Genomic DNA, 72,089 nt, shown 5'->3' with positions numbered 1-72,089 from the left:
TTAAAAATAAATGTATATCAAAATAAAATCCAACAAATTCTCCACGCATAAAAATTAATGTGATTTAAAATCTCGAAATGAAAAAAAAGATATTTGAAACTAATTGCCAGTTTGATGTGTTTTAAAAATGTACAACCCATTTCTCGTTACTGATGGGCCATTTTCTCGGCCAGCCGAGTGAAAGCTCTCCTCGTCTTGAAAGATTTGCAGCCCAACAGGCCTTCAAAGCGACTTACTTGGCAAATCACAAAAAAACTGGGCTATGGCCGTGGACCCAGCTGTCAGCCTCTCCATGTACAGTACTCTTCCGATGGAATGTCGTTGACCATGTTGACCACGCCACGCCGAGAGCACCAAGGCGGTGGACGATGGCGAGGCCTAGGAAGGGGACGACGTGGAGCCGGGGAAGACGCGACAGTGGATGCCCACGCGGAGAGGAGTACGAGGGTTCACTAGTTCGGCTGCGGTGTGAGGCTGCCGTCGCCGCAGGGCCTGGCTAGCGGTGGGAGTAGTAGGGGGCGATGAGGCCTCAACTGCAGCACAGCCGACCACTGGAGGCAGGAGCAGGCGGTCTCCTCGGCGCTGGTTTGGGCGGCTGGTGCAAGAAGAGCAGCGATTGAAGAAGCACCAGGACCGTTCAATTCAAACCCAACGGTTACTGCTGCTAGAATCGTTTGTTGACTAAGTTGACAAGCCCTGCGTACGCGTCAACTTAGTAGGCCCACAGGTCAGCCTCCCAACCGGTGCGCCCCAGATGTCAGTGGGAGGAATCATTTTTTTCGCGTAATAAGGAGGCAGTTGATTGCGTGCGGCCAGGCCAGCGGAGGGAGTAGGGTGGGCCGGGGAAGCCTGCGCGGCATCACAGCGGGCCACAAGAGGAGGGAGCAGGCAGTCCGGCCGGCGCTAGTTTAGGCGGCTGGAGCAGGAAGATCAGAGATTGAAGAAGCACGTCGGCCGTTGGATGGACATCCAACAGTCACTGCTGCTAGAATTGTGTGTTCACTGACAATGCCTTGCGTAAACAAGTCAGCCTCGAAATCTGTGGCGTGTACAGCCCATTTGCTAATATTTTTATAATTTTTACTCATTTTCTAATTCATATGGAATTTATTGCAGCCCGTTTTCCATTTTTAGAATTGCTGGCCATTTTCTGGTCAGTACCAGGGTCAAAAAAACTAAATATGTGGGAAATTTTGAAAATTCGCAAATTTTTGCTGGGGAACGAAATATTCTTAATCCAAAAATTAATAGGCATACTAAAACAAATTTAAAAATAAATTAGTATTATGTCATGTTAAATCCAATGAAATACGTATAAGATATCAGTGAAGAACAAAAACAAAAAAAGAAACTTATATCCCATTTGCTATAATTTTTTTAGAATTTTCAACCCCTTTTGATATTACTTTTAACAGAGATTGACCATACTCTTAAGCCAGGCCGGAATGCATCCCTCCTCGTCTTGAAAGATTTGCAGCCCAGTAACTGGAGAAAACAAATAGGCCTAGCTTGGGTATTCTTCAAAAAGAAATACTGGGCTACCTATTTTCCCAAAGAACTGGTGCATGAGCATTTAGCTTTATTTATTTATTTATTTATTTACTTATTTATGTTTAGGGGACCATGAGCATGTACCTGGGCCGGATTCATGTGAGAGCCTCCCTTCCAGTTAATTATGGGCTTCTCTATTGGGCCTTCATCAGTGGGCTGCATGTTATCAACAAGTGGAAAATGTGTTCCGTACGAAAAATAGTATGCGCTACGTACGATACGGGGCACTAAAGGATCGAACCGTGCAACGACTTCCAAAATATTGTGTTTGTCGTTCTAACAAGACATTTATTCAACCAACAGACGAAATATACTACGGATTGTACATTGAAAACAGCAGCAGCAGCAACCAGGGCTGGGGGTGCAATAGAAGCAGTAAGCAGGCCAGAAGAGTGAAGACGCAGCTCTCTCTTCCAAACCAAACATCAGCCATCATTACAAAAGGGCTACCAAAAAAGAACAAGTGTATGCATCAAACTAAATAAAGATCCTACTACACCAAGTGTACGCATCTAACTAACTGGCTCAGTTAGACTTTACTATTTATTAAGCTGTGGAGATTGGTTGACGGCTTGAACCAGATGGGTGCCTGACAGGGGAAACTCCAGCCAGCAGGTCGAAGTCTGATACTTGCGACCCTCTCTCCTACTTTGGGCTGCAGAGCGTGGCGGCACATATCAGGGTATGGTGCATGCAGAGACGCATGGTACGCTGTGTACACATAGTTTTACCTGATGAACGAAACCGCGCTGCCATCATGATCCTTGCCGTCGGTTATCTCCTGGTTAATCGGATAATTCAGTCCGACAAACAGAGAGCATGTACCAAGGCTACTTACCAGCCTCCAGTCAAAATTCCTGAAGGCCCAGAGAAGCTGGGATCCTGCTCAAAGACCTTGCAGTGACTGTGATTGTATTCCGTGAAACAACACGTCTGGTACGTGCGAACGATCATCAATCTTTCGCCGTCGTCTGATCGAGCCAGGAACCACCTGCAACTGCCATGCCGCTTTTCTTTGAAAGGTTCTGGGATTAGGAAGGGTAGGGACACCAGGCGGCCTACAACATCATATCAAGATGGAGTCAAATAAAAAAGGGCTCTTGATTTAGTCAATCTTAAGAACAACATATTATGAGCATGAATATTTTTTCAGCAAATGTTGACAGTATATAAGCAAGCCATCATGATATCATAGGAAAGTAACATACTGCTGTAACAACCGTTTGTAGCGATGAATGGAGTAGGCCAGCAATACGTCCAGCCATAGAAGGAGTCGACAGCGTAAATGAAGCCCTTGTGTTCAATGGCATCAGAGAACCATGGAGGATGTATGATCCTGCGATGGACGTGCAGATTTATCCACTTACCGCAGTGACCTGTCAGATAGTCGAGACCGCGGTTGAAGAACGCAATTAGCCTAAAGTCTTTATAATTCACAGATCTTGTGGGCACTTGGCAGATTACAACCTTGAGCAAATCAAACTTGGTATCATGTTGGCTACTGTAAGATTCCGAGTATTCTGGGCCGCGGTGCCAAAGCAGTGCAGTGTTAATCGAAGGAAGGGGGATCAATCACCGGGTGTAGACCTCCACGAGCATCCAGCTGCCACGACCGTCGACGAGCACCATCCAAGACGTGTTCATGCCGACCCAGTACATACTGTTAATGTAGTTGAGGCTGACGGGGATCAGATCGTAGTCAAGGGGGTTGATGCTCACCACCCTACGATCGTTATGCTGCGTGACATGCCGTTTCTGAAGATCAGGCGGCATCAGCAAGCAAGGAGCTGGCTTAAAAAGCTCCGGCCTGCGGGCTTTGAGTAAATGGTACAGCCCCGACGAGCACGTGGCGAGCGGCATGGTACTGAGATTGTCCACACGCGAAACAATGAGCTTGATTACCTCTATGGGGAGCGAATTCCAGCCACTCTTTTGGCGGACGCTGCTCGGTTCTGCCATTGTTAGTGCTTGGGTTTTGGACGAGGGGGGAGGCGCCTTAGCGGGGATGGAAGATTGGACGAGATTATGTGCGGACAAAGATGGAGAAGCGAATATGTGCTGCGGGAAGTGGATAGGTGATGATGACTGCAGCATGCCGCTTGACTTACGAGACACATACCAGCAGCGTAGGGTCATGTCGATGCCAGACAACTTGCCTGAGTGATCACAGTACTGGTACTCCCTACAGTGTTATGCCCTAACTTGCTTGAGTAGAGTAGTAGAGTAGGACTCTGCTCTACTACTAGCACCGGAGGAGTAGTATATTCTAATCTAAAATAGTTACAAACTTCAATGCCCGAGCGTGGAACGACTACGAACCATGCTCAAAGACCATATCTACGTGGTGTTTGGACATGGGCGACAATCTCAACGCCAACGGTGCTGCTCCCGTTGCATCGTATGTGTTTCTGTCCTTCCTGTTCGAAATCGTGGTAGAATTCATGTTTCTACTCTATATCCTACTACTATGCTAGTCCACATGATTAGTTTCATCTCTGTTATAGCCGTCATGATTTATTTTGTGCTTATTCGGATTAAATCTCGTAGTACTTGCTCATATATTCAACTGGCGCAACGTCCCCTACAGCCACTCCCGTTTCATGGACGGCCTGGTCGATGCCTCCAAGGAGCCCTTCGTCCACTGCTATGAGTGCCCAATGCCATTTTGTGGCTCGCCGGCGGACATGGTGCATCACCTCACGGATGCGTGCAGCGGTCACCGCTGGCCCTTGGCGGAGAACATCAAGTACGAGACGTGCTACCCGTTCACCATGCCGGAGTCGCTGGAGGATCACCGCCGCCTGCTAGTCTCGGAGGAGGACGGTAGCGTCTTCCTCTTGATCGTGGGCAGGAGTAATCCCATGTGTAAAAACTAATGATATCTTGAGAATTTTATCGGAAAATAGTATGTCGACCATTTCATCGAAAAAATGATATGTCGAGAAAGATGATAGAGGTGAGGAGGAGTGGGGCGTGGTGGTGACTGGTGGTCGGACTGGGTGGAGGCATGGGGATGGACGACGCCGGCAGCGGCCACCAAGCCAGATTGTTCCAGAGACTTCCTTTTGTAATTGCTCAGCAATGAGGTTGTGGGAGATAAGGATGAACGGGGCAAGGCCTTATCTGTAAATGTGGAGAGAGGAGCGGGTATCTTTTGTAAATTTGTCATAGTTTGCTTTCTATCCGTCAAATATAGATCGGACAATCTGTATTATAAGATGGCAGGCGCACCATCATCACCAACTCGATTTTTTCTCTACTCCTACTCCTATAAAAGACTCAGTTGGTGATGATGGTGTGTCTGCCATCCGCCATTTCTGACCATTAGATCTGCATCTAACGGCTGTGATGTAAGTTGTGGACTTTTGCAACAATTCCCACTTCTCTGCTCCAGTTTACACAAAACCCCTTAGTATCTTGAAACCAACCACATTCCTCCCTTACTTCATCAAAACAGCCCAAAGAATATATTTGGAGTGAAACATAAGATTTTTTTAATGATATGTATATCAAAAGTAAACTGTTTTCTTTCAAATTTGTGAATACGTATTATTCTACTTTGGATCTGTTGCAACGGACGGGCTCATAGTTATAAAGGTTTATCTCTTGCATTCTCCGCAACCAACACCTAGTGTACTGGTCCGGGCCGGATGCTCGCAGCCCGATGACCTGAGTTCGAATTCTGTCCTAAACTGTAGCTTTTTATATTTTTGTAATATATACTGCTTCTTTTGCTACTGTACTGCCAGTGGAACCCACACAGTACTTAGAATACAGGATTAAGGATGGATTTGTTTCTTTTTAACTTTTTGTACGAATCTGTAGCGAGCCTGCAAGTCATGTACACTGTACTGACAGTGGAACCCACAGAGTACTTAGAATACAAGATTAAGGATGCAATTAACTTTTTATAGAGGGAGAATCATACACGCAATTAACTCAAATGGATTGGACGTGACTCTATTATTCTCCAACTGCAACCGACAAATTTCCTCCCGCGGGCCAGAGTAGGTTTCTCGGTTTGCATGCGGGTTTAACGGAGGGGTTTGATGGAGGCGAGGAGGCGTGTTCAGCCGGGCGTGCAGTGGACGGCGTAGTACTATTTGATTTGACAACTACAACTAGTATATTATAAAAAACAAAGAAGAGTAGTAGAGATAGAGATAAGAATAGAGACTAGGGAGGAGCACCATCTACTGCTTCGTGGGATACTCCTGTGCTCCATTTGGCGGCCGCAACGTCCCCTACAGCCACTCCCTCCTGCGCTCCATTCGGCGGGCGCTGTTGAAATTTGGGGAGCGCACTCTCGCGACTGCTAGCAGCGACGACTTCACGGACAACGACTTCTTCCCCGACCTCGGCAACCTCTTCCTCATTGACATGGGCGACAACCTCAACGCCAATGGTGCTGCTCCCGTTGCACCGTATGTGTTTCTGTCCTTCCTGTTCGAAATCGTGGTAGAATTCATGTTTCTAGTCTGTGTCCTAGATTCGATCTGTTCATCTACTATGCTAGTCCGCATGATTAGTTTAATCTCTGTTATAGCCGTCATGATTTATTTTGTGCTTATTCGGATTAAATCTCGTAGTAACTTGCTCATATATTCAACTGGCGCAACGTCCCCTACAGCCACTCCCGTTTCATGGACGGCCTGGTCGATGCCTCCAAGGAGCCCTTCGTCCACTGCTATGAGTGCCTAATGCCATTTTGTGGCTCGCCGGCGGACATGGTGCATCACCTCACGGATGCGTGCAGCGGTCACTACTGGCCCTTGGCGAAGAACATCAAGTACGAGACGTGCTACCCGTTCACCGTGCCGGAGTCGCTGGAGGATCACCGCCGCCTGCTAGTCTCGGAGGAGGACGGCAGCGTCTTCCTCTTGATCGTGGGCACCGGCAAGGCCCGCCCAGGCCGCCGCCCCGTCTTTGTAGTGTGCGTCAGGGGCGCTGACGCTGACACTGACACGAGGCCGATGTACGGGTGCGTGCTCACTATTACTACCCCTCGGAGGTACGTGGGCGGCGACACTGGCTACGTCAAGCTGACTTGGACTCTGCCGAGCTGGGACCTTCCTGCCGATGTGGACATGGAAGACGCATGGTATTATTTGACCCCCAACAATGTGCACGGGGACTCCAAGGAGGTTCACCTGGACATCTGCATTATCAAGTTAAATGTTGATCATTAGTCTTCGCTCAATGTAATCCGCTGTCTAAGCATGTGGAGACTTCCATGCACGATCTTGCTCTATTGGAGTATCGCGCATGAATAAAAGTGTATCCATTTATGGTTTAGTCTAGAATCTTCCATGTATGAATTTTTACTACAGTACTGGTGAAAGACTTATGATGAACCATTTCTTACATATCCTCTGCCCCCTTCCAAGTCATCCTGATTTAATCCCTCCGTCTAGGTGTATAAGGGCATGGTTAATACTTAAATAGTATAGCCAACTGTTGACTATAAGAAAGTGCCATGTCATCTGTAGCCAACATGTATAACAATGGATACTCAAAAACTAATTCTTGAAGATCATTTCTTGCAAAGCACAATAAGAGTTATTTCTTCACAAGTTTTGGATGCAGGTTGAACAGTTGAATGCTTTTGTTTGCAAAAGATACTTTTTTATCTATTTCACCCGGATGTTTGTGAGCTCTAGAGATGAAATAATATCCGAACAAACCTATCGATACCCGTTACACATGAGATGACCCCCACATCCTTTGTCAAAATAAACAACTCCCCGATCAATGCATTTCACTCTTCCGTGCAATGCACGGGCACCTTACTATAGATTAGTACGACCAAAAATTGAACTAACATTATATATAGTACGATAAATGATGATGCATGTCACCTAAAATTATATCATTGAAAACTATGTTCAAATACGAATCCAACGATATTGCTTTTGTTGACATGCACTAACATTTTGTCAGTTAAATCTTCAGTCAAATTCAATGGGGGATAAACCACGACCGATGTAGTACTAGTGTAGAGGGCGACGCTGCATGGGAGTCTCGCCCCGCTCGTGGCGCGGCGGTAAAGCCGTCATATCACAAAACCAAACCACTCCCAGTAATAAGTGGCCTGGTAAAATAAACGGACAAGCAACCATCACATCCCTCCATCTTTTTTGCATTTCAACTGTCTGCATTTACTTTCTCCGGTTCATCTCGCACACTCGATCCCTAGCTACTACTCCTAGTATCCCTAGCTACTACTCCTAGGGCCAGTTCTTTTGGCGGCTTCCCCAACTTTTCCCATAAGACTAGTCACAGTGGAGAGTAACATTAAGGCGCCTCACTCATTTATTTGGGCTTCTAAACTACTACTAGTAGTACCTCCGTCCTGGTTTATTCCTCACCATTGTAATTTGTGCTAAATTTTGACCAAAGATTTAACTGATAAAATATTAGTGCATGTGACATGCACTAACATTTCATTAGTTAAATTTATGATCAAAATTTGACACAGATTACAATGGGGACCAACAAACTAGGACGGATGTAGTAGTTATGGGATTACTAATCTGGAAGCCTAAAAGAACAGGCCCCTGGTACTCCTACTAGTAGTAGTACTCAAGTTGGAATTCCAATTGCACGGCACAACTTGTTAGGCAAAAAATTCGATACAGGGTGTAGGAAGCGGTTTGGGAATTTGCATGCCTTTCCAACCAGTGAGATACTCCGTACAAAGTACGACAGAGAAATAACCACAGAGAAGGAAGCTAAAAGTAAACAATCAAACAAGCATTTTTGCATTTGTTTTGCATTGAATCGTTTCACAAGCTTGACTAGTGCTGTTTTTCTAGTTTTACAAAAACCGCATCGTAATGTTAAAACGTGCATTTGCACGTACATAAGTAATAGTAGTACTCCCTCCGTCTAGGTGTATAAGTCTTCCCTCCTTCTTGGTCACGGTGCACAACCAAAGATGACTTATTGACCTGGACGGAGGGAGTAGCACAGTCTGCAATCATATATCGAGAGAGACGTGTAGTGCGATAGTATATAGTAAAGTTTGTGCTATATGCACGTACTTGCAAAATGCGTACAAATACACAAGGTTTCCAAACTTTCCCTTTTACATATTAATTAAGTACGCTAAAAATTCCTGAACGTTCGGGATTTATCATTTGCGTCCCAAAATTAATGAGATCGCCTTACGAAACAAAAATTATACTCCTCCTAAAAGCCACGGCGCTCGCAGGAGCGCTTGCGGCGCGCCACGAGTGCCCTGGTGCGCGGCCGTTTCCCAGCGCGCCGACACAACGCCTCTTCCTCAGCCTCGCAACTCGCGAGGTGCTGATTGGCGGCTTGCCGACGGGCGAGCGCGATCTCACCGGTGTGGTGATCCGGCGCCAACAGGTACTCCTCCTTGCTGGAAGCGTGCACCCGGTCCACGTACCGCCAAGCGTAGATGAGGCGCTTGGGCCCGATTGCACTCAGGGCGTCGGCACGGGCGTCCTCCGCCACCCTCACGGCCCTCGCACGAGCCTTCTGCCAAAGCGCCAATTGCCTGACTCTCTCGGACGCGACATAGGCCTCCCAGGCAGCTTGTTCCGTGGTCCGCTTCTCTTCCTCGGCCTTCTTCTCCGCCTCTATTTCGGCGCGCTCTGCTGGAGGCAAAGCCTCCCACAAGGCGACATCCATTTCTTTCCAAAGCTCCTCAAGGCTGGGGGGCTCGGCGGGCGGCGCGGCGTTCTCCTCGTAGCGGGGAGCCGACGCGTCCTCCGGCGCGCGTGCTGGCGAGATTGGGAACGCCGACACGTCCACCTCGACGCGTCGCGGCGAGGAGCGGAACCCCGACGCGTCCTCCTCGACTAGTGGCGGCGAGGAACGGAACGGCGATGCGTCGCGTCGCGGCGAGGAGCGGAAAGCCGACGCGTCCTCCTCGACTAGTGGCGGTGAGGAGCGGAACACCGACGCGTCCTCCTCGACTAGTGGCGGCGAGGAACGGAACGGCGACGCGTGACCGTCCGCGCGGTGCAGCGAGGGGCTCCTAGGGCTTGGGAGGGGCGATGCCATGGTGGTCAACGTGAGAGGGAGGGGGAGCAGATAGCGATGAACGTGAACGTGAGGGGGAGGAGATAGCGATGTCGTGGGAGGCGCAGTATTTATAGCGAGCAATGGCACACCTACGTAAGATATGGACTGAGCTGCACTGACTTAACTGCAGGTCCAGTTTCGTCACTGACATGTGGGCCAGACCCCTGTTGGGCCCATATGTCAGTGACCCAATGCACCTGCAGTTAAGTAACAACTACGTGGGCATATTTGTTTGAGTAAATTACGGGGGAGCGAAGGGGTGGAAATATTGCTGGTCACAACGGATTGGACGAGCGTGGGGGGAGGAGAGTCATGCATGCAGAGTTTTTCACACGGGGTGGAGTGGTGGGTCCGCCGGAGGGAGAAGGAGAGTTTGGCAGGCATATTGTTTCCACACATGGAGAGGAAAAGATTTGGAGACGAACGGGCTTCCTGCAGGTATGGGGAACGGTGCATAATAAGTCATCTTGCATGTCGGGCTAGGTATAGCGTGGAGGAAGCGGAGCTTAGGGCTTGCATTGCCGGTCTCTACATAGGTATTTCTCTTCATAATCCTGTAATTTTAGAGACTGATTGCGCTTTTGTGGTAGCGTCTCTTGCATCGGGGGACTATGACAGGTCTGCTATGCGTGACCTGAAGATGAAAGCGTTGAGCATCTCGAAGTTGATCAACAATCTTCAATTGTCAAAGATTAGCCGTTCGGCCAATAAGGTGGCACACTTAATCGCTAAGTATAGCTTTGACAATAGATTAGATGGTATTCTTGTAAATAATGTACCGCCCTATGTGGCGAATATTGTATCGAATGAGTGTACTGGTGTGGCTGGTTAATTAATATAAGGTGGTGTTCAAAAAAAGTATAAATTTGGTCAAACACTTTGCAAACGGTTGACGGGAGTAAAAAGGACCAGAGGGAGTATCATGCATGCGGAGTAGGCAAAAAAAATGCCTGTCTAAGAAAAGGCAAAAAAAATTGCTCATTTATAGCCGGTCGAAGTCTCAAAGGGCGCGACCGCGCGAGGGAGGCGAAGGTCGTGGGAGGCGCGACGTTTGACAGAATTAAGTGAAGTTACATCCACGCGCCGGCATGGCGTGCGAACAGGCAAAAGCTATACCGTCAAGCCTACGATATGGGTCGAGTAGACATGACATCTAGTGGGTCCCGCATAGTTCTCGACGGAGCGAAGGAAGAAGACGACAAAAGAGGTGGAAGAAGCCCTTCTAGCCATCCATGTTGCATCAAACGGCTCACATGAGTCGACTGACCCAAATTGCTCCTTCAGATTGCAGGATCCACGTGGCATTCAAGGTCTCGAAGGTAGATTCTGCGTCCGCACCCGGTTTGCGGGCTCGACGCGCGCGACCGGCTTCCGCCGTGACAGCCACCATGCGCGCCTCCTCCGCGTGGGCGGAGATGACAATGACACGCTAGTTCCTCCTCGCCGGCGTGCTGGAGCACGCGCTCGTCCTCCTCTTCGTACGCTGCGTGCATAGACGCGGCTCCACCAGCTGCGTGCCTGCTTGGCAGCGCGGCGGCATCGCGAGGAGGGACTGCAGACGACGTGAGCGGGCGAGCCTTCGGCTTCATGGCACAGGGATGGCGGCGACACGGCGGTGATGGGCGAGAAATTGTTGGCCGGAGCAGGCGGGCGCCGGCATGTGCAACGGCGGTGGCATATTGATGAGTGCGCGTGTGGGAGCTTACTTTAGTTTTATATATAAGGTTGGTCAAACTTAAAAGAAAACCGTACTAGTACACGTAAACATTAGACTGAGGCAGCGCTTTTATTAGTTAGTACCACAGCCACGATACGGAATCCTGTGCAAGCGCGTGAACCGCGGCCGCGCGGTCGATCGAACGGTGTGTCACCGTGTCGCGCTCGAAGGACATCCACCGAACCTTTTTGTGTGTGTGAAAACAATCCTCGAATATTACTCAACTTTTTTTTCCTGTGAAAGTTCTTGACGCTGCAATATTTCCATATATTTGAATTTAGCTCCAGTTCGTGTTTATTTGGATTTGGACGTTTTAGGTGCGCCCTAGTTTTTTTAATACTGATTTTGTGTGTGTGCTGAGAGAGAACGTGTGTATGTGTCCATATGTGTGTTGTGGCGGAAGGGCAATGTGGAGACGGTGTGCATGTGATACAGACATAGAGAGGTGTGAATGTGCAAATGATCATGCATGAGTGAGACATAGACAGATGCCGATACGTTGTGTATACATGAGAGAACGGTCTTCTAGTTTACTTGTGTGTGTGTGTATGAGAGAGAGAGAGGGAGAGAGAGAGAGACAGAGAGAGGAGCATCCGTAACACAACAACCATCTCTCTCGATTCGTCCGTCCCTCGCACGGTCGCATGCAACACATGCATCAACGCGCACATTTTGACACCCTCACCCGGCCCCTACCCACCTCAAGGCCCGCACAATCTCTTCGTGAATACCCATTTCTCTCCTTAGGTTTGTTTTCTCTCAATATCTGACACACACACACACACAGACACACGCAGCACAACACACACACACACACACACACACTCCCCCGAGCACACAATTCATCCCCATCTAAGGTTACACGGCGACCACTCTCGCTTGTGCTTCTTTGCACCCCAACATGCACAACACCTCAATCTTCAAAGAGGGCATCAAGCAGATCGAAGACGGCGACCACACCGCACTAGAGAATGCGGGGTCATTTGGAAGCAGGGTGATGTGACGACGGCTGACTGACTCCTCCCCCACCCCCCCTCTCTCTCTCTCTCTCTTGCACAAAATTACCAATCCCTCTCTCCCCCGCACAAAATTGTCAATCCCTCAACCCACGAGATCCTTCCCCTCTCGTCCATGTTTTTCCAGCTCTCTCATCAAACATGTTGTCTCTTCTCCTTCCACGTATACAGAATCCAGATGCACACGCATCTCATGTATATTACATGTATCCATCTTTCTCACAGACCTAACTTCTTCCTCTCTCTTTCTCTCTCTATCTCTCTCTCTCTCTGTCTCGTTAGGTTTGTCTCCTACTCTCTCGTCCACATACATACAATCTTTCCCGCCCTATCTGCTCCATCTTCAAAAGCTCTCTCTGCACGTTTCATTCACACATTGGGATATGTCAAAATGTTGCTTCCATAATGGCTGATGTAGAGTTATGGTTGTTTTTATTGCATCCTACAAAGTAATAACTATGAAATGCATTTAGATTCTCATTTGACTGGGATTATGTGAGTTTGAGCATGTTGTGAAGTACTATAGACCTTGTATACATCTTGGGATTCGACAATGATTGTAACTATTGAATTGTATAGACCATTACATTCGAAGTCAATAGCCTAATATATTTATTTCACAATTTCAACAAATGATTAGTTCACTACAAACTAAGAAAAGAAATGTGTACTCCTTCAGTTTTTATTTAAGTCCGCGTATTAGCATTGGTCAAAGTCAAGTTTTGTAAACTCTCAGAAAGCTTATAACAAAAAAATATTAACATATACAATAACAAATAAATACCATTAGATTCATTATTGAATGTACTTTCACATCATACATATTTGTTATGGTAAATGTTTATATTTTTCTATAAACTTGGTCAACTTTAGGAAGTTTGACTTCGGTCAAACCTAATATGCAGAGTTTACTACTACTACTCGCTAGTTGCTTAGCCGAATCACTCAACACGCCACACGGGGAGTCCAGTGTCACAAAATTTTGAGGTCGGCAAGAAAATCTCCCGCGACCCTGATTCGAGCAGTGGGAAGTTACCATCATAGCCTTCGGAACAGGCCTACGGATGACGCTTGGTAGGGGGCTGTTTTCGTAACTTCAGGTTCACCCTACCCAGCCAACCCCATCCCGGCACCCAGAGTAGTACACCTGAATACTCCCCATTTTCTATCCCCACCGCAAAATAGACTTCTCCACGGCACCGCAGCCTTCGTGCTCCTACCCTTTACATCGGCGCACTCGTCCACCGCAGCGCATCTGCCTCATCGACGACCTCGTACGCCGCACTGGAGCCGGTCCATCGCCGCCGTCGTACACGGAGCCTCTTCCCCGGCATCGTCTTCCACGGTCTCGGATCTGCTTCCCGGAAGCCGATGCCAAGCGTAGAAGTACCACCATCGTGGACAATGAACTGACTCCCGTTGCCGACCATGACTCACAGAGGCCGCCGCGACCATCGTTCTCCTCCTCGATTGGTAATGTGTGTATTGAATCACTTAGCAGTACATGTGCAGTTCCAATTTTGTTCATACCCACCCTTCAAATTTCCTGGGTGCTATTGTTCCCGTAAAAGTAATTGGTTATAGCCTACATTGTCCAACAGAATATCAGCTTGTAATTGTGCGTCGCTCCTGTATCGTGCTGTGCTTGGGTAGGTTTTTCATCTGCAACCAGTAGTGTGGCAAATGATGGAAAGGTTTTTAGAACTAGCAAGATGCCCATGCATTGCACGCATCAAGATACATTTTTATGAGTAGTTTATCTTGTGGGAGAAAAGGATGAACGAGGGAAGGCCTTATTTGCAAATCTGGAGAGGGGTATGGGTATCTTTTTGCAAAATTCCCATTTGTTTCCTTCCTATCTGTTAGATATAAATCGGACGGCCTATATTGCAAGAAAAAAAAGTAAAGAGAAAAAAGTAGATAGTAAAGGAAGTAGAGATAAATATTAAATATTAAATATAAAATAAATATAATAGTAGAGAAGAGAGTAGAGATAGCAGAGACGTCGGGAAAGGATCATGCGCGCGCGGGAAAAAGCGGCCGGGCGTGCGCTAGTTTTGGCGCGCGGCGTCCGGCGCGCTTTATAAAATCCAACGCCCTCCCACCGCTCTGTGCCTTGCCACCGCTCTCTCCCCGCTCTATGCCTCGCCACCGCTCTCTCCCCGCTCTTTTTCGCCTCGCCGCCGCCGCGCCACCATGCCGCCGCGTCGCCGGGAAACTTGGGGATACCGCGGCGTCCGCGCGCGCCCCTCTGGCGGCTTCTCCGCCGAGATCCGGTTCCGCGGGATGCGCCTCGGCCTCGGCAATTTCGACACCGCCAACGAGGCCGCCCGCGCGTACGACGCGGCGGTGTGGCGCCTCCGGTGGCCTCATAGAACATTGAACTTCCCCAACGTGCCGACGCGGGAGCGGGCGCAAGAGCTCGCGCTTCTGCCACGGCTTAGCACCGACGAGGATCGTCGCGACAACCGGAGGCGGGAGCACCGTCTCGGCATCGCCGAGATGGACGAGGAAGCCATGGCGCTGTGGTGCCAACACTTCCCGCAGGACATCATCAAAGAGCGCGAGTTCTACGCGCAAAGGAGGGCGGAGAGGGATAAGAGGAGGGCGGAGCGAGCCGCCTATCGCGAGGACAAGCATAGGCGAAAAGCGGACGCTCAATTCAACATGAGGCTAGGAGCAGCGTCGCCCTGGGAATCCGGCGATGATCGGTATCTTCACGCCTACAGTCAGACATCGGAGGAGGACATCACCGAGGAGGAGTCGGACGACGAGGAGTAGTTGAATTATCTTTTTTTATCTATCTATGTTGAGAACTATCCTCTACTCTCTAGTATCTACTTCTCGATCTCAGCACTGTAAACGCTTTTTTAAAGCGCCCGCGTTGCGATTCTGTTGGAGATGCTCTAACATGGCAGACGAGTGCTTTAATGTTGCCCACAAGATGCGCGAGTATTACTAGTAGTATATTTTTCTTGCCATGTTGAGATTTTAAAACCACGAGTGCGAACATGCAGAGGAGCAATGAAGACCAAACACGGGATATTCGGGACATCTTCAAGGAGCATGGCAAGTTAAAGAGGAGCTGCACCGAACCTGTAAAACGAGCTTTGGTAAGTAACACCCTTTCAATTACTTTCGTGTAGCCTCGTGTTCTTCGATGTGTATATGTTGTAGTTTCTGTTTCTCTTAAGCGTGGTGTTCTTCGATGTGTAATAAGAAGAGTCTTAATCGTCCTAATGCTTTCGTTTTTAGCTTGATGTAGGAAGTGGGTGTTCTCACCTTGTAGTCTGTTTTGTTTTCCTTTTGAATTCACTTCTCCGAGTTCTGTTTATCTGGCTTCTACTAAATGGATCTAGGTTGCTCTGAGTATTGATCTAAAAAAGAAGTAACTTCATGTCAGGATGCAATTCCTGCGAGGAGGGAAGTATGGTCAACCTCGAGATCATGTTTCCAAAATGAGGCTGGATTACACACAAGGTGCCAGTTCCCTAATGATGCTGGATTAGACACAAGGTGCAAATTCCCAGATGATGCTGGATTACACACAAGCCAGGTGGAGTCGTCAGTTGTTCGTGTCCTCGTGGCATTAGTAAAGGCTGAAAGAAAGCGTGCAGCAGCCCTTGAGAATGCAGCTAAGTTCCTGAAGAAGCGAAAAGAGCAATCAGATGCTCTCTTCACCCAAGCCAAAGAAGAGATGGAAGAAGCCAGAAATAAGCTAGCAGAGGCAGAGCAGGCTAGGCGTCTCCTGCTATCTAAAACTGTTGTCAATACAAAATTTCCTTCATAATAGCTAGGTTCAAATGTTTATCCAGTCAGCATGCCTATTGTGATGTCCGTGCATCTACTGATGTGGCACAAAATGTTTTTTTTCGGGTCATGTAATAACAGAAGTTACTTTCCAAACAATAACAGACGAAGCATTGGACATGGTATAGTTCACGCGCAAGCCCGACATTCCAAGTTCAACTTTCACATCAAACTCATGTTCACAGATATCTGCACATTCATCCATAATGTCCACAACCATGATTCACTTCAAAGCCAAAAAAAATGTGAGGGGAGTTATAAATAAAGAAAATCCTCTACTAGTTCCTGCTACCAGTGCGAGCACAACAAGTCAAGACCATGCGTAAATTAATTATATTTTAGTCATTTTTTGTGTTCTAAAATGCCTGCCGGCTCGCGGAAGGACGTGTTGCCGGCACACGCGCGGATTCAATGAAGACAGGCGGGGCAGTCTTAAGCTGGTTGCATGCGGCGAGGAGGCGTGCTCAGCCGGGCCTGCAACGAGTGTGGCCCTCTTGGCCGGCGCGCCGGTTCAATGCCTGTGCTATGAGAGGTCGTGTCTATGTCAGAGCAATCACTCCCTCCAGTCCTTTTTTGGTTGGGTATAACAAAATCTCGTTTTCCATTCACATTTTACAAGTAAAATTCATGGACAAACTTTGACCCAAACTACGATGGGGACTAGTAAACCAGAATGGAGGTAGTAGTTTTTTTTAATCAAAGAAGGATTTCCCCTTCCGATTTTCATTACTGAAAACCAGCATCTAAATCTAAACCATAGTATTTGCCCTAGAACTACCAGGTTCAACATCTCGCAACATAAACCCATACAACCTCCATCGCAAAAAAAAACCATACAACCATACGCCAAGGAGGTACGTAGTACTATGAATTCCATTTTCGCTCCATACCAATCGTTCTAAAAACTACTTACTACTTATAACGCGCCATTGAAAATCGGAACTCTTAACCCCGCTAAAAAACGATATTTTAAACGTGGCTACTCGATCTGTGGAAACTGGCGAGCCACCGCACTCCAAGTCATTCACCTGTGGTCCCGACCATCAACTCCTACGGATCAAATTATCACGCGAGCTGACTATTCCTACAAAGGTGCTCCACCACGTACCCGGTACCCGCGAATGCAGCAATCGTGCACCTAGGGTTTTAGGGTTTATTTGTTAACGTCGCCTTTACGTAACACTCATGTGTGCGAGACAGCGAGAGGCCGACTGTGTGCGTGCGCCTCTTCTCTTCGTATATGTACTCCGTCGTTTGTCTGGTGTCCAAAAAATTATAATAACTACTAGCAATGTGCCAATGCGTTGCCACACGATCAAAGTAGATTAATACATATTCACTGATTTGATAGAAAAAAAGTCTAGTTTTGAAATACGTATATCACTAAAAATATGTTATGTTTCACTCAAAATATATTCCTTTGGCGGTTTTGATGAGATAAGGGAGGAATGTTGTTGGTTTCAAGATTCGAGAAGTGGTATATGTCTAATTTCTACTCTTACTAGCAAGATGCCCGTGCGTTGCACGGAACATCAAGATCTTGTGGGAGAAAAGGATGAACGAGGGAAGGCCTTATCTGCAAATGTGGTGAAGAGTGCGGGTAAATTTCCATATTTTCCTTCCTATCCGTCAGATATAAATCGGACGACCTACATTGCAGGATGGCAGGCCCACCATCATCACCAACTCTATTTTTGATCCCTACTCTTATAAAAAGCATTGTCGGTGATGATCGTGTGCCTGCCATCCTGCAATATAGGCCGTCTGATCTATATCTGACGGATAGGAAGGAAACTATGTCAATTTTGCAAAAAGATACCCACACCCCTCTCCACATTTGCTAATAAGGCCTTCCCTCGTTCATCCTTTCCCCCCCACAAGATAAAATACTCATACAAATGCATCTTGATGTTCTGTGCAACGCATGGGCATCTTGCTAGTTGTTGCAAAAAGCCCATGTGTGTGTGTGAGAGAGGGAGAGTGGAGGAGGACGGAGTGCATGTGTGACAAAGACACAAGGAGTGTGTGTGCGATAGGTATCAGCTTAAAATGAGGCGATAGTGTGTGTGTGTGTGTGCATGATCGAGAGGGCGTGTCTCAAGAAGGGAAGAAAAATCTACATAGATACAAGGAGCAGGAGAGAGACATGTATGCGATGGTGGAAGCACGAGTGTGCGGGTGTATAAACCTATCTAGAGGCTAGCTAGTCGATAAATGTTTGTGAGAGAAATACGAGTCGGGGTGCGAAAGCGAGAGTTTTGTGTGTGTGAGAGAGAGACGGTAGTCGGGAAGGGGAGTGGAAGCAGGAGTTGTGTGTGTGTCTGTGTGTGAGAGAGAGGAGACGGTAGTCGGGGTTGTCTGATCGGTAAACAAATGAATAATGTCAGTCTGGGATGGAGACGAAAAGGAGACCGCAACAAATGTTGTGTCTACAGGAGAGAGAGAGTAATTTTAGTGGTATGAGTCATATGTAGAGACATATAGGGTGTGAGAGAGAATCCCATAGAGAGAAAGACAAAGTGAAAGACGAGTGGAGACTGTGTGTGTGGCGGTGAAAAACAAAGCTAGGTACCGAGTGATACCAGAGAACAGTAGAGACGTGAGAGATAATGAAAACCGTGTAATGTATAATGATAGGGAGAGTGTGACACTTCTCAAGGGAGACGTCGAGAGACCATGTTTGCGAGGATAGGAGAAACATGAAGTGAGCGTGCAGGTGAGCTGGAGAAAAGAGAGTGATAGCTACTTGAAGGAGCATGCATGCGAGAGAGATGGGCGTGAAAGGAGTGAACAAAAAAGGGATTCAAATATTTGAATTCGAGATGATGATACATGTAATCCATACTCGAACCAAAATTGATCTGTCAAACATGCATACTCATATGAATTCACGCACATCTATGTTATTTAATATGTAGATATTACTGATCCATACATTTTAGTAGAACATAGTTTGGTTAAATTTTTTCGAATTCAACCTTAAGATTTCGAGATCGTTGTATTTCTAAATCATATTATACATATAAAGGAGTAGAATTCTTTGTTGTGCTTTTGAAAAAATATATAAAAAATGATGTATATAGAATGTAATTCCAATTGAAAATGGATCCCGCCCGAAAAAATATATAATACAAACGGGATTCGAATTGAGTTGGCACGGTAAACGTGCACTCTGCAAAATTTGAACGAAGCGGGGAAGTCGCAGTAACCACCCGAAACCAAAATCTGCGAGATGGAAATCACTACTGCCTATCCCTGCCACGCAAAGCCTATCTGCTGGATTTCTATAGGTTTCGATAGGGGTAGGTTTGTAATTTCACCCAAACGCGACGTAACCGCCTCTTACCCGGATTCATACACGGTGGGCGCCAAAACACAGTGTGTCCTCGGCCGAAATCGACTCCCTCCCCGATTCATATTCATACACGGTGGGTGCCAAAAACAAACTCTCGTCGGCAAATATTCGGTGTATGCGAGATTACCGTCCTATCCCCAACCGACTAATGTTCCTGTGATGTAGTAGAAATTCGAAAGGGGGGCTAAGTTTGTAAATTTCCTCGCATTTGAGACAAGCGCGCCCTGAATACATGGTTCCCCCCTTCCTCTCTACCTCCCTTTTCCCCATTCGTACTCCGTGGGCGCCAAAACACCCTCTCCACCCCACCCTCCTCCGTCCGCCACCCCATCCACCGCCGTCCTCCTCCACCATGCCGGAGCTGATACCCCGACGCCGCCGTCCATTACAAGAGATCGACCTCTCTCATCCACGGCTTCGGAACGGGATCCTTGCATCCCATCCTCTCGCTTCATCCCCGCCGTCGTCCACCTTGCCGGCGCCGCTCCTACGATCGTCTCGTCCACCGCGCCCTGCCGCCACCGTCTACCCTCCTAGATCTGCTTCCACACTGCCGACAGCCGTACCGCAGCACCGTCAAATTCTCAGCAGATGCGTACACGGCGCCGCACCAGAGGCGGTACTCTTTCGTATCTGCTCAACTTATTTATCGCAGCAAGAAAATAGATCGCCACTGCTTTACTCCGATTTCTTGTCTTGGTTGCGAAGTTGCCTTTGTCCGGTTTGCACCTTCAGATCCGCCATGCCACGGTCAACACTACACTCCCAATGCTTATGGTTTTCCCCTTTTATATTCCACACTAGTTAAATCAAAGTAGACTAAATTTCAAAATTGGGTCAGTCGATTTTTCAGAGCTCGCCGGAGTTCGCCGATGCGATCGAAGGGGCTCGGGTGGTTGTGGGGCCTCGCCGAACGAAGAAAACTCGACGCGGGTGGGGGTTGAGGCGGGGGTGGGGGTGCGGGTGGCGGAGGAACACAGGCGGTGGGGGCCGGTGGTCCGGCCGGCGGCCCGTGCGGTGTTCTGTATGGGAAGAATCAGAGACGAGGAAGAAAAGGGTTAGGAGACGTAGGATCTTCATCCAACCGCCTGAAATGGTCGAGAGACAGCTGGGAGTTGCATTCTTAATGCGCTCTGGTTCATCATGTGTGGGCACTGCGCAACCAACATTTTATTATCCAAAATCTGCTTGCTCTTCTTTACCATGTTCCTCTTCCGTTCTTCTTTAATATGTACTCTCTCCGTTCCTAAATACAAGTCTTTGTATAGATTCCACCATGGACTACATATGGAGCAAAATGAGTGAATCTACACTCTAAAATGTATCTGGATACATCTGTATGTGATCCATAGTGGAAATCTCTACCAAGACTTATATTTTGGAATGGAGGGAGTATGATAGTAGTACAGTATGTTCCTTGTACTGAAGATGAGCAGGGACATTTGCAGTGTAGAGGTCTATACGGTCGGTTGTGATGGACACTTTGAGCCTCTTTGATTCATAGGATCTTGTAAACATAGGAATAGGATTTGTAGTGGCCTGCCCACTTGAATCCTATAAGAATAGCAAGGAAATGCGGGGAGCTGTGTCGCCTTTGAGAGTTACACTGATATTAACAGTACCGCACCTTCACTTGAAGAGAGCTGGTATCCGAAGCCTTTCTAGCCATACCGGCAATACTAGCACATATATTCCAGCAAGTTCCACTTTGCTGATTTTACTCTGATGCTTAAGGTTTTCCCGTTATATCTACACTATGATCTATGTAGCTGCTTTGTGTCGCACTAGCAGCAGTCCACTCTTGAAGCTAAACACTGCAATGACTTACAAAATTGGCACCAAGGCATTGAGTGCCATTCTGGATGCAATGAAACTCATACGCTCCCCACCTGTTGATTCTTGTTCAGAATATGATCCTAATGACTATTCTAACCTCGAGGAGTCAAAGGCAGATGGCCTGTCCTGTTCACCCATCAAGGTGCCTGTTCTAATTTGGCAATGTTTTATTGATTGCGGGTATCTTGCATATGTTGTCTTGCATTTCTTCTACTTTGTTGCACCGCCATCTGCTTAGTTTACTCATCATATATGTCGAGATTCCATGCCTATCCATTATCAATACATATTCCATCTGTCATCATACCATGTTTTTCCACTCAAATGCTGTTCTTGTGCATCAAACATCAAAAAGGAAGAGGGTGATTGCCGAACCTGAAGGAGCACCAGCAAAGTCCTTGAAAAACGTGGTGGTGCCGGAGAAATCAGACAACAGCCCACTTATATTGGTTGTACAACCAGTGACACAAAACGTAGGACCGACTCCAGCAGACTGTACCAATACTTCACTGGCCACACCACTAGCCCCACCACACAGGACCTGCACTCCAGCAAAAGGTATACCGATTTCATTTGCCATAGCACCAGCTGTACCACAGAAAAATCCCACTCCAGCAAAAAGTACATCAAGTCCACCGGCCGAAGACCTATCCCAACTGCAGAGACGGCCAATTCCTGCAGATTGGAACCCCATTCCATTTATTCCCAGTTTAAAAGACAATGCTTTCAATGTTGTTAGGAACTACGTGCATATATTCCCATCATGGGAAGATTATTGTGAAGACAAACACCATTTTCACAACTTACGTGTAAGTGCTATTATTCATGGTTATTATTTTCCTGTTTTCTGCTGATTGAACACATCAATGATTTACATTACATTGTTGTAACTAGGTGAGGGTCAATCTGGATAGTCATGACGAGCAAAGCTTGCTTGTGCTTTTCAAGGAAGCATTGCAGCAGTATCGGTGTTACCTGAGGAAATCACACTTTGATGGCAAGTCTATAAACGAATTTCCGGTGAAGTCTCCTGTGCTAAATTTAGAAGATATTGAATGGAAAAACCTTGTTATGCACTGCCCTCGTTCCCAGGATGAGGTACTGTCTATGAAATCACATGACAATTTGAACTTCTACTTTTCCGCATGTGCCTTACGGATCTTTTTTGCAGGAAATCTGCTCGAAGAAGAATTCCGGTTTGACAAGAACGACAAGATATCGCAAATATGCTGCCCGCTGCTTTCTCTTGTTAGTACCTGTTGTCCTGTATCACTGTACTTGCATACATACCTGGTTCATTATGTGACAGCAGTATGCATGATAGCTTGCTTATCAATTGTTCGCTCCAAATTATCTGATCTGTATGAATGGTTACATTAGTGTAGAATATATCCAATGCCAATGTTTTTTAGCTCTGCATTGTTCTTGTAAGTACATGCTGTCCTTTATCAGTGTACTTATAATGACAGGTAGTTGTTCATGTACCATCACTCTGCAGCTTACTTTCCTTTGCCCTCCATTTTCTACACATCAGATCTATATTTACTCTTACCATAAGGTTGGTACTGAAGAAGTTTAGCTGTGCATTGCTCTTGGATGTACCTTTTGCCTGTATCGCTGCACTTACATTTATAGCTACTTGGTTATGTAGCATCACTCTTCATCTTATCTTAAATATTCTCCATTTTTTCGTATATTATCACATCTATATTTACTCTTAACAAAATGTAGAATAAGGCAATGCTTTTGAAGAAGATTCTGTGGTAAACTTCTTGAATTGCCCCCCCCAATCAGCATGGACAAGGCCTTTATAGAGCCTGTCTTCACCAATAATGTAAGTTTGTCCATCTCAAGCCTTCAAACTTTGTTGTATATATTTGGTTAGGCATGACTGCAACAGCTGTTTATTTTTGGTGTTTGCATCAAATTGCTTGTTTAAAGTTTATTATGTAGTTCATAAACAAAAGTTTGTCCTTTCTCAATTTAAGTTTTCAGTTGTACAACCAAGTTCCTTCTTCATACCATGTAAATTAAACTATACAGAGCAAGTGATCTTCTTTTGCACTGCATGTATGCTTCTGTTCTTCATCTGTATTCCAGTGGTGTGGTGAACCTACCCACTACAGCACAATGTCATATTCTGCAATGTCTTAACTATGAACAATGTCATATCATTCTACTATTATTTAAACCGTCTCTTTATTTGCCAATCTGAAATGGTATAAATTGACAGCACACTAACCATTGATACTTATGAGTTCTTGATCTGTAATCCAGTGGTGTCGTGAAGCTGCCAACTCCTTCACAATGTCATTTCCTGCCATGTCTTGACCTGAACAATACCATATTGTGTTAATGCAATTTTAAACTGTGTCACTTTATTCGTCAGTAAGAAATGTGATGAATTGTCAGCACTGATACTTTTATGTGCAAAACCTGTCATCTGTCTGCTTGTTTATCTTTCAGAGTGAGGAAGATATAAGTGTTGAACAAGCGCAGTCTCATCATCTTGCTCAGCTGCTTGCGCTGCAGCTCCCCAGCAGGGCTAACCTATCTTGAACTCTATTGAAGTGCTGTCGGTTTTGTATATTATTTTGTCGGCATGTTTATTTGCACTGGTGGCGATCTTTGATGCCTAGTGTATGTAATCTGCTGTCTGCTTGTGCTTTATTATCATAGTGGCGATCTTTGATGCCCAGTGGATGTAATATGCCGTAATTTCTTTATTGTATAGTCTAGGTTTTTTCTTATTCATGATGCTGCAGTTTTTTTACTGTATATATATCCTGTCTTCGCAGTAAACTGGTCAAACCATAAAATTACGGTACATAATCGGGCCGTCATGCAATCATGATGTAGGTTGGGCCTGAAACATGCCGAACAGCTCACGGGCCGGCAGCAGCCCGAAATGAACCCCGGCCCATGATTGTGCAAATCAAATCACGAGCTTTTAACAGGCCAAAATTGTCTCGGTCCTTGTTTGGCCCAATCAGATATCGGCTGCGAGCAGGCCGGATGCAAACCGGGCCGTAGTTAGGCCCAACTATATGACGGGCTTTTAACAGGCCGAAATTAATATAGGCCTGAAATGTTAAACGGGCCCTTAATAGGCCAAAACTAATATCAGGCCGAATTACTAAGTGGGCCTTTAGCAAGTGGGCCCAAAAGCATAGTGTCCAGTTGACGGGCCGAATCTGATATGGGCCATAATTGAGCCCAAAGCCTCTTAAAGGGTCGGACCTGATCTGGGCCGTAATTTGGCCCAGAACGTGGTAGGCTTTTAACGGGCCGGATCTCATATGGGCCACTATTAGGCCCGGAGCGTGGCAGGCCATTAATGGACCGGATTAAATATGGGCCGGCATTTGGCCCAAAACATGGCAGCCAGTTAATGGGCCGGCCTACTAGGTTCCTCAAAATCTTGTGGGCCTACAGCTGGGCCGACCCATTAATGTCGGCGAAATCTCGTGGGCCTTTAGCTGGGCCGGCCCATTATGATCCGCAAGAATCTTGTGGGCCTTTACCTGGGCCGGCCCATTATGGCACACAAAAATCTTGTGGGCCTTTACCTGGGCCGGCCCATTATGGCCCGCAAAATCTTGTGGGCCTTTAGCTGGGCCAGCCCATTATGGTCCGCAAAATCTCGTGGGCCTTTAGCTGGGCCGGCCCATTATGGTCCGCAAAATCTTGTGGGGCTTCAGTTGGGCCGGCCCATTTAAACTTGATGGGCCCGTCCACGTGTCAACATATCATAGGCGCGTCTCGCCCATTGGATGAGTGACACTGTGCCAACGCGGACCTGACACGTGTCTCCTCGAGCCAATGATGATTTTACATGTGGAAAATCCCCATTGGTCGGGGCTGTTAATGGGTTATCGGATCCAAAACCCGACCCGATAGCTTAACGGCGTTCCGTTACGGTGGATGCCACGTGTCGGTCACCCTTGACGAAAGCACTTCTGTGACGCACGATTTATCGTCATGGAAGTGGACACTTCCATGATGATAATTTTGGTAATGTCATGGAACACTTCTACGACAGCACAGGTATGACTATCTTGATTCTGTCATAAATTTGTCATGGATGTACAGGCATGACAAAAAACGCGACCTACTGTGACAAACACGTATCATCACGGAAGTGTCTTTTTTTTGTAGTGCTAACCCTCTCCCTCCCGTCGCTCTGCTCCACCTCAGCTTCTGCATTCTCTGCATTGCTATGCACTCTCCTTGTTGGGCTGAAAACTGGAGGCACACTAGCTCTTGGATGATTCACAACATTATCCTCACTAAGGGTAACACAGAAGCTATCATCATGATTCAAATATAGGCTGAAAAAGTGGTGACCAATATTAAGAAACACGAGCATTCTGCCAGCCTGTTCATCAACAGTAATTGCCCTGAAACCATTTGTGCTAAGTGTAAGGACGGGGACACAGTAGAAAACCTTAAGCCTCCCTGCCATCTCATAACCTATTTCTTCCACAAGATTTTCAATCATAATAGGAGACCAGGTGACCCTTTTCACATAAGAATGGTTCCTGCCTTCGCCAATAAAAAATCCACCATGTTTGATCTGCACCGAAAAATTGCTGCTTCGACGACCTGACACAACAACAACAGTACTACATGCATCACAATGGATGAGAGCTTCAATTTGGTTAACTCTCAAAAACCCTAAGCCCCAATTCCCTTAACCCCCAAATCCTGAGTGAAAACCCTAAAACACTCGGTCCTACCTTGCAACTAGAACACATCTTAGATGGAAATGCGGCCCTAAAAGGAGGTCTTTTGACGATCAAAATGCACAAAGGCTTGGGTTCCAATGGGGGGGCGGATACTTACTGTACACAGGGGGTGGCGCCCCTTCTGCGTGACGAACAGGGGCCATCCCCGACGCCTCCCACGAGAAGAACACGCACGGCGCCGCCGCCTATGCAACCATTGAGGAGCTCCGCGCTTCAACTTGCCTGCACTGTCGACGATCGCCGGGGGCGGCGTCGCCTATGCAGCCGCTCCCCTGTTCCCAATCAAAGACGAAGAGGCGACGTGAGTGTGGGAAGGTTGAATGGGCGGATTCCGTGATGGCTAGGGGGCTCAACGCAAAATATCGACGGCGACGCCTCCGCGGGGTCGCCACCTGGCCTGGACGACTGGTCAACACGTGGTCAATCGCGTTGTACCCACCGTGTACGTGCTACAATGGCCGTATTTTCACGTCACATTGTATGCAATGACCGTATTAAGCATATTCCAAAGTTCAGTGACCGTATCATGCTTCCATCGAAACTATGGTGACCATGGGTGTATTTATCTCTCCAAACAGCCGGTGAAACAACCGCCTGATTTTTTTGAACATAAGTACAGACACAAGCGCTCATATACACGCGCATACACTCATCCCTATGAACGCACACACGCACACCCTACCCCTATGATCACCTCCGAAAGACTGAGCCGGCATATCATCTTGAAATTTACGAAGTCACCATAGGCACCTCGCGTCGACGAGAACGTCTCCTCCCACTGAATGCGCATCACCGAAAATCCTGAAATAAATCCAGGAATAAATGCGAGCACCAGGATTAGAACCCTGATAGGCTGGGGATACCACAGTCCCTCTAACCATCCAACCACAGGTTGGTTCGCACAACCGCCTGATTTTGGATTTGAGCCCAACTCCACCGCACGACCCCAAACGGACGTCCGCTTTGTCCGGATTCGGTCCGTTTGGGATGGAAATGGGTGATAAAACGGACATGCATGTCCGGGTTTAGTTGGAGGCGCCCAACGCGCAGACCGACCCCAAAACGTCCGCCTCAGCCGCGCCCCGCGCCCCCCCGCCCACACCACACCCGCGCCCTCGCTCCGCCGGTGCAGCCGCCGGTGCCGAGCTCGCCCTCGCGCCCCATCCGCCGCCAACTCCTCGCCGCCGCCTGCCACGGCGCCGCTCGCCGCCTCGTCCGCGACCGCGCCGCCTCACCCCGTGCACGCCCGCGCGCGAGCCCGCCCGCAGCGCACCCGTCCTGCCCCGCCCGACTCGCTCCCCGCGTGCCGCGCCGCGCCTGCTGGCCGCGCTCGCGCAACACGCCCGCGCGCCGTGCCCCGCCCCGCCTCGCCTGCTGGCCGCGCCCCCGCCCGCACCCTCCACCACGCCGCGCTCGTGCCCTGTGGCCCCGCTTGCGCCCAGCCACGAACTCGGCCACGCCTGCGCGCTCCGCCCACGCGCCCGCGCATGCACGGCCTTGCACTGCCACCCACCCATGCCATGCCCCGCCGCCGCCCGCGCACGGCTCGCGCGCGCCCAGCTCGCCGCCAGCTGCCCGCGCCAAACCCCTCCTCGCCGCCGGCCACGCCTCGCACCACCAAGCCCGTGCCCACCTCGCCCCGCCGCCCATCGCCCACCACCACGCTCGCAGCCGCGCCCCGCCGCCCCGTCGTGGCCGCGTGGAGGTGGCCGCCAGCTGCAAAAGAAGAGAGAGGGAGAGAGAGAAAAAGGAGAGAGAAAAGGACGAGGTGGGTGGGCAGCCGGGCCCATCTGGTTCCAATGACAGGTGGGCCGGGGGTCACATGCAAAGGGACAGGGGCGGACGAGGACCACGCAGAAAACGTCCGGGCGTGTCCGTTTCAGACCCAAACCCAGACCAACTTTGGTCCGAGAATGGGTCGAGGCGGACAAGAAACAGACTTTTTTTAGGATGGGGTCGCGCGTTGGGACGTCTCGTATGTCCGTTTTATCTCAAACGGACAGCCCCGGACGATTTGGGGTCGTGCGGTGGAGTTGGCCTGGGAAACCCCCCAACAGTCTAGATCGTGTCATCGTGGGCGAGATAACAGGAGCGGGTGGGGTGCGGATAACTTCCCCTAGGCGACTAGGGTTCCACATATCCCCTTGCGGCGCGCCGCTATGGTTCCGCATATATCACATCTACACCGAAAAAATCTCGCGTAGGGTTGATTGTGTTGACCTGTGCGCGATCCCAGATAGTTCTTGACTGCTATTGACGGCTTGCATGGCGGAGAGGAGGAGTGGAAAGGCGCCGGAGGACGTCGCGTCGGGAAGTGGGGGTGGGCGAAGTACGACCGGATCAGAAGCAAATCTGGAAGACAGGTTTTCAGGGCTGAACCTCCATGGGGAGGAGGAAGAGGAGTTGGACCTGTCGGGAGAGATTGAAGGATTAATAGAAGAAACTCATTGGATCGCCATTTTTAGGGTTCATACGACCAAACCCTTTAGTCATGTTGCTTTGTATAAGGTGATGCGGAACGCCTGGGCGCCGGCGCAGGGAGTGATCTTCAAGGATAAGAAACCAAACATCTTCCTCACCCAATTCCTTTGCATAGGTGACTGGAATCGCGTCATGAATGGTGGCCCATGGTTGTTTCGAAACGCCGCTGTGGTGTTGGAAGAATATGATGGACTGTCAAACGTCGAGGAGTATAAATTCGATCGTACCGCTGTGTGGGCACGCATTATTGGCATACCGGATGGTCTCATGAAGAAAACGGAGATTGCTGAGAAAATAGCTAAAAAAGTGGGAATCCCCCCGATCAAAGTCATAGTCAATGAGGGGCGTATAAACCCAGCAAAGTATTTGAGGGCTCGAGTCCATATAATGCTGGATACCCCCATTGTTCGGTTTGTTCCGTTGACATTGAAGGAAAGCAAAAGGTATCCTGTTGAATATGAAAAGCTTCCTGACTTCTGCGACTTTTGTGGTCTGATTGGACACCTGGTTACTGAGTGTGGGGATGGTCTCCACCACCCAGAGGACTGCCAGTGGGGGGACTGGCTCCTGGTGAATTATGATGATCCCTCTGGTGGATCTGGAAGTGGTAGGGGAAGGACGAACATGGGAAGGCCTAGGGGAAGAGATGGGGGGCTCGACAGAGAACAAGTTGATCCGGAGGACCCAAATCCCAAAGGCCAGAATGACATGGAGCTAGACAGGAGGATGAATAACCAGGGGGCTGTTGTTCCGATGGCAAAAAAGAGACTTATTGGAGATGATGGTTCAGTGACAAGTAATGGAGGGAGGGAGGTTTTAACTCCACCGCCAGGCTTTGTAAACGAGAGAGTTGGTCTGCTGGAATCTGGAAGAAGTGACAGGGTGGACAAGAGTCAGATGAGTACACCAGAGAAGATCCATGATCCAAAGAGACTGAGGGCGAACTCAAGTGATGCTAACCCGCAGGTTGATGCATCGGCGACACCCCTTGTGGGTGATCGCCGGGAGCAATGAGGATCATTAGCTGGAACTGTCGGGGCATATTAGGCGCCCCGACAGTTCTGTCGCTTCTGGATATCCACAGGCGGCATAAACCCGATGTGTTTTTTCTATCTGAAACACACTTGGATGATGAAAAGGCAGAAGCGTTAAGGAGGAGGCTTGGTATGGACGAAAAAATAGTTGTACCAAGTCCGGATGGAAGAAGGGGTGGGCTCTTGATGGTTTGGAAGAAGGAGGTTAGGATCTACTCCCAAACCACCACTCTTACAGGAATTGATGTGAATGTCCATGAGACAAATGGGAACATATGGGGGCTAACAGGAATTTATGGAGAACCTAGCTGGGAGCACAAGGATCGTACCTATAGGTACATACGAGATCTACACACACACTCAAGGCTCCCATGGGTTACCATTGGTGACTTTAATGAAATTTTACTGTCTTCTGAAAAGGAGGGAGGGGTACCATGACACCACTCCCGACTAGTTGCATTCCAAGATGCTCTTTGCGACTGCTCCTTGGAGGACATGGGGTATGTTGGAGATAAGTTCACTTGGTTTAGGGGTGGACTGAAGGAACGCTTGGACAGGGCTGTTACAAACGTTGAATGGATGGGTATGCATCCGTATGCAGGTTTGTGTAACTTGGAGATGGGGAAATCTGACCATAGACCCATCTTGCTAGACACTGAATATCTCTCTGGAGTCGTGGAGAACAGGCCCAAGTTCAAGCACCAGTTTGAGGCCAGATGGCTAGAAGAGGAAACTGTCGAAGAAGTTGTAAGGACAGCTTGGCAAAAGGCTGTGCAGCAAGGCTTGCACCCATCTGTGAAAGGAAAAATTGACTCAGTCCATTGTGACTTGCATGATTGGGATAGAAAGACTTTGAAAGGGCCTAGAGCCCGACTTAACAAAGCTCAGAAGGAGTTGGAGGCACTCATGCAGGCACCATATACGGAGGAGGGTAGGGCGAAGCAGAAAGAACTCTCGGTCCTCATTGAAAATCTACTGGACCAGGAAGAAATCTTCTGGGCCCAGCGTGGTAGGGTTCGATGACTTTGGAAAGGCGATCGTAATACAAATTATTTTAACCAATTTGCTTCAGCAAGGAGGAGAAGGAATATGATAAAAAAAACTCTGTAATAATAATAATGGGTGGACCGAGGGGAATGATAACCTCAGTCCACTGATTCGTGATTATTTTGATGGTCTCTTTCATTCTAATGGTGTGGTTTGTGATCAACAATTGATGCAGACTGTTAAAACACGTGTAACGCCTGAGATGAACAGCATGTTAACAGCTCCATACACCCGAGATGAGGTCAAAAAAGCACTATTTCAAATTGGAGACATGAAGGCACCGGGGCCGGACAGTTTACATGCAGTCTTTTACAAGAGGTTTTGGCACATTTTGGGGGAGGAGCTCACTGATGAGGTTCTCGAAGCAGTACAGATGAGGAAAGTACCAGTAGGGTGGAATCACACAAATATTGTGTTAATACCAAAGGTAGATAGCCCAGAGGTAATAACACAGTTCAGGCCAATCAGTTTATGCAATGTGGTATATAAAATCATCTCTAAAATGCATGCGAACAGGTTAAAGAAAGTTCTTCCCGAGATCATATCCCCCACACAGAGTGCGTTTGTGCCTGGTAGACTCATAACAGATAATGTGCTTATTGCGTATGAATGCTTTCATGCAATAAAGAAAAAAACTCATGGCTCTAATGGGTATTGTGCAGTCAAGTTAGACATGATGAAAGCATATGAACTTGTGGAGTGGAGTTTCTTGGAGCAAATGATGTTAAAACTCGGCTTTGATCCGGGTTGGATTGAGATGATAATGGAGTGTGTTTCCTCAGTAAGCTATAAGATAAGGTTTAATGGTGCAGAAACGGATGAGATAATACCTACTAGAGGATTAAGGCAAGGCGACCCCTTGTCCCCTTATTTATTTCTGCTTTGTTCTGAAGGATTATCGAGCATGTTGGCCCATGAGGAAGAGGTGGGTGGCTTGGAAGGTATCAAAGTATGTCGTAATGCACCATCCATCTCCCACTTGCTTTTCGCAGACGATTCTCTCATTCTTATGAAGGCCAATACACAGAATGCAAATGCTTTGAGGAGGGTTTTAGATGTATATTGTGCAAGCTCTGGACAGCTTGTCAGTACGGCAAAATCAAGTGTTTTTTTCCAGCCCCAATACAAATGTTGCCGTCAGGGAAGATGTATGCAGGACCCTTGACATTTTAACAGAAGCACTATCTGACAAATACCTTGGTCTTCCTACAATTGTAGGTGTGGACAGAAGTGATTGTTTTCAGCACTTGATTGACCGGATTTGTCACAGAATTAAAGGGTGGAAGGAGAAAATACTTTCTGCACAAGGAAAGGAAATTTTGTTGAAAGCAGTGGCCCAATCAATCCCCTCATATGCTATGTCAGTTTTTAAATTGCCAAAAGGAATTTGTAAGGCAATAACAGATGAAATGGCAGGGTTTTGGTGGGGAGATGGTGAGGAGAAGAAACGGATGCATTGGTTTGCATGGTGGAAATTGTGCATGCCAAAGAGGAAAGGAGGACTGGGGTTTAGAGACCTTCACAGTTTTAATCTTGCTTTATTAGCAAAACAGTGTTGGCGTCTGATCCAGAATCCAGAATCTTTGTGTGCTCGAGTTCTCAGTGCTAAATACTATCCAGATGGAAACATATTGAATGCAGGGCCGAAGAAGGGATCCTCCTTTACGTGGCAGAGTATCGTTGCTGGGATTCAAACGTTCAAACGAGGATGTATTTGGAGAGTGGGTACGGGATCACATATAAACATTTCGCAAGATCCTTGGGTTCCAACAAGTGAGTCCCGGAAAATGATAACACCGCGGGGATCCACTATGTTGACAACAATGGAAGAGTTAATTGATCCACATACAGGTCAGTGGGATGAGGTGTTGGTTCGCGATGTCTTTTGGCCGGTCGATGTGTACAGAATCCTACAAATCCTACTGAGAGTGCATATCATGGATGACTTTGTTTCATGGCATTATAACCGGAATGGAAACTTCACAGTTAGATCGGCTTATCACATAGAATTTAAACATCAATTTGGGCATCAGATGGATCTGTCTTATCCACAACGGAGCCGAGAACAGGATATATGGAAGCATGTTTGGGCTCTTCGAGTACCTGGGAAGATCAAGCACTTTGTGTGGAAAGTTATCCGAGGAGTGCTACCATGTTTTGGAACCCTTGCAGGGCGTCATATACCAGTATCCGGGCGGTGTCTGGTCTGCCGGATTGGTTATGAAGACACGCAACATTGTTTATTCCAATGTCCTCGAGCCTTGGAGATCTGGGAGAAACTCGGCTTAAAAACTGAGATTCAAAACGCAGCTCTACAGGACAGATCGGGTTCATTCACGATGAGCACTCTAATGTATAAAGATGAAAGCACAGAGGGCGTACCGATGGCAGAGCTAATGGCAGTGGCTAGCTGGTACATATGGTGGCAGAGGAGACAGAAAGTAAAGGAGATACACATCCCACCACCAGATCGGACAGCTGTTTCAATCCGAGTCCTGGCCACGAACTTTTACCGTTCACTCGCAGTGAATCAGCCCATAAGAAAGCGTGATCACATGTGGCAGAAACCGGGAAGGGGAGTAGTGAAGATAAACGTGGATGCGTCCTTTTGTTATGAGAATATGAATGGAGGAACGGGGGCTATTGCGCGGGATGAGCGCGGTGAGTTCATTGCTGCAGCTAGCTGGTTTATACCGCATGTGACAACAGCAGAATCTGCGGAGATAATGGCCATCCGTAATGGCTTCTATCTTGCCTCTAAGATCGGTTGCAATACTTTCCAGATAGAATCTGATTGCTATAATGCGGTCCAAGCGTTTAGTATGGAAGAATAGTTGGGACAAGATTCAGCTATTGTATTTGAAGGAAAAAAGTTGGGATTAGATGTTGCTCATTATGAAATCATTGCTTGCCTACGGGAAGCAAATGAAGTAGCTGATTGTATAGCTAAATACTCCCTCTCTAGTAGACTCTCGGAGTTTTGGGATAGCTCAATCTCGGACTTTATTTCTCAACTTGTTGTAAACCACCTCGCTATCATTTGAGAAATAAAGTTATTTACGTAAAAAAAAACAGGCGCGGGTGGGGTGAGTGGCGCCCGGCGCACCGCACAGCAGCACAGGCCATGCGGCACGTTTCCCCACCTTCGGTTCACCCACACGCCCCACACGGCGGCACGCACACTCCTTGACGGCCGCACTGTAGCGCATTGATGAACACTCTGCAGCCCGGTCCGCATTGAAGAGGCCTCGCCCACCTACCTGCCTTTTTCATCGCGTGGAGAGGGAGTTCGCTTGCTGTTGCTGCCTTCCTTCCTTCCTTCCTCCCTGCCTGCAGAGTGGCAGTGGAGAGAGAGAGGAGCGCAACAGAAAGAACGCGCACCCACTCCTCCCACTCCTCGCGGGCCGGCAACCCGCCTCCTCGCTCCCTCCGCCTCGGATTCTCCGGCCGCCCGCCGCATTCCCCCGCCGGCCCAGCGTACGTCGGCGCCTCCCCCTCCCTCCCTCCCTCCCTCCTTCCTCTCTCTCTCTCCGTCCGTGACCGCGCGTGCTAGTCGGAGGTCCACCGTACCTGATGCATGGCTTGGGATTCAGGGAGCCTGATTGGGTGACATGTGGTGGCTTATTTTTGGCCATTTTGTTGCCCACGTTAGCGATTTAGGGGCAGCACTATTTTGTGCCTCATATGATTAAACTTGGTGTGCTTAAAATTGGCAGCACTAGTTTATTCAGAAAAGGCAAGGCTTTAGGTTGGTTGGACTTCAGTACTTTACCGATGCAGCTTGGGTCTTGAAACACTTACGTATTAGTGTAACCACTTCTCTTTAGTATTTCCCTTGATTCTGCTTGTTCACATCACTGTGTGGGAAATTATGTGCTTTGGAACATGGACGTATGGTATGGGCATTTATTGATAAACATGCAGTGTACATGCCTTCGCTAGTCAATATCTAACGCTTGTAATTTGCCTTATATGGATGATGGGGTATCAATTAATTGACTGCTGCCGTTATTTCTATGAGTTTGGTTTCTTACCTCCTGCAGAAATATATTTGTGATATGTCAGCACCATTGTTTACTTGCTTGATTTACACATAATATGGCATTATTACCGAGCCGTCCAAACGGTTAGGTTGTGTGATGCTAACCTATGAAAAGCATCCAGGGAACTCATTGTGTTTTGATACTACATTTGCTTCGCCTGATACTGTGCCTCAGAATTTTTTTAGTGTAATGTGGTGTTCTCCGTCAATATAAATGTGCAATATCTTGCATGCCACTGCATAACTGCATCTTACAAATAGTCTTTGGATAATAGTCATTCTAATTTTGTTGAATTCACTTATTGAGTGCAGCGATGATTATGAGGTAATGTAGTCCTACCAAAGGCATACTTGTAGTTGTAGTTAGTACAGCCTTACAGGTATATTTAATATGATAGAATTGGTCGCGTTTCTGTCTTATGTTTTTGACGGCGGTAAATAGTGGAGTTGTGAAATGTACTGATTTCTTGCAACTACGATATGATATAATTGATTGTGCTGCATGTTTTTTTTTTACCTGGAACAATGTGTGATAACTGTACTCAAACCATGTTTTTGTTTATTGAACCTTTTGGCCATTGTTACAGGAAAAGAGAGTTATCCCATGAGGAATTTTCGAGGTCATAACCCTGAGAAAGGGATGGTTCATCCTCGCAAGCGTTCAAGAAAGAGGCTTATTACCAGTGACAGTGATGATGATGATGACTATACTGACAAGGATTACTCAATTGAAGAAGACACATCAAAGCAGCTTGTCCTTTATGATCCGCAGACCACACGTCGCCAGCGGAGGGAATTCCAGTTAGATGAGCCCATATATGACTCTACTCCACTGCAGCAAATACCCCCGAAGACAAAGTATGGTGGACACTCCAGAGTTTTACCATCTATTGGGCACTATACTGTACAGTGCGCTCAGTGCTTCAAATGGAGGGTCGTTCCAACAAAGGAGAAATATGAAGAGCTGCGTGAGACTATTTCCGAGGAACTTTTTGTGTGTGCAAGGGCTCGTGAATGGAACCGTGTTTTATCATGTGATGACCCAGAAGATATGTCACAAGATGGAAGTAGGGTGTGGGCAATTGACAAGCCAAACATTGCCCAAACTCCTGTTGGCTGGAATAGGGAGGTCAGAATCAGGGGGGAGGGTTGCAGCAAGTTTGCAGATGTGTATGCCACTGTTCCTTTTCCTGCATTTGCACTAATACCTGTGATTTGTTATTAATAAGTCTTTTGGTCATTTCCATGTTCAGTCCTTCCACTGTTTTTTTTTTGTATTTTGTTTTTTGAGAAACTAGTCCTTCTACTGTACTTGATAGCTTTTGCACCGTATCGTTCATGGAATGTTTTATCTGGTTCTTGATTAGTCTCTTAGCTTAGCTACAACTGGTAAAGACTAGCATGCCCTTTTGTGGTTTATTCCTGTTAACTTGGTTCATGAAACTACACAGTTACTGTACTCCACGCCTCGTTTCAAGGAATACTTCATGCTTCTTAATAGCATAAAATATTTGCCTCTTATAATATGTCAGTTTGACAGCCATTGTTTCCCCGAAAAGGAGGATAACCCTGCCTGCTGTTGAGCAACCATTTATATGTTTTATTAGTTTTGGTGATGCCAATTTAAATCTCTAGTAATCATGAAATCTGTTCTCCAAAGTTGTTTGCTTGTGGTATTCCAACACGCAACATACTTTATCATAGCAATATTTGAGTTATTTTGCTTCTCTCAGGTATTACACTTCTCCGGCTGGGACAACGTTGAGGTCAATGGTTGAAATTGAGAGGTTAGCTGATGAATTCATATTCTGTTTTACCTACTGTTTGTTACTTACGGCACCCAATGGATCTAGCACGACATACCCAAATTATGGAAAGTTCTTCCCAGAAGCGACACAATCACCGTTTTGATGTTTCAGGTACTTGGCAGAGAATCCATTCTACGTTCGACAAGGGGTTTATTTAGGCCAGTTCTCGTTTGCTACCCCAAAGCCTCTGCAAGAAGATTATGTCAGGAAGCGTAAATATTCAGCAACAACTCGTGAATTACCGGACATTCTTGAGCCAGTTGAAGGTGTGTGAATTCAGTCTAAGATTTGCTGTACCGTTAGTCCTTTCTGCTATACATTTTCAGTAATATTTTCTTACCAGTCCCTTCAGCTGCCAGATAGTGCATACTTCAAATCAAGTATGATTGTGGAAATGGTAACCGTGACAAATGCCTTTTGGAAACATGTGTGTTACTAATATGCGTCTTCCAAGGAAAATTGTTAAATGAGCATGGAGCAATGAACGAGTGCATGAGTTGCACTTATTTTGTTCTACATACGTCATTCTTGGTCTTCGTACCATCTATAATGTTTGTTGCTGACTTGGCAATGTGATGCATACATATTCTTTTCCCAATCATGCTTGCTGTTTCCTGACATAATTCTGTATGTGTGGCTATTCTTTGTTTCAGTGAATCCACTGTGCTGGGCAGCACCTCCTACTCGCAGAGAGCTGCTTCAGATGGGGGCTTCAGCTTCGAACCCCGTCGACCTCGACAACGAGCCTGAGGTGTTTGAAGCAGCACCTGTGCACACCAACAGGAGAAATCTGAATCAAGCAGTGCCGTCATGGAGCGGGCGCAAGAAGAGAGCGGCGTCGTCTGAAGAGCCCAAGAAGAGAACCATGCAGCAAGCTTCGGCGTCGATCCGTCCACCGTCTCCACCCAGCTGGCCACGCCGCGGCCAGCCTCAGCGGTTCCCCAGCGACGTCGAGCACGTGCTGCTGTGAGCCCGGAGGCGGCGGCTTCCTCCGGGTCTTCCTGTGGGTTTGGTTTCATTTTGTCCTCGGCGAACGTCGAATCGAGGAGTCACGATGGACGTGGTTGATCAGATCGGATCGGATGCCCGAAGCATCGAGTTTTGGTGTTGTGAATATGATGCCCAAGGCAATGGCTTAGGCCGTAGTATCCCCCAGATATAGGTTCGGTAGCTGGTTTGAGACTTGTTAGGACGTGTTGCTTGTACTGCATATATATATGTATGCTCCTATGGTATGGTATGGTATGGTATGGTGGGACTAGGTGTGCCTTGACTGAGTAATGTTGGAGCAGGCCCTAATTATGTGATCCCTTTGTTATCTTAACTTGGGAGTCAAGTCATTTCTCATCCCCTAAGGCATTTCTCCACTCCAATATCGGCGGCGCGAATGCAGATGAGGCCTCCGGGCAAGAAGCAAGAGAAGAGGAGACTAAAAGAAAGGAGAAGATGAAGATGATCACAACAAGGAAATGGAGGCTAAGAGAAAACAAGAAAGGGCACCTGGATGGATGGAGCTCAAGGAGCTTGAGGAGCGCAAGGTTGCCATTGAGCAGGAGAAGTTCAGGGTCATGGGAGAGGATGTGATGACCAAGAAAATGGAGCAATATCAAAATATCGTGTTCGCGGGTACCAGTGCCTCTGTTTTCAAATAAGAGGCAAAAGATTTGCTTCATCGATTAACTAAGAGAGAAAAGTTGATGAGAAACAATGCAAATTTGACCACATGCGGACTACTCACGGAGTATGACTCTCCATCCCGTGTACACAAACCACCAAACTCTCCCAACACGCTACAACTTCAAATTCCTGACACATAGATCAGACCATCGCAAAAGTTACGCCCATCGTAAACACCTCGACACACGACATCAAATGCCACTAATCGACGGTGGCAACAAAAACCATGAAACACAGACCATGAGACTGTAAACCACATGTTAAGCCGCCGCATACGCTTTCCCTATATCATCACTCTTCTTGGCTTCTTGCTTTTGCTTCGGAAAGATTTGACTGGATGATGAGGCAGATGCCGTGTGCGGCGGAGGCAAACTAAGCTATGATGGTGAGAGAAAGCACAAAATAAAAAGATGGATTTACCGTTGAATCAAAATCCAACAATTTTAAACATCACCCATGACAAAAACGGGCAACTAAGTTTCTAGCTCTCAAAGAATAAAAGTAAAACTGTGCAATTTACAAAAAATTTCCCTGCAAAATACAGTTTGTGTTTCGTGGTATTGCATAAGCAGGGTTGAACAATCTAAAACTGTGCAACTCACAATTTTTTTCTCCGAAAAATATAGTTTGTGTTTCGTGGTATTGCATAAGCAGGGTCGAACAATCTGGTGTCCATTGCGGGGGTGAGTCCCACAGGGAGGGGGCTGGGGGTGGGGGGGAATGTGGTTAGGGGTCCACCCGCCCGCAGCAACAACTCATTTGAGGTTTGAAGGATGATTTCCGGCTTCCCTCTCTTTTCTTCTGATCGAACTCACCCGCGGGGGAATGATGGGCCGCCCGGCGTCCGCGTGTGGCTCAGCCGCCGCCGCGCGGGAGGCTAGCCTCCGCCTCCGGCACCATGAGCCTCGACTGCGCCGGGACGAGGTTTCTCCCTCGCCCAGATCTGCTCGGCGCCGCGCGCTCTCCCCGCCTCATCCTCCATCTCCGACCTTCGGGATGCCCTCCTTCACCGCCTCCGCCTCCGCCACGCGGCACAGGCTTCACCGCCGCCGTCTGCGCCTCGAGGGACCGAGACGCTCTCCCCCGCCCGCGCCACGCCGGAGTTGCTCGACTTCCTCGGACCCCATTTCCCTTCCTCGCCTCTGTCTCCACAGCGCGTGGCACGTTCCCCTGCTTTCGCATCCATCGCGCAGGCGGCTCTCCGCACGGCGCACTCTTCAGGCCCGCCCTCTCCACCTCGATGGATCAGGCGCCTCTTCGCCGCGCACTCTGCTTCCGCGGCATCCACCGCGCTAGGCCCCGCCATTGCCATCGCTGTCTCGGCGTCCGTGTTGAGGAAATCTCACGGCGCGGTGTGTTCTCCCCTGCTTCCGCGTCCACTGCGCAGGAAGCCCTCGGCCGCCGCTGTCGTCTCCGCCTTCAGGAAGCTTCAACGCCGCTACATGGGGAGCACTTCTCCGGCTCTGTCTCCACCGCGCGGTAAGCTCCGGACCCCTCGCACATGGGATTGGGAATGGGGTTCATTCCGCCGCTGCCGTTCTTGTGCATGGTACGTCGACTCGATTTACTTGACTCCCTATTAAATAGGATATGCTTAACCACATCGAATGTGTGTATAATGTTTGATAAAAGAATTATCTGCAATATATTATTATAATAAACTTTTATACTTATTTAAACTAGTTATATAATACTATAGTTTAAATTAGTTTTTTTCTATTACTTAGCTATCATACTAGTTAACAACATAAGAATCTTGCCAAATAATATTTATAGTTTTCTCGGTTTGTTATGTAGTTTTAATGTATGTCAATAAAATTTTGTTTCTTCAAAATTTAAATCATGATATAACAAAATTTCTCTTTCATTTTTTTTAAATTCGTTAACTATATATAGTGCTTAAATATATATTTGCATGCGTGTGGACATATATTAATATCATTAAATATCATGATAGAGATTTTTAAGGCATACAATCTAAAAAAAGTATTAATGGTGGTTTATACTTTTGGAGAGAGAGAGAAGATCACCGCGTGAACAAAATCCAAAGTAACGTATGTCACTCCCGAGGGATCGACCACTATCATACATGAAATTTTGCATAGAATGATTGTTCGTGTTCACGCAAGAGTGCTGAGGTTGTTCCCACCATTGAAGTCAGAGTCTGGGTATATAACGCAGCCGCCGCCGCCTACTCCTCCTAAAACAAGCTAGGGCTCGTGCCTCTCGCCGACGCTGCCGCAGGTCCGCCTCGACTCCTGTGGCCTTAGGGCCATGGGGGCGCGGTGGATCCTGGCAAAGGCCGGCGGGAGTGCTCTGTTGTTTGTCGTTTCTTTGATTTTTGTTAGGGTTTGTGTTCTGCTCAGGAAGGCGAGACAGCGACGGCACCATGAAGATGGAATAAAGATCCGCAACTGAACTAAAAATGAGCAAGTGGGAAGAGGTTTGGGGGAAGCAAGTCATTTTTAGGGGAAAATGCATATAAGGGATTTGCTAGATACCCCTTAAACCCTAACTCTTTTTCTCCTCATACATAACTTGTAAGGGATCTGCTAGGGATGCCCTTAGGAGGCCAAAAGACTATATTTTGTGGTTATAGACATCTCCATGCTACTAAATCACCTCTCTTTATGATGGACGTTTTAAAGTTGCATTCTTATGTCTTGCCTGTTACTCCTATAAAGGATGCTAGACTACCCTGCCTCCTACGGCTCTTCGAGGGCGATGAGCCTCCATGTCGTCCGTTCCGTGGTAGTGTGCCGCGAGGTCCTCAGGACTCTCCATGACATCCGATCTGCCTGGACAGCGCGCGCCCGAGCGGCCCGCTCTGTAGTCCATCATGGGTGGACTACGGATGCGTGCCAAGGCCACCACCATTGGGCGACGTTGGGTGCGCCCGTGAGCTACCTTGCGCGCGACGGGCCAGCCGGACTCACCTGGCGACGTCCTCGCCCTGGGCTGGGTCGGTCGCGACAGGCGCGCTAACCGAGTGCCTGCATGGCATGTGCAACACCGGTTCACGCGCGCGTGGGGCTAGCTGTCAGCACCGTCGCCTCGTGCGGTTTTGTCTTGGGCTGCTTTCTTGGCCCCACCCGGGCACGGGAGGGCGGTGGCTCGTGCCAGCCGGGTTTGTGTTACTCCCGCGGAGCTGTCTCACATGTGGTACTCGGCTGTCAGTACCATTTGCACTATACTATGTATTTTTGGGTTGCTTCGTTGGCCCCGTGATGACGCACCGACCGCGCGCCCGATGAGTTGAACAGGGCCCACGGAGGGCATACCCGGTTGGTGTGGCCGAACCGCTCGGCCAGGTACGAATATGTTGGCAGGCGGGCCTGGCTGCTCCGACGCGAGCCGCTGTGTGCCAACCCGAGATCTGTTGGCATTCGGGTCTTTTCCCAAGGCCACTTACATTTTTCTATAAGTTTGTTATTTTCTCATGCACGACGGACACAATGCACACACAGGGGTGCATCGTTTATTTTGGGCGAGTCGTCCATCGTCACGCGTTTAGGGTAAGAGAGGCGGGGGGACGCCGGGGGCGTCCGACGGCTCGTTCCGATTTCGTCGGGAGAGCTGCCGTCGCCGCGCCATACTTGAGTTTGCCCTAAAGATCGACTTTCATAAGAGTGAAATTTTCTACTTCAGACAGGTAAAGTAGTCGAGGACCAATATAAGAACTATTTGGTTCAGAAGCTGGAACACTCACCTCATCATTCCTATCCATTATCGCTGGCTCTTCAATTATTAAGGTGTGGAGGGAATCAAAGACCGGTTTGAGGAACCTTAGCCGTCGTCGCCCGATCAACCATCAAGTTCAGATAATGGGTTTTCACCCTAGAGAAAGTCCGATTAATCTTCAAACAATGACTTGAGCGAGGAAACCAATAGAGATCAGCCATTGCCAGGTACAACCATTGAAAGTCAAACCCGAGTTTTCACTTCAGAAATCGAGACTTGGTACCTAAAAGAACACCACGAAAAACAAAATCTCCGTGTGTTGCTGTCCCCACTTGCCAAGAACGCTGCTGCAATACACCGATTGTCTAGCTTATGGTCGCCACGCGCACGCTTTTGAGTAATTTTGACATAGATATATGCAAATGAAACCGCGTTCGCGGAACTAGCAGTGAAGCATCACCTTCTCCCCATCCGTTGGGGTTCTTTCTCCTCCTAGCCTTGTCGATCTCTTCAACCACAACCGCCAAGAACGTCAACCATGGCACCCTAGTAATCGCTTACCGGACGTAGCCAATTGTGTCGTTGTATTGTGCGGTTGAAGGTTCCCATGAACCTCGCTTAGGCCCGCTGCCCTTGGCTGTGATGGCGCCGCACCTGAGGCAACATTGAGGCCCCGACAACGTTGTGGATCGGGAAGGCAAGGGGGAGGCGGCGGCCATGACGGTGATTTAAGACTGGGGTTGGAGGTGGGGAAGAAGATGCATGAGAAGAGGAAAAGGACGCCCCACGGCCGCCATCTGCGGCTGGACGGCCTCCTCTGATGGTGGCGAGGGGATTGACTGCATTGACGAGGTCTTTGGTGTGCGGCGGCGACCCGGGAGACAGACGTACGAAGTGGTTTGATGCCAAAAAAATAAATTTGGTGTGGTATATGTGTATGGAAGTTGTGTTAACGAAAAACAACATGACCACGCAGAGATGGCCGGGCAACAAGTGTTGTGACAAAGATGAAACAATACACCACTTGTTCCGGTCATGTCGTCTTGCTAATTTGGCGCACTACTCATGTTGCGTTTAACTCACGGCCAACTTCGAGCATCACAAATACTAGAAGGGTTGTGCGCGCGTTGCTGCGCCGTTCGTGTTGTTGGGTTTCTTAAAATACTAACCACTCTCTTTCAAAACATAAGGTCTATTACTTTTTTTAAAAGTAAAACATTTAAGTTTGATCAACTTTGTAGACAAATATATCAAAATCCATAATATCAAATCGATTTTTTTGATTCATCACAAAATGAATTTCCATACCATTTTTGTTTAATATTGTGGATGTCGATATTTTTGCTCTGAACTTGATCAAAGTTAAAGAAATTTGATTTTCTAAAAAGCTAATACCACTTATATTTTATAACTAATGGAATATTTAGTTTGGCGGGTTTGGAAGATGATAGAGTGTGTTTTATTTTTATTTATATAATGAGGTGATTAGGTGTGTCTTCCGTGATGTGATTCTTTGTTATCCGCTAACTAACCTATATTTATGTGGGGAATTTTCTGTATTGGTGGTTGCATGTACTATATTGATACTATAATATCATACGGTGACACTTTTTTTTCTAGGTGATGCAAGGGTGCGTGGGATTGATATGTTTTTATAAGTCGGTTGTTGCTTATTGATTTGAAAAATCGTTGGCCCAGTCAAAATCATAAACCAAATCAAAATTGAATGTCTCAATTGAATGATAGAGCTTCAAATTTTGGGACCATAGTGACTAAATAGATTTGAATGGAAGAGCTTGATAAATTGTTGACCCGGTCAAATCGGATGATCCAATTCTAAATTGAATAACTCATTAATTGCGAGGCCTTAAAAATTAGGAAGCACACTGTATAGTATAAAGAAATTGAATGACGGAGCTTTGAGAAATTGGTGGCTCGGTCAAAATCGGGTGAACCAATTCTAATTGGTAATCTCAATTGATTGTGGGCTCTTTAAAATTAGGGAGTTTAGTGTTATAAAGGATGTTCATCAGTAATTAGTTAGCTAGGCTGAACCGAAAGATTAGGGCAAATCCGGGTGGATGTGTGCGCTATATGTGCATCCATTTTTTTAAGGGAACACGATGCATTCCATTAAGTACAAGGGCTGGACAAGTCGCCAACAACAGCGTCATTTACAAGGTCTGGATACTGGCCGAGCCAAATCTCGCATTTGCCAGCTCCTAGTTTAGCATCATACGCAGCTAAACAATGTGCAACTAAATTACAAGTCCGAGGATAAGATACAACAATTACATCATTGAAATCCACTCTTAGTTGAAACTTAATATCTTTGAAGATAGCCCCTAATGCAGAAAGATCATAGTCTTCATTGATCACCGCTGTCTTCAGTTGCACAAAGTTAGTTTTCACAATCACTCAGTGGCAACCCATCTGGATGGCTGTGTTAACGGCATGCAACATTGCCAACGCCTCCGAATGAAGGGCGTATGAGACTTGTTCCAAATTTCCTGCTCCAGCTGCTATTACCACACTAAAATTGTTCCTGATAACAAAGCCCCAAACTTCAGAATTTGATTCCTTCAGGATCGGAAGGCACCATCAGTGTTGACTTTCAAGATTCCCGGTGGAGGTCCGGACCATCTTTCCTTCTGCTGATGTTCATGTATTCTCCCTTCTCGCTTTACCTTTGAAAATCGCATACAAAGATAGTCAATAGAATGACAGTTTTTATCAGAAGGTTTGATTTCATTTCCGGCATTTGCATCCAATTTGGAAGTGCCGTAGTGATGATTTTTGTTTTAAACATGATTGAAGTTTTCAACTTTTTTGTAGGTTATCTACAAGGTTCTTCACTTCAGCGTGTAGAGAAAGGGGAGTCTCTGGCCTTTGGGTGCATCCACTTGAGATGATATACAGGATTTGATGGTGGTTGGTCTAGCAACATGATTAGTGAAGCATGCGTGCCACATGTAATCTTTGGTTGTGTTGGTTGTCTCAGCCTTGCTTAATTTTGCAGCTTGCAAGACTTTGTGAACTTGTGACAAGAGTAATTGTACATCAATCAATGTTGTTGAACCTGCTTTTCCAAAGCAAAACAATAAAATCTTCCTATTTGCACGTTTGTGTTGGCACTCAAGTTTCGTAATGTAACTTGAGACAACATATTTTGTTACATACGATTACTGAAATGGTCCACCAAAGACACTAGACCGAAGCCAATGCCGTTCCTCTGTCACAATTGAAGCCGGGAGAAACGTCCTGACGACGCCGTCTTCTAAATCATGCATGAATATATTCGTAACCGACTTCTCTCTGGAAGGCAATGACTTCATATGGGCTACCTTCCTCTTCCTCGAGTTGTCAGCGCCGATCGGCATCGAGCCACCCCACTGGCTTGGATAGAAGGTGTAGACTCTCCTCTTGCCTTCCTCCCTCGCAAGGATGGACCGGCCTCTGTACAGAAACCAGCTGGAACCATCAAGCTCTGTGTCATCTAGAGGCAGCGGCGAATCCAGAAAGAAAATGGAGGGGAGGCTCAAAGTTAAAGACGAGTAAATTAAATGCCTTTTAGAAGAAAAAAAAGGCAATTTTATCCTAATCCGTTTGTGCGAATAAGCTCAAACTTTACCATGCCTTTTAGAAGAAGAAAAAAAGGCAATTTTATCCTAATCCGCTAGCACATCGACTACTGCATTCCACATTGCGTGAATACGAAGCAAGGTTCTAAGATGTGAGCCCCAACGAGTAGCTCCTGGTCTACATAGGTTAGTTTCATGATGTAACACTAGTAGGAAAAGGGGCTTTTACCCCGGTTTGTAAGGGCCTTTTGTCCCGGTTCGAGAACCGGGACTAAAGGGTCGTTACTAATGGCTCCCCCTTTTAGTCCCGGTTCTTACATAAACCGGGACAGAAGGTCCTCCATGTGGCCGCTGCTGCCAACCTAGGCAGGGGGCCTTTGGTCCCAGTTGGTGCCACCAACCGGGACCAATAGGCAGGGCCTTTTGTCCCGGTTGGTGTCACTAACCGGGACCAATAGGCATCCACGCGTCAGCAGCTGGCAGGAGCTGAGGTTTTTGTTTTTTTAAAGGGGGTGGTTTAGGGGTTTTGGGGGGTTAATTTAGGTGTTTCATGTATTGTGTTAGCTAGCTAATTAATAGAGAGAAGTGTCCTCTCTTATCTCCGTGCTTGGTCGACGCTACGTACTATATACGTATGGAGGGGAGTAGACACGCTAGCTAGTAATCAAATGAAGGAAACAAAAGATCGTCATGAACATATGCATACAGAGAGAAGTCATATCGACCACCTCTCCTTCTCCGAGATATTGGTCGAACAACAAGTTCTCGTATATCTATCCGACACTACCGGCTACATATATACAATAATTATCTCTTACAATACAATCTCCTAATTAAATTGTAGGAACACAGGGTCCACATAGTATTCTCCGTTTTCAGCGATCACGTGGTCAAGGAAGAATGGCGCCAATTCCTCTTGAATTCCTCGCATACGATCTAGTGCTAGGAGTTCATCCCGCTTCCGAAACATCTAATTTGAAGAAGGGGGTCAATACATATATATATGAATAAATGAAACTGAACACAAATGATGGTAATAAAATAAAATTGTGAATATTATTGCTTACGCACTTCATATTGTTCTTCAGTGTAGCCCCGCTCACAGGTCGTGTAGCGGATGGACTCGCAAACGTAGTATACACAGTAATTATTCCCGGGTTCCTGCCACAACCACTTTACAAGAAATAAAGGTCAATCAAACTGATAAGCAAGCATTCTAAATGGTATTGATGAAACTAGCGCTTGAATCACTAGGAGATGCGCGGAACATGCTACTATAGTACTTACTTTCGGGTGATTAAATTGCAGCTTCTTCGGCAGTCCCGGAGCTTTTGAGGTGAATTTTCTCCAAACCCTGCCAGACAAAGAAAACAATTACTTGATATCAGGAAATGAACAAAGTTGCTGATATGGTGGATAATGATCGATTTAACTTACTTCTCGAGCATTTGAGTCATGTTCGCATAGTCCTGGGGATCTTTTCGTCTCGAGTCTAAGACGGTTACTACTCCCTGCTCAAGCTTAATCTCTAGGAGAATATAGTGGAAGCTGCGCATGCATGCATAAGTCATCAATTACATTACCATAACCTGGACTAATAAGGGAAACCGAATATGCACAAGACAGTAACACTCACTTGAAGTTGTAAGGAAAGAGTATTATATCTTTATTTTGATTTAATACCAACGATTGTAGCAAGTTGGCCTCGGCTTCTTTGGGATGTTTTTCAACCGTATATGCATCTATGAGATTTGTGTTAATGAACCCAATATGACCGATTTGTCTTTTCTTCAATTCGGCGATCTTCAATCTGCATAATATAGTGAGGATAAGTATAAATACATGCAATGAAAGAGCTGACCTATATAGAGAGACTTAATGACAGAAGTAGTACTACTTACAGACAGTAGCAAGTGATCGTTGTTTTATCGAGGGCCTTTTGATTGTAAAACTGGAAGAAATCCTCAAATGGAACATTCAGCAGATCAATTCCAATGAGGTCATGCTCCGGTTTAACTCTCAGCGTCAAAGTATCCATCCCATCAGACTCTCTGCAGGTTTTCATGTACCAATCATGTAGTCTTCGCATCATCGTTGTTAGAGATCTTTCATCTTTGACGAGAGGCTTCCCGTAATGGTATTTGTGTTCGTCCACCTCCATGATTTCATAATGTACATCGTCAGGCAGGTAATCTCCAAGATTGCTATAACCGGGCACCATACTCGGATCATTAGCGACGATGTCTTTTGACACCTTGAGCGGGGGGCACGATTGGTTCGCTTGTTCGCCGAGCTGGGCAATTTTTTCCCAGCTCGTCGTTCTTTTAACCTTTTATCACTGACAGTACTTCCCGACCGCTCCGCTTCGGCATATGTCTTTGCAAAAATGCGCTCATAGTTGCCTCTCGGCGGAGACTTTGGTGGTTTTGACAGGGCAGCCAGAGAGCGCTTTGCTTTCACCGGATCTACCTTCTCCTCCGGAGGTGGATGTTTCTTTGCTTTCACCCCTTCAAAGAAGTTTGTCACTTCGGCTCGCACGATCTTCCTGGTTTCCTCCTCGGTCCTCTCGTATGGTAACTTCTCTGGAGTCTTCAGAGAAGGACAGAATCTGTATTGCCTCCCGCCTCTGGCAGCTGTACTGCTAGACGCCGGCAGAGCAGACGGAGCGGCTGCGGCTATCTTCTTTCCTTGCTTACGAGGCGGAGGAGAAGGACTACGACGCGCCGGAGCAATCGTAGCGGCGGCGGGTCTCTTCCGCCCTTGCTGACAAGGCGGAGAAGGAGGAGGCTGGCTGCTCTGGCGCGCCGGCGCTGGCGGAGAAGGAGGCGGAGTGCCGTCACGCGCCGGAGAAGGAGGCTGAGTGCCCTGATCACTCGCCGGAGGAGGAGGCGGAGGAGGAGGCGGAGTGCCCTTACTCGCCGGAGCCGTCCAGTTCGGAAGCTTGATGAGCTCCTTCCGCCATAGGCATGGAGTCTTCAGAGCAGAACCCAGCCGAGTCTCCCCTTCACCGGTAGGGTGGTCAAGCTGGAGCTCCTCAAATCCCTCCGTTATTTCATCCACCATCACCCTAGCATATCCTTCTGGAATCGACCGGCAGTGGTAGGTTGCGCCGGGTTCAGGAGGTAAAACAGAGCCAAAAGCCGCCTTGACTTTGATGTTCTGCCATTCCGCCATAAGGTGGCAATGTTGAGACTCCGTGATAGCATCCATGGGGTAGCTAGCAGGAGCCACATGCTCCAGTTGAAGCAGCTCGGTGGAAGCCACACTGCTTCTCCGCTGAGATGGCGGTGTAGCTTCGGGGGCAGTTTCGGCATGTCGATTGCCGTCTCGTTCCTCTAGCGCTTGAACCCTTTCGTGCAGCTTCTGAATTTGGATCTGCTCCACTTTTTCCCTCCTCTCCTGGCTTTTGTAACCGCCCGCGTCCGAAAAACCAGCCTTCCACGGAACGGAGCCTGGCGTGCCTCGTGTCCGTCCAGGGTGCTCAGGATTCCCGAGGGCCATTGTGAGCTCGTCGTTCTCTCTGTCTGGATCGAACGTCCCTTCCTGCACTGCATCGATATATTGCTGAATCTTCTTGACTGGTATTCTCAAAAGCTCGTTCGTCCAAACGCACCTCCCTGATACAGGGTCCAAGGTTCCGCCAGCCCCGAAGAACCAAGTCCGGCAACGGTCTGTCCAGTTCATTGTCTGTGGTTCGATCCCTTTTTCAAGCAGATCATTCTCAGCCTTGGACCACTTAGGTCGGGCTTTGAGGTAACCACCTGACCCCGTGCGATGGTGAAGCTTCTTCTTCGCAGCATTCTTCTTGTTTGTCGCTGACATCTTCTTACTCTTTTCCGATGTCTTGTGGGCCACAAATGCGGGCCAGTGATCTCTGATCTTCTCATACCGGCCGATGAATTCTGGTGTCTCTTCTTTGTCGACAAACGTTTTCAGCTCATTCTTCCACCTCCTGAATAGGTCTGCCATCTTCTTAAGAGCATGAGACTTGATTAATTGCTCTATAACTGGCTTCTCCGGATCCTCCTCTGGCGGTAGGGTGAAATTTGCCTTCAGCTCAGTCCAAAGATCATCTTTCTGCATATCATTGACATAAGACACCTCAGGGTCTTCCTTCTTAGGCTTATACCATTGGTGGATGCTGATCGCGATCTTGTCCCTAACTAGAACCCCGCACTGAGCAGCAAATGCATCCTTTGTCCGGATGGGTTCAATCGGTTGGCCGTCGCGCGCGATTGCTGTGATCTCAAACCTTTCATCCGAGCGCAACTTTCTCTTCGGGCCTCGTCTCTTTACCGCAGTTGTGCTCGATCCGGAGGGCTAGAAAAAAGAAGAAAGACGAGTGTTAATTAATATGTGTACACACCAAAACAATGAATGCATCAATTAGCTAGTCAGCACAGGCTTAACTAATATATTTACCTGGCCGGACTCTGTTCGTCACCGGAGCCGTCACCACGGGCTCGTTCTTGCACCAGCATTGGGTCACCGGAGCCATCATAATCATGTCTTTCCTCCTCCACCCTTCAATCACCGTAGTCTGCTTCTTCACCCTGTTCTTCCAGACCATCATTGTCGTTAAGATACGACAAGATATCACCTCCGGCTAAGATTATGTCCCCCAACACATCTTCTGCTTGCTCATCTCGTCCGTGCTCCATTGTTTCTGCAAATATTACAACATGGCAATTATTACACAAACATGACAGCAGGTGGATATATTAGTGCAAACGTAGACCTAGCTTATTCCGGGTTTGGGGTGGCCTAGGCAACGCTTCAAGGGTAGGGGCGCGGCGGGAGGGGGTAGGATACCGACATCGTTTTTTTCTAGGGTTTGGGTGTCCTCGAGAGTTTTGGTCGAGCGAGAGGGCCGGGGGGGTGCTCCCGTGGTATAAGTTATCACGGTCGATAGGGGGTATAAATATCGACCGTCCATCATGTCGAAGTTATCTGGGAGGGAGTTATATATATCGACAACGACGACATACATACATGGGAAAATAATGCTATCGGGGAGGGGGTATATCGACCCCCCCACGTGTTGAAGTTATCGGGAGGGGGTTATATCGACAACGACGACATACGTACATGGGAAAATAATATTATCGGCGGGGAGGGGGTATATCGACCCCCCCTCGTGTTGAAGTTATCGGGAGAGGGGTATATCGACGACGATAGACCCGATAAAACATAAGAAAACGAAGAAGAAATAAAAAGAGGAGAAGAAGAAAAGGAATAGAGGAGAAGATCGAAGAAAAAAAAAGAAGAAAAAAAAGAGGAGAAGAAGAAAGGAATAGAGGAGAGAAGAAGAAAAAATAGAATTTTTTCTATTTTTCTTCTTGTCTTCTATTCCTTTCTTCTTCTCCTCTTCTTTTTCTTCTTTTTTCCTCTTCTTATTTATTTCTCCTCTTCTTCCTCTCCTCTTCTTCTCCTTTCTTCCTCTTCTTATTTTCCTTTTTATATGAACATATCATCATATATATGAACATACATTTTCTTTGCATATGCATATGAACATACATACATACATTTTTCTTTCATATGAACATACATACATACATTTTCTTTGCATATGACCATACATACATTTTTCTTTGCATATGACCATTCATACATTTTCTTTGCATATGCTTTGAATATAAACATACATACATACATACATATAAACATAACATACATACACAAAAAATTCTAAAAATCTGCCTAAAAAAATTATATGAAAAAAAAGCATACATCATCCATCCATCCATATAATGAACATATACATCATCCATCCATCCATATAATCAACATATGCATATGAAAAAAATTATATGAAAAAATTATATTAAGAGGATCGAGGGGACAGGGAGGAAAGGGGGTCGCCGGAGCCGGACCGAACGGGGAGGAGGGGCTGCGTCGAGGCAGGGGCGGCAGTGGAGGCGGGCACCGGCGACGACGACAATGGTGGGGCGGGCCGGGGCGCAGGGGCGCGGCCGTGCGTGCTCGGGCGCGGGGCTGGGGCACGGGGAGACGGGGATGGCGGCCGGCGGCGGCGACGTCGACGAGGAGCGCGCGAGCGATTTGGGCAGCCTGGCGGCGGGGGCAACTGGCGAGGGAGGCGAGGGAGATGTGAAATTTTCACAAGTCCTGGTTATATAGCAAGGGCATTGGTCCCGGTTCGTGGCACCAACCGGGACCAATGCCACCCTTTAGTCCCGGTTGGTGCCACCAACCGGGACCAAAGGTCCCTTTTCAGCAGCGCAAAGGGCGGGAAGCGGCGGCCTTTGGTCCTGGTTGGTGGCACCAACCGGGACTAAAGGGGGGCATTGGTCCCGGTTGGTGCCACGAACCGGTACCAATGCCCCCTTTAGTCCCAGTTGGTGCCACCAACCGGGACCAAAGGCCTTGCGCTGCCTGCGGCCAAAAGTTTAGTCCCACCTCGCTAGTTGAGAGGGGCTCGGAGTGGTTTATAAGCCCCACTGCGGCTGCCCTCTCGAGCTCCTCTCAAATGCAGGCTTACGGGCCTAATGTCACACTGTGCTGTCTGTGGGCCTATTGGGCCTTCTGTGGGCCTGAATCCTGGCCCAGGTTGGGTTTCTAGTCGTATTCAGGCCGTGGTGGCCCAATAGGTGGCAGTTTTTTTTAATTTTTTTTCCAGTTTTTTGGTTCTGTTTTTTGCATTATTTATTTTCTTTTGTTTTTTGCTTTATTTTTTAATTCTTTGTGCTTTTAGGTCAGAAAATTTATAAACTTTCTGTTAGTGCCATTAGTTTTCAAATTTAAATAGTTAAAATTTGAATTCTATGAAATTTGTGTGAATCACAAGTTTGTGATTAACTTTACTATAAAAATAGTTTTTTTCCTCAGTTTTTTTGTTTTGTTTTTTGCATTATTTATTTTCTTTTGTTTTTTGCTTTATTTTTTAATTCTTTTTGCTTTTAGGTCAGCAAAATTATAAACTGTCTGTTAGTGCCATTAGTTTTAGAAAAAATATAAACTTTCTATTAGTGCCATTAGTTCTTTATGAAAATTCTTTTTGCTGTATTTAGTTTTTTTGTTTTCTTTTTTGCTATATTTATTTTGTTTTGTTTCTACTTACAACAAAAAACTTATTTATTTTATTTTATTTTGTTTCTAATTACTTATTTATTTTACTTTATGATAATTCTTTTTGCTATTAAAGTTTCTATCAAAAAAAGTTCTTTATGAAAATTCTTTTTGCTTTTAATGATTTTGAACAGAAAATACTTCGATAATTTTAGTTGCATCAATTTTATATGATTTTAGTTTCAATAGTAATAGAGGTTTCTTATAATGTTTTGAACAGAAAATATTTGGTTAATTTTAGTTTCATAAATTTTATTAAAGTTTATTTTATTTTGCCGGAACACAAGAAGTCCGGAGTTGTAATAAGTTATTAAAAATAAAAAAGAGGCGCAATGCTCGTTGATTTGCTTCAAGCCTTTCGGAATAGTGTAGACTGCACTGCACATAGCTCGATGCAGTCTACCTTATTCCTCAAGGCTTGAGCTAAGCAACGTGAGCATTGCGCCTCTTCTTCATCGTCTCTGCACTCAGGGCTTATAAACCGCTCCTAGTGCCTCTCAGCTAGCGAGGTGGGACTAAAAAACTGCTTAGTAAGAAACTCTAGTACCGGTTCGTGCCACGAACAGGTACTAAAGGTGCTCGTGGGGCCACAGCCTCATTAGTACCGGTTCGTGACACCAACAGGGACCAAAGGGTGGAATTGGTCCCGGTTCGTGCCACCAACCGGGACCAATGGCCTTGCACAACGGCGTGGTGGTGAGTTTAGTCCCACCTCGCTAGCTAAGAGAGAGCCGCACCTGTTTATAAGATGCGGTGCGCCTGAGCTGTCGAGCTCCTCTCTAAAGCAGGCTTACGGGCCTAACCTCTCTGTACATGCCTGTGGGCCTACTGGGCCTTCTGCGGGCCTGAATCCTGGCCCATGGATGGGTTTCTAATCGTATTCAGGCCGTGGTGGCCCAGTAGGTGGCATAATTTTTAATTTTTGGCCTGTTATTTTTCATGCATTTACTAATTATTTTGAGCTATAAGCCCCTAAATTTGAAAAGCATTTCAAATGAACTCTGAAAAGGTTGAAAGTTGGCATGGTATCATCATTTCGTCCACATAGCATGTGCAAGAAAGTTGAGAGGGTTACGGCAAAAACTAGATGCACTTCTTGTACAAAACAGACAATGGTATCATACTCGTCTATTACAAAGTTGGCATGGTATCATCATAATAGTTGCGGGAGAAAGTCTTCACTTTTTCTTCGCTTGTGTTATTTGCTTATTGCGCCGTAACCATGGATAATCTTCATCGTTTATCAGGATGCTTGGGTCAGCCTTGACTTTGAAGGGAGGAATTTCATGAAACTTTTCATAATCTTCAGACATGTCTGTCTTGCCCTCCACTCCCACAATGTCCCTTTTTCCTGAAACAACTATGTGGCGCTTTGGCTCATCGTATGATGTATTCGCTTCCTTATCTTTTCCTCGGTCTGGTAGACATGTCCTTCGCATAGATAACCTGTGCCACATCATTGGCTAGGACGAACGGTTCGTCAGTGTACCCAAGATTGTTCAGATCCACTGTTGTCATTCCGTACTGTGGGTCTACCTGTACCCCGCCTCCTGACAGATTGACCCATTTGCACTTAAACAAAGGGACCTTAAAATCATGTCCGTAGTCAAGTTCCCATATGTCCATTATGTAACCATAATATGTGTCCTTTCCCCTCTCGGTTGCTGCATCAAAGAGGACACCGCTGTTTTGGTTGGTGCTCTTTTGATCTTGGGCGATCGTGTAAAATGTATTCCCATTTATCTCGTATCCTTTGTAAGTCATACAGTCGAAGATGGTCCCCTGGACAACGAGTACAACTCATCACAAACAGTGGTGTCACCTCTGAGACGCATTTCCAACCAACTGCTGAAAGTCCTGATGTGTTCACATGTAATCCAGTCGTCACACTGCTCCAGGTGTTTGGAGCGCAGACTGTTCTTGTGTTCATTGACATACGGGGTCACCAAGGTAGAGTTCTGTAGAACTGTGTAGTGTGCTTGAGACCAAGAATATCCGTCCCTGCATATTATTGAGTCCCCTCCAAGCGTGCCTTTTCCAGTTAGTCTCCCCTCATACCGCGATTTAGGGAGACCTATCTTCTTAAGGCCAGGAATGAAGTCAACACAAAACCCAATGACATCCTCTGTTTGATGGCCCATGGAGATGCTTCCTTCTGGCCTAGCGCAGTTACGGACATATTTCTTTAGGACTCCCATGAACCTCTCAAAGGGGAACATATTGTGTAGAAATACGGGCCCCAGAATGACAATCTCGTCGACTAGATGAACTAGGACGTGCGTCATGATATTGAAGAAGGATGGTGGGAACACCAGCTCGAAACTGACAAGACATTGCGCCACATCACTCCTTAGCCTTGGTATGATTTCTGGATCAATCACCTTCTGAGAGATTGCATTGAGGAATGCACATAGCTTCACAATGGCTAATCGGACGTTTTTCGGTAGAAGTCCCCTCAATGCAACCGGAAGCAGTTGCGTCATAATCACGTGGCAGTCATGAGACTTTAGGTTCTGGAACTTTTTCTCTGGCATATTTATTATTCTCTTTATATTCGACGAGAAGCCAGTCGGGACCTTCATACTGAGCAGGCATTCAAAGAAGATTTCTTTCTCTTCTTTCGTAAGAGCGTAGCTGGCAGGACCTTCATACTGCTTCGGAGGCATGCCGTCTTTTTCGTGCAAACGTTGCAGGTCCTCCTGTGCATCAGGTGTATCTTTTGTCTTCCCATACACGCCCAAGAAGCCTAGCAGGTTCACGCAAAGGTTCTTCGTCACGTGCATCACGTCGATTGAAGAGCGGACCTCTAGCTCTTTCCAGTAGGGTAGGTCCCAAAATATAGATTTCTTCTTCCACATGGGTGCGTGTCCCTCAGCGTCATTCGGAACAGCTAGTCCGCCGGGACCCTTTCCAAAGATTACGTGTAAATCATTGACCATAGCAAGTACGTGATCACCGGTACGCATGGCGGGCTTCTTCCGGTGATCTGCCTCGCCTTTGAAATGCTTGCCTTTCTTTCGACATTGATGGTTGGTCGGAAGAAATCGACGATGGCCCAGGTACACATTCTTCCTGCTTTTGTCCAGGTATATACTTTCAGTGTCATCTAAACAGTGCGTGCATGCGTGGTATCCCTTGTTTGTCTGTCCTGAAAGGTTACTGAGAGCGGGCCAATCATTGATGGTTACAAACAGCAACACGTGCAGGTTAAATTCCTCCTGTTTGTGCTCATCCCACGTACGTACACCGTTTCCATTCCACAGCTGTAAAAGTTCTTCAACTAATGGCCTTAGGTACACATCAATGTCGTTGCCGGGTTGCTTAGGGCCTTGGATGAGAACTGGCATCATAATGAACTTCCGCTTCATGCACATCCAAGGAGGAAGGTTATACATACATAGAGTCACGGGCCAGGTGCTGTGATTGCTGCTCTGCTCCCCGAAAGGATTAATGCCATCCGCGCTTAAACCAAACCATACGTTCCTTGGGTCAGCTGCAAACTCAGCCCAGTACTTTCTCTCGATTTTTCTCCACTGCGACCTGTCAGCGGGTGCTCTCAACTTCCCGTCTTTCTTACGGTCCTCACTGTGCCATCGCATCAACTTGGCATGCTCTTCGTTTCTGAACAGACGTTTCAACCGTGGTATTATAGGAGCATACCACATCACCTTCGCAGGAACCCTCTTCCTAGGGGGCTCGCCGTCAACATCACCAGGGTCATCTCGTCTGATCTTATACCGCAATGCACCGCATACCGGGCATGCGTTCAGATCCTTGTACGCACCGCGGTAGAGGATGCAGTCATTAGGGCATGCATGTATCTTCTGCACCTCCAATCCTAGAGGGCATACGACCTTCTTTGCTGCGTATGTACTGTCGGGCAATTCGTTATCCTTTGGAAGCTTCTTCTTCAATATTTTCAATAGCTTCTCAAATCCTTTGTCAGGCACAGCATTCTCTGCCTTCCACTGCAGCAATTCCAGTACGGTACCGAGCTTTGTGTTGCCATCTTCGCAATTGGGGTACAACCCTTTTTGTGATCCTCTAACATGCGATCGAACTTCAGCTTCTCCTTTTGACTTTCGCATTGCGTCCTTGCATCGACTATGACCCGGCGGAGATCATCATCATCGGGCACTGGTTCCTCTTGATCTTCAGCAGCTTCCCCCCTTGCAGCATCATTGGGCACATCGTCTGGTTCCTCTTGATCTTCAGCAGCTTCCCCCGTTGCAGCATCACCGTATTCAGGGGGCACATAGTTGTCATCGTCCTCTTCTTCTTCGCCGTCTTCCATCATAAGCCCTATTTCTCCGTGCCTCGTCCAAACATTATAGTGTGGCATGAAACCCTTGTAAAGCAGGTGGGTGTGAAGGATTTTCCGGTCAGAGTAAGACTTCGTATTCCCACATATAGGGCATGGACAACACATAAAACCATTCTGCTTGTTTGCCTCAGCCACTTCGAGAAATCATGCACGCCCTTAATGTACTCGGAGGTGTGTCTGTCACCGTACATCCATTGCCGGTTCATCTGCGTGCATTATATATAATTAAGTGTGTCAAAAACCATTACAGAACATCATGAATAGATAATTAAGTGACCAAATTAATAGAAGTTCATCATCACATTAAAACCAAAGTACATACATAGTTCTCATCTAACAACATATATATAGCTCTCCAGAGCATCTAATTAATTAAACCATACATTGAAACTATGTAAAACATTTCAATGCGAAAACAAATGCGATCATAATCGCAACCAAGGTAACAATTGTCCAACGGCATAATGATACCAAGCCTCGGTATGAATGGCATATTTTCTAATCTTTCTAATCTTCAAGCGCATTGCATCCATCTTGATCTTGTGATCATCGACGGCATCCGCAACATGCAACTCCAATATCATCTTGTCCTCCTCAATTTGTTTTATTTTTTCCTTCAAATAATTGTTTTCTTCTTCAACTAAATTTAACCTCTCGACAATAGGGTCGGTTAGAATTTCCGGTTCAACCACCTCATAGATAAATAAAATCTATGTCACGTTGGTCGGTATATTTGTCATAAACAATAAATGAACCAAATAGTTATAAAAAGATAATATATACCACATCCGAATCATAGACAGGACGAGGGCCGACGGGGGCGGATACCAAAACCATCGCACTATGTAATAAGAAGGAATAATAAAAGTAACAAAATTAGACAAGTAACTATCTAAAGTAAGAATTTTTCCTTTCAGAAAGAAGATAAGAACAAGAGGCTCACCACGGTGGTGCTGGCGACGAGATCGGCGCGGGCGATCAACGGCGGTGAAGACGGGGACGGGACGTGACGGACCGCTAAACCTAGACAAATCTCGGGGAAAATGGAGCTCGGAGGTCGAGTTTCGAGAGGACAAAGATTAACTAGTGTGGCCCAGACATTTCATCGAACACCTCATGTGCATAGGAGTTGAGCTAGAGCACCCAAATGCCCTCCCCTCGCCGGCCAGAAAAAACAGAGCACTATGGAGTGCTCTGCTGTGGCGATGGGGTATATATAGGAAACTCAGTGGTCCAGGTTCGTGGCACCAACCGGGACTAAAGGCCTTTGGTCCCGGTTGGTGCCACGAACCGGGACCAATGCCCCCTTTAGTCCCGGTTGGTGGTACCAACCGGGACCAAAGGCCTTGTGCTGCCCCGCGTCAAAAGTTTAGTCCCACCTCGCTAGTTGAGAGAGCTCGAGAGTGGTTTATAAGCGCTGCTGCGCCCACCCTCTCGAACTCCTCTCAACTGCAGGTTTTCGGGCCTAACTATTCTCTCTGCCTGTGGGGCCTACTGGGCCTTTTGCGGGCCTGAATCCTGGCCCATGGATGGGTTTCTAGTCGTATTCAGGCCGTGGTGGCTTAGTAGGTGGCATAATTTTTTTCCTCTGTTTTTTCCTCTTTTGATTTATTTGTTTTGTTTTGTTTCTACTTACAACAAAAAACTTATTTATTTTATTTCTAATTACTTATGTATTTTACTTTAATTATTTTATTTTTATTTATTTTACTGCTGCTATTTTTATTTATTTTACTGCTGCTATTTTTACTTAATTTATTAAGGTTTATTTATTGTAGTTACTATAGTTTATTTTATTTTATTTATTAAGGTTTATTTAGTTTTATTTATTTTATTAAGGTTTATTTATTTTATGAATATAAAAAAAATGAACATAGATGCGCTTATAGAGAAAATTAAACCTAAATTCATAATAAATTTCTATGAAATTTACTGTGAATTTAGGTCAAATTCCCTGTATAAGGGCATCTATTTTCACTTTAAGAGAAGCTCAACAAGGCAGAGAGGGACGGGCTTATAAACTGGTGTGAGCGCCCTTCGGTTGGCGAGGTGGGACTAAACACTGGCCGCAACTAGGACCAGCCTTTAGTCCCGGTTTGTGGTATGAACCGGGACTAAAGGGTGGTGGGCCAGGAGCGTGGCCCATTGGTCCCGGTTTGTCCCACCAACCGGGACCAAAGGGGCCGGACGAACCGGGACCAATGCCCCCACAAGGCCCGGCAGGCCCCTGGCCGCACGAACCGGGACCAATGCTCACATTAGTCCCGGTTCGTGACTGAACCGGGACTAATGTGAATATTGCCCTGTAACCAAAGCCCAGTTTTCTACTAGTGTAACCCAGTTCCAGCTAAGATCTTACCATGCTCCATCAATTTCATCAAATCATCATGATGCTTTGCAAGTAATGCATCTTTTCTCTTGCAAGAAGAACCCACCTGGGTCTCTATCAAGGGGAGATAATTGAAGAAATCAGCAATTGTTGTTGAAAAGATCTCCGGATTGTACCATCCAATGTGATTTCAAAATTATGCCCTTGAGCTTTGTTTCTTCCTTTCAACAAATAAGCTCTTCTAACTTCACTTTGAATATCAGGGGCATAATCTTCTATTGGTATTCGATCTGCCGGATCACCAAAAATTTGACTTGGGTGAAATTCTTGGATAAGAAGCCTTGTTGTTTGTGGTTGGTTTATGCTCTCATCAATTGGGGGGTTGCTGCTCTCGTTTGAAGGGGGGGGGGTGTATTATTCTCATCGATTGGGGGATTATTGCTCAGATTTGTTCGAATAAGGGGGTCCAAGTTTGGAATTTGGGTTGCTTCAGGTTCAGGAACAACAACATGGGGGGTGTTCGAACTACTTGCAAACCAACTGTGCAAAGCCTTCCTTTTCATTTCTACAAACAAACATAAAAAAAAATTCAATGATTGTAAATAGAAGTCTAGAACTAAACTGAGCAAGCTAAATATGCTACTGGAATTCTGCAAAAAAAGCCAATAGTAGGAGCTGGCATTGGTTAAGACTTAAGAGGAAAAACAACCTCCGGGCTCCGTTAGTCAAATGCGTTGGGGTTGGGGACCTGATGAGCCGGCGCGCTCCCAGCCTCCTCTGCCTTCTGGACGCCCCGAGCAGCCGAGCCCCTGACGCAGGGCTCCGGCAGTCCGCCCTAGCTGGCTCCGGCGGCGTCCGTGGGCGGCGTCGCGGCGTGTCGTCCTGCTCCCCGTGGGCGGCGTCGCGGCCTGCTCCGGCGGCGGCTAGGGTTGCGATGCGGCTGGGATGGGTGAGGCGTCGAGATGTGTTGCACGCACGCTGGAATTGGTGGGCGAGAGCTGATGACCAGGACGAGATATGGGCCTGTGTTTTTTGGGCTGGGCTGGGCTGCACTGATGAGTAGTAATAAAAAAAATTGTTCGATTTTGGAGGGCAGGCTTGAGCCCATCCAAGCCTGCCCCTTGGATTCGCCGCTGTCTAGAGGTGACCACTCCAGTGCTTCAACATCCAGCTTGAAGAACTTGAAATCACAGAAGCGTCCACGAAAGCGACGACACGAGATGAGCACAACTTTTTCACCGGATGCCACCAGGAAGTGGGCATCCCTTTCGTTTCACCCCTTAGAAAGAGCGGTCCTCCTCCAGCTCATCTCCGTGACATCGAAGATCAGGATCTTCCCATGGTAGTCGACGCAGACGGCCTGCTTCCCGAGCAAGACGACATCAATAATAAGCGTGCACTTGATGCGTCTGTGTGGATCCAGCCGTAGGTGGGAGCCATCCTCAGTGTTCTTGTAGACGCTCCAGTATATGTCCCCAGGGCAGGCAACATGGACGGTCGGAACCCCGGAGATGGTCTCAATGCACACGACGACCAGAGGCACCTCACTGGAGCCGACGTAGAAAACGAAGAGCCCGTCAATGACAGAAGGGCACGCCGGCAGCTCCAGCCGCCTGCCGGTGTTGGCATGCACAAGGAAGATGGTCTGCTCTTGCTGCTCCTGGAAACCATGTTGCTTGTGCTGGAGCATGAGCAGCCACCCGCCATTCTCAAACACGCAGGTGGCATCTGCGAACGCTGCGCTGATTATGCCACGGATCTTCTTGGTGGAGGGGTCAAACAGGAGCTGCTTCTTCTTGTTGCTTTCAAAAGTAAACAGAGCCAAGGGTAGCTTCGCTTGCTGGGAAGAAGCCAGCAGGGTATCCTGCTCCATGATGAAACCCAATTTCTTACCAGATCTCTGTGGGTGAGTAACAATCGATTAGTGCAATGGAAATTCTAGCTCAAAGTACATATGACACGACAACAAGCCGTGCCGCGAAAGCGCAGTGTAGACCATGGGGCATGATTATACAATCAGGAAGGAGAAAAAATCACTACAAGTCATCAAACTTGCACTGGCGTTAGCTTTAGTTCCTATGGTTACAAATACCCGCATTACGGTCACCAAACTTGTTCTAGGGGTCATCTACGGTCCGGTCCATTATACGATTTTCTATACGTACGCGCTGAGCTGGCCTTGGTCAACGGCTGCCAACTGTGTGCTGACTGCCACATGCGCTTGCTCGCTTGAATAGTCAGCTATGCAGGTTTTTTTTTTGCAAAATTGCCAGTTATTAAAAGAGCTTCCCCCACCTGGTCGGACCAAGCCACCCGCCTCCCTCCCTCCTCTCTGCTTCTCCCTGTTCGTCGTCGCTGCCGAGGAGGTCGCTGGCGTGGGCGAGTGTCGCGACCGCCGCCATGAGCTCGTCGTCGGACGCCGACTGCGCCGTTTGGGAGGGGCCCGCGTGACGCCCCTCTCGCTCCCACGCTCCAGCACACGGCACACCACAAGCAGCAGCAGCCGCCGTGTGGACTTGGCTCAAGTACTCGCGCCGTAGCACTTCCCTCTGTAGCAGCTCTCGCTCGGATCAACGCAAATGCCGACGGCGGTCCACCAGCTCTCCTTCTCCGCGCCGAGCGCGTGCGGCAGACGCGGGCGTCCGCGTCCGCGACGGACCGGCACGAGGTGCTGTCGCCGAAGCGTCGGCTGCCGCTGCGGAAGGTGCCGGGCGAGCACGGCCCGCCGTTGCTGGGCGCGCTCAAGGACCGGCTCGAGTACTTACACGGGCCAGCGTCCGCGCGCACTGCTCCACGGTGGTGCGCCTCAACATGCCCCAGCGGACTCAGGAGGTCACAGCCAAACAGTGTTCTACCCATGTTGTAGAGTGCAATCACAGGAAGTTGCCGAATGGTGTGCCCAGCTTTATGCTTCCACTGAATTTTATCTGAGATGTTTGCTTGCTGTTGCCTCATACTGTACTAACAGGAGATATTCCTACCCTGAGTCACCCGATAATGCAATTTATGGGCAATCTGTACCTGAGTGATGTGGAAGGGCAGTCAGCTATCTGTTTTGTGCAGTTCTCTTGTCAACTTCATGCTCAAAATGCAGAACAAATGTTCAGATTCAGTCCACAAAATGTTCAACCGAAGCTACTATATTTTGCCTGCGATTGTCGAGCAATACGTGTGTGGTCCGAACTACTCAAAAATGAGCCCTGTGATAAAATTTGGAACTTGTCCGAGCATCGCATTCTGGATCATGCTACTGTATGTAGTGTTCCTATGAGCGACAAATTGCAAAGGAATATTCAGCTTATAAGCTTGTCAGTGCACCAAAAATATTTGAGCCAAGAGGAATTTAATGGAAGTATCCATTTCACTCGATGATGCAATTCTGACCATCATGGCGATTGTTTCATGATGTTATTCTCAGTGTATGCAACACATATATTCCTGAATCCTCATTCGCCAAATTTCAGGCTTTAAAAAGACGTGATTGTGAGCATCTTATACCAACCGGGGCTTGTAATCTATTCATGGACAAGGGATGTCTCAAATGTCGCATGGTTCATAAAGAAAGTGGTTCAACAATGCTGCAAACACCAAGGATTCAGTGTGTACAGCCGAGATGCTACTTTGAGGTTGGCTCTACTCAAGCATATCTGAAACTGAAGGTAGTCGACGGCGCTGTTATTTACATGTTCACGCATAGAAACAATTGGGATTGGGAGTTGCTTATCCATTTCAAGCGTCCACCAGCAAGTATTTGGGAGTGCATCACTGACCGACGCTTTCCTCAGGACCAAAATTTACTGATGATTTTTCATCCATGGCAACCGACTCATGTTACTTATCTGATGGGAGCTTGCTGTTGTGGCAGCCGGGCAGTGACTCGGGAAACATCTTATATCGCCACACTGCATACACATGCAGGTTATATGGCCTATCTGAATCTTATCAACAACACTTTGATGGTTCAGAAGCAATACATGGGGTGCATGTGAACTACAAGAGCATACAGTGTTACATATCCTATATGGTGCAGCAACTAGAACGTGATGAATATTTTACCCATGGCTTGCCCACTGTGAAATTTATTTGGAGAAGTTTGCACTGTTGTGGAAGAAGGAGAAACACAGTTCAAATAATTCAGTTGTTACTGTCATTGCTTCCTTCAGACATAGCAACAACATTTGTTCTTTTCAGAACGTCCTACTACTTACTTGGGTGGATTACTTGGAAACTTTCTCTGTCCTTGCACATTTGAATCCGGATACTCATTGGTGCAGGGGAACAAGCGTCGAGCCCAGTACGGTGGATGTGTATCAAGCTGGATATCAGTCCTATGAGATCCATTCAGATTATCTTCTCTTTTGTGCTATCGAGTTGTTTGGGTCTCACTGGAGCATCTACCAGCTGTTAACACCTTGGGACACTGGAGGGATTGCATTGTGGCTGTTATTGAAATTGACTCGACAAACGGTTTCTGTTAACACCTTGGGACACTGGAGGGATTGCATTGTGGCTGTTATTGAAATTGACTCGACAAACGGTTTTTCAAGACGGGCGGGGTGTCATTGCTATCATTGTCAGCTTTCCGCCAGGCTCCGACTTCGGCAACTACAACGCCGCCGCCGCCTTCGGCTTCCTTTGCCGCGACCCCGTCGACTCGCCGCTCCGCGACGAAGGGCCCAACTCCCAAGCTGATCGCCAAGTGGGTTCTGTTCCAGCAGCCCGCCTGCTCAGCCTCGGCCTGCCCAACTACGGCCGCCTCGCCGACTTCTTCCGCGACGCCGGCAAGGCGGTGACCGACGAGGGCGAGCGGCTGGGCATCGCGCGGGAGGAGGCGGTGCACAACATCCTCTTCGCCATGTGCTTCAACTCCTTCGGCGGCATGAGGATCCTGTTCCCGTCGCTGGTGAAGTGGCCGGGCCGCGCGCACCCGGCCGCCTCGCGATGGAGGTGCGCGCCGCCGTGCGCGCCAACAGCGGCGAGGTGACGATCCATGCGCTGGCCGAGATGCCGCTGGTGAAGTCGGCCGTGTACGAGGCGCTGCGGATCGAGCCGCCGGTGGCGCGCGAGCGCGAAGCGGGACATGGTGGTGGAGAGCCACGACTACGGGTACGAGGTGCGGGAGGGGAGGTGCTATTCAGTTTAATAACTGCCAGTTTTGCTAAAACCCCCCTAGTTCCCTGCGTATTCAAGCGAGCAAGCCCATGTGGCAGTCAGCGCACAGTTGGCAGCCGTTGACCAAGGCCAGCTCAGCGTGTACGTATACAAAATCGTATAATGGACCGTAGATGACCCCTTAGAGCAAGTTTGGCGATCGTATTGTGGGTATTTGTAACTACAGGGATTAAAGCTAACGCCAGTGCAAGTAAATGGACCTGTAGTGAATTTTTCTCATCAGGAAAACACAATTCAAACACTCATAGTGATTGAGGCGGGCAAAAGAGAGACATAAAATTTATGTATGAGATATCAATGCTTAGATTTAATCCTTGCTGGAAAGTTTCTCAGAAGTTATAAGTGGAAACACAAACAACAATGGATGAAAAGTAGTAAAAGAGGAAAATATGGAGATTAGTTCAAAATTATATGGTTTTGCATGGTAGGGATACTAGACTCGGTGCCCAATAGTGACCTGTTGTTCCCACTCGGATGTCTTCTACAATAATGATAACTTTAATATAACTTTTTATAGAATTTGATCATGTTTCCAAGACACACGTTTCACTGCAGTCTTTTGTTTTATTTTAAATAATATATCAATCATAATGTGGCAGCTGGAAAACATGTTTCCACCGCGGAAAATAGAGACTGGTCAAGAGGAGAAATATCAAGATTGCATGGAATTATATGGCTTTGCATTAAACACATAATTTTCACCAAATTCCGATGGTGTTCCTTTGAGATGCACATTTTGGCTACTAACTTCTCCAATAGTTAAAATGCCATATCAATGCTAATATGAAGGCAAAACTGAAAACATCATTTTACCAGTAAGGGCAAATAGTTGCAAACAGTGGCGGAGCTACGGCTGATTTTTGGGCGGGCCAGGCTCAGAAATTACACATAATGCTTGGTCTATAGGCCTAGTTTTTCTGTCTTCCTTACCTATTTTCTGCTGGGCTTTCGCCCCAGCGTAGCTCCACCTTCGCTTGCAAAGAAAATAATACAGATTAGAAATATAAGACACAGGTGAAGTACACATACAGATAGTGTTTAAGAAAAAACGTCTGAAGCATCCATTCATGTCAGTTACATAATAACTCGATTTAGTATTGAAACATCATCAACAATGATATGTTGGTTCAGATCCGAAAGCTATATAGGAAATCACATTACGACAACAAGACGTGCAATCATGTATATATAACATGTACTAATAAGATAAAATAATTCCAATACACCCAGTGATTAGGTGGATGATGGGATCCAAAGGTTTGGATGTATAGTCATCAATTTTTAGAATTTCTCGTGAAAATCCTAAAATTATACTGTGCAAAGATAAATGTAGAGGGGTCAGAAGGAGTGGAATAGGTGAAGCTAGAGACATGGTTCTTTCAGTCTTCCGTTCAACTTTACAGAGAAACATAACATGTACTAATAAGGAAACATAATTGCGATACAAGCCCGGTAATGAGGTGGATGTGGAACCGATCAAAATGTTTCGGTACAAGTCATCAATTTTTTTTACAGTTTTCTCTGTGAAAATTCCTAAAAATATATTGGTGCAAACGTAAATGTGGAGGGATCACAAGGAGTGGAACAGGGGAAACCAGAGACCATTGTTCTCTAGAACTTTTGTTCCCACACATCAGGATTGATACCAACAACTTTACACAGAAACATAGATTTGTATCAAAATTTAATCATGTTTTATAAAGATAGACATTTAATTAATTAAGCTATAAGTCTAGCCACGCAAATGCATGGGCCACCTTGCTTGTTCTACAGGATCCAGCTCCTTCGTACGGCACGTGCCATTGGGCCACTGACATGTGGGCCCACATGTCAGTGGTCGAGTGGCACCCTGCCGTATGTCAGGGGATCCTCGTCCAGTTCGAAGTACTCCCTCTGTTCCTAAATATAAGGCGCTTTTGGCAGTTCAAATTGAATTAAGCATGAAAGTTCAACCTGAGCGCTGGAAATTAGCGGATGCTACAGACTGAATCGGACAGAACAGACCCTCAACCAATTCGCTAGAGCACTCTACTCTAACCTAGTTTTCTGAGAGCCCCGGATAAAGTCTGGATGTAGCTAATGTACACAATGAACAAAGGCAGGGTGGGATGGGAAGAACCTCGCGGTGGCGCGATTCGATAGGGACGGCGAATCGGAGGATCTCCCATGACCAATGCGCAGACTGCCCTGCCCCTGTGCCGAGCGGATGGCGGGCGGATCCCTCACGGCCTTACCTCGTCTCCCCGCGTTGGGTCAAAAAGAGGCGGCGAGCCGGACTAGGGATTTGGACGTGAGGGGAACTCGGAGCCGGAGTCGGCGCGGCAAGCGGGCTGGACCCCTAGAGGGAGGGGACGATTCTGTGGCCTTTCGCGGCGGGCAGGGTGAACAAAACTCGTCAGTTTGGGACGCCAAATTTTGTAAGGAATTTGTTTCTCTATAAATTCTCAAACTCCTTATATGACCCCACGGCCCCGTCAAAAATAAATAAAATCAATGTTTGTCTCGGAGCCGGAGTCTCGCAAAGGCTTTGGTTCAAACGATTATTTTATGAAAATAAAATAATAATAACTTTTTAAGATTTTTGATTCGATCAATTTCGTCTTCTATACCCCGCAAAAGAAAAAAGGTTTCGTCTTCTGTAATGCAATCAAGCAGATTTTGTGGTGCAAGTCCAGTTATGTCCAATTTAGGCGAGCAAGACATTGATGAAGCTGTAATCGTGTACTGTTTTTCCTTGTGTTCTCTTGTCAGCACCCCTGACATGGAGGGCCTACTCGGCAACTTCAAGGAACCGCGGCACGTCCACAACGAGCACCGGCGGTATTCAAATGTTACTACGGGCCGAGTGGTTGAGCAACCAGCTAGCTGAACCAAGTACTTAAGCAGCGAAGGCGGCATCGAGACGACATCTAGTGGATCAACCGCGAACCCGGCCGCTACCAACTACTTTCCCCTCTCCCAAGATTCCCCCCTGTTCTTCCCCATTCTTGTAGGTCTTCTGTAATCGCTACCAAATCAAACTACCGCGAGAGATTATCCGAGAGTAATAGAGATCCACCAGTGCTATTCTATCATCTCTTATCTTCCTCCGTTTCAAAATGCACAATATATTCTGCCCGTCGAAATAAGTTTTAACCATAATTTTTTTCGTGGTCTCAGTTCTGCCACTAATTTGTCATTGCTGCCACCCCTTCTGGAGTTCGGCTCCTCTGCAGTGGTTCGTACCGTCCAAGCAGATCCAAAGGCTCATCTTCCTTTCCTGCTATTAAGTGAAAACAAACTCTGATTTTTATGAGGGAAATTCTCAACAACTGTAGGAAAGAAGGGGCGTTGCACATCTATGAAAACAAACCACATCAGGGCCGGCATGGCGGATCTCCGTCGCGCTCATCATAGACTTCTTTGCTACCACCATGATGGACGCGGCCCGCGAGCTCGCAGTGCCGACGTATGGGTACTTAACGTCCATGGCCACACTGCTTCTGCTCACTCTGTGCCTGCCGTGTGGACAAGGTTGTCGTCAACACTGACTCGGAGGCGTTTGATGACATTGTACACATGCTGCTTCGTGACATACTCACATACCGATGGAATTCGATGCTGAAGAGCCCGTGCCCGTGGCATGGCGTGTCGTGGCCTCTGTACGTGGAGCAGTACCTGAGCGTGTTCCTGTCATATCCTTTTGACACCCTATTTGATGCACTATTCTTTCTTTTGAGGGGAATTTGATGCACTATTCACGTTGTATTGTACTCACCACCACCTTCGAGCATCGGTTTTTGTTTTGTGGGATAAACCCAAAGCTTTCGGCCCAAATCTGGGTGGAGGTATATGTTGGGCAATTTGGAATTGATTATGTTTTTAACTTGATTGAAGTTTTCAGAAAAGGACAACGCTAACTTCCGAACGTTCCGATTTTAGAGATAGATCCGAACAACTCATTCCCACGTGATCAGGGATCACAACAGTTTTCGAGGGTAGAGTATTCAACCCAAATTTATTGATTCGACACAAGAGTAGCCAAAGAATATTCTCAAGTATTAGCAGTTGAGTTGTCAATTCAATCACACCTGGATAACTTAACATCTGCAGCAAAATATTTAGTAGCAAAGTAGTATGGAAGTAACGGTAACGGTGGCAAAAGTAACAGTGATAGTTTTGTAGTGATTGTAACAGTAGCAACAGAAAAGTAAATAAGCGAAGAACAATATGTGAAAAGCTCGTAGGCATTGGATCGGTGATGGAGAGTTATGCCGGATGCGATTATTCATGCAACAGTTATAACATAGGGTGACACAGAACTAGCTCCAATTCATCAATGTAATGTAGGCATGTATTCCGAATATAGTCATACATGCTTATGGAAAAGAACTTGCATGACATCTTTTGTCCTACCCTCCCGTGGCAGCGGGGTCCTATTGGAAACTAGGGGATATTAAGGCCTCCTTTTAATAGAGTACCGGACTAAAGCATTAACACATAGTGAATACATGAACTCCTCAAACTACGGTATCACCGGGAGTGGTCCCGATTATTGTCACTTCGGGGTTGCCGGATCATAACACATAGTAGGTGACTATAGACTTGCAAGATAGGATCAAGAACTCACATATATTCATGAAAACATAATAGGTTCAAATCTGAAATCATGGCACTCGGGCCCTAGTGACAAGCATTAAGCATAGCAAAGTCATAACAACATCAATCTCAGAACATAGTGGATACTAGGGATCAAACCCTAACAAAACTAACTCGATTACATGATAAATCTCATCCAACTCATCACCGTCCAGCAAGCCTACGGTGGAATTACTCACGCACGGCGGTGAGCATCATGAAATTGGTGATGGAGGAAGGTTGATGATGACGACGGCGACGGATTCCCCTCTCCGGAGCCCCGAACGGACTCCAGATCAGCCCTCCCGAGAGAGATTAGGGCTTGGCGGCGGCTCCGTATCGTAAAACGCGATGAATCCTTCTCTCTGATTTTTTTCTCCCCGAACACGAATATATAGAGTTGGAGTTGAGGTCGGTGGAGCTCTAGGGGGCCCACGAGGCAGGGCGCGCCGTGGGGGGGGGGGGGGGGGTAGGCGCGCCCCCCCCCTCGTGGACAGGGTGTGGGCCCCCTGGCCTTCATTCTTTCGCCAATATTTTTTATTAATTCTGAAATAATTCTTCGTTGATTTTTAGGTCATTCCGAGAACTTGTATTTCTGCACAAAAATAACACCATGGCAATTCTGCTGAAAACAGCGTCAGTCCGGGTTAGTTCCATTCAAATCATGCAAGTTAGAGTTCAAAACAAGGGCAAAAGTGTTTGGAAAAGTAGATACGACGGAGACGTATCAACTCCCCCAGGCTTAAACCTTTGCTTGGTCCTCAAGCAATTCAGTTGATAAACTGAAAGTGATAAAGAAAACTTTTACAAACTCTGTTTGCTCTTGTTGTTGTAAATATGTAAAGCCAGCATTCAAGTTTTTAGCAAAGATTATGAACTAACCATATTCACAATAACACTTAGGTCTCATGTTTACTCATGTCAATGGCATACAACTAGCGAGCAATAATAATAAATCTCAGATGACAACACTTTCTCAAAACAATCATGATATGATATAACAAGATGGTATCTCGCTAGTCCTTTCTGAGACCGCAGAACATAAATGCAAAGCACCTTTAAAGATCAAGGACTGACTAAACATTGCAATTCATGGTAAAAGAGATCCAATCATAGTCATACCCAATATAAATTAATAGTAATGGATGCAAATGACAGCGGTGCTCTCCAGCTGGTGCTTTTTAATAAGAGGGTGATGACTCAACATAAAAGTAAATAGATAGACCCTTCGTAGAGGGAAGCAGGGATTTGTAGAGGTGCCAGAGCTCGATTTTAAAGCAGAGATAAATAATATTTTGAGCGGCATACTTTCATTGTCAACATAACAACCGAGAGATCTCGATATCTTCCATGCTACTCACATTATGGGCGGTTCCCAAACAGAATGGTAAAGTTTATACTCCCCCTCCACCGGCAAGCATCAATCCATGGCTGGCTCGAAACAACGAGTGCCTCCAACTGACAAGAGTTCCGGGGGAGTTTTGTTTGCAATTATTTTGATTTGATTTGCATAAAGCATGGGACTAGGCATCCCGGTGACCAGCCATTTTCTCGTGAGTGAGGAGCGGAGTCCACTCCTCTTGAGAATAACCCGCCTAGCATGGAAGATACAGACAACCCTAGTTGATACATGAGCTATTCGAGCATGCAAAACAGAATTTCATTTGAAGGTTTAGAGTTTGGCACATACAAATTTACTTGGAACGGCAGGTAGATACCGCATATATAGGAAGGTTGTGACGCCCGGATAATCAAGTTACAGTAACCCCCTACTAATGATGCCAAGTCACCACGATTACTGTTGATAATCTCGCTTAGATTCAAAATTGCTTCGGATTCAAATTTAAAATAAAGTCAAACTATAAAAAGTTTTCAAATGTCAAACTAAAATGTTCAAAAGGTGGTAAATAATCCGTAGGCAATTATGGTGGTGAAATCAACTTTTTGTAAAGTAATTAAGTGGCCTAAAATAATTAAAACATGGGTCAATTATTTATTAAAATGCATTTTCAAAATGGTAGAAATCTCCAAACTATTTTATTTGCCCCGAACCTTTTTGTGACAGTAGCCTATATTACTATACTAATTGTGGAGCAACTTTTGTTCTTATTAAGACTAAAATGGCTTAGAAACTAAATAGAAAAAGAAGTTGAAATAAAAAGAAAACAAAGAAAAAGGAAAGAAAGAAAACCCCGGGCCTTCCCCCCTCCCCTTCCGCCGTTTGGCCCAACTGGGCATCCAACCCACCAGCCCACAGGCCCAGCCGCCCCCATCGCTCCCTTATCCCCCTAGGCGACCGAAACCCTGGCGGTTCCCTCCCCACTCATCCCCACTTTCCCTCCCCACGATCCCCTCGCCCCGATCCCCTCTCCCTCTCCGCTCGTTCTGGATCGGGGCACGAACTCGCCGTGCCCGACGTGCACGTCGCCGCCCTCGTCGGCTCCGTCGTCGCCCTCGCCGGCTCCGTCGCCTGCCACCTCGCGCTCCCATCTCCATCTCCCTCGACGGATCTGCTCGCGCCCGAGGACGCCGTCCCCATCGCCGGAGCATGCCGCCATCGAGCCCTCCCCAAGCTCGCTGTTGCACGCCTACAGGGCCCGGTGAGGCCTCCCATCCTTCGTCTTCCCCCTCTCGTTTACCCCGTAGAGCTCACCGCACCCGCACCTCCAGCGCCTCCCGCTCGCTCTCTGCACGCCGTTCGGGGCCGAGGCCCGCCCCGGGCCATTCCCTTCCGCTCTGGCCATCGGCCCCCGCTCGCGCGACCGCGCCCTCGCGCCATCCAGCCGCCCGCCCGTGTTGCGCCCCTGCTCGCGGTGCACGCCCGCGCCCCGAGCCCGCGCCCCTCGCTGCCCCGCCTCACCGGCGCTGCAGCAGCTCGTCGGTCCCGTCACCTCTGCCGCCCGCTCGCCGCACCCGCACGCGCTGCTCCTTCCCGCTCGCCCTGTCTCACGCCAAGGAGCCTCCGCCCCTCTTGCCGCGGCCTCGCGCGCCCGTCGTCCGCCTCCGGCCGCCCTGCTGCGTGTCGGCAGTCGCGGCCCTCCCCATGCTCTGCTCGGTCGCAGCCACCGGAGCTCCACGCCGATGTGCTGGCGCCCGCGCCCACCAGCCGCCCCACGGCGCCC

General features: G+C 47.3%; 1 protein-coding gene, 1 long non-coding RNA gene and 1 pseudogene across 2 annotated transcripts; 1 reads left to right on the top strand and 2 right to left on the bottom strand.

The window, feature by feature from the left end:
* The first annotated feature begins 30,095 nt into the window (after positions 1 to 30,095).
* On the top strand, positions 30,096 to 37,768 carry LOC123171240 (uncharacterized). The gene is made up of 7 exons (XM_044588828.1): positions 30,096 to 30,614; positions 30,823 to 30,965; positions 33,874 to 34,124; positions 35,277 to 35,859; positions 36,423 to 36,476; positions 36,609 to 36,763; positions 37,151 to 37,768. Exons 1-7 carry the CDS (start codon positions 30,096 to 30,098, stop codon positions 37,465 to 37,467), a joined length of 2,022 nt encoding a protein of 673 aa, XP_044444763.1. The 3' UTR covers positions 37,468 to 37,768.
* Positions 37,769 to 45,037: 7,269 nt separating this feature from the next.
* On the bottom strand, positions 45,038 to 61,051 carry LOC123168904 (uncharacterized; annotated as a pseudogene).
* LOC123168905 (uncharacterized) lies at positions 59,332 to 60,204 on the bottom strand. The gene is made up of 2 exons (XR_006484551.1): positions 59,888 to 60,204; positions 59,332 to 59,743 (listed from the first exon to the last, which is right to left on the bottom strand). It is a non-coding gene; the product is annotated as an uncharacterized lncRNA (long non-coding RNA).
* Positions 61,052 to 72,089: the final 11,038 nt, after the last annotated feature.

This window comes from Triticum aestivum, chromosome 7D, assembly GCF_018294505.1.
Source record: "Triticum aestivum cultivar Chinese Spring chromosome 7D, IWGSC CS RefSeq v2.1, whole genome shotgun sequence".
Lineage (NCBI taxonomy): Eukaryota > Viridiplantae > Streptophyta > Magnoliopsida > Poales > Poaceae > Triticum > Triticum aestivum.
Note: the sequence above shows the minus strand (reverse complement) of the source record. Positions and strands in the feature narration are given on the sequence as shown.

Coding starts and splice junctions, on each gene's coding strand:
- LOC123171240 (XM_044588828.1), top strand. CDS start 30,096: ATGGGGTATGTTGGAGATAAGTTCACTTGGTTTAGGGGTGGACTGAAG. Junction 30,615..30,822: donor TCTGGGCCCAGCGTGGTAGG/GTTCGATGACTT, acceptor CAATTGATGCAG/ACTGTTAAAACACGTGTAAC. Junction 36,764..37,150: donor CATTCTTGAGCCAGTTGAAG/GTGTGTGAATTC, acceptor TCTTTGTTTCAG/TGAATCCACTGTGCTGGGCA.